Here is a 72089-nt window from a genome sequence, read left to right on the forward strand (position 1 = left end):
CTTAGGCAGGCACTGTACTCCAAACCAATTTAGTGGTTATTCTTAACAGCTGCATATACTTCCAGCCAAGAGCCAAAGTCGTGCATGCCTGATAATATAACAAAAACTAAATAATTGCATAAACAAAAAGATGTTTTGGAGTTATAGGGGAATTAAGCAACAAACTCAGAGGAATATTGTGCATTAAGGATAGCCCATCAATAGGTTATAAGACAAGGGACCAGGTGCATAAAGCATCTAAGTATGTAATAACTTACGTTTTATATATAGCAGCGATGCCATAGTGTAGTATGTTAGCCTCAATGTTCTTTGTGTAGCACCCATAAATTAAAGGGACACTTGCATATCTATAAAACCACTTAAGTGGCATTTCCCGTTACTCTTGTTGTGTCCTCTTTATAAACTGTTAACAGTGAAGAGCAGACATGCTGAAGAATGCATGAGTGAATTACTGTTGTTCAATTGTAATCCAAATTACACAAAATAAAGTGGTATTTGTCTCACTCATTACAGTCTCAATCAATCATGTTTACACACATTCTATAGGTAATTAAATATACAATTAATCACATTCTCAACTGCAATGATGAGAGGTCATTTAGATTTTTAGGGAGATATTCAGTCATTTCCACAAAAGAACACTAAAGAACTACAAAGAAGCAATCCAGCGCCCCTTTTCTCAGAATGGTCTGAAGCTTTGTTCCCCTTCCCCTCCCCACCACTTGTTAACAATGTCTTTTATGGAGTGTGAATGGTCATCTGGCTCCTACGCAAGGTCACCACCAGTTTCCTTCCTCGGACCATAAAGTGAAATCCTGGGACTTCATTCCAAACCACATAATCCTTCCAAGGTAAATATCTCAATATAAGGTATCTGCAGAGATGTAAAATTAAAATGAAAGTAATTCCTTTTACACATTGCTACTTTGTGTTTCTGGAACCCATATTTGATTCCAAATAACTGTAGGTTTTCAATAAAAGGATAAACATATTGATGCCAAACATAAATAATACTCTCAAATAGAGGCCCATCTCATCCATTAGACTCCAAAACTACTAAATAATTTTAGAGCCATCTATGACAATCTATGATGTACAATTAGTGGATATAAAAACAAGTATATTGAAAGCAATTGCTTCCACACAGATGGGGCTCATGCATAAATTAAGCAAATAACATCCCAGCATGCTGTCTTCCAGGATGACCATACACCAATTCACAGAGAATGTGTGGTTGCCTGATGGTTTAAGGAGCTCAACACCGATGTCACGGCCTTCTCAGTCACCAGATCTGAGCCCAATTGAGGATTTATGGGATATTCTGGAACGACACCTGAGACAGCATTTTCAACCTCCATCAGCCAGGTGTGGTTCCTCCTGCAGAACTCCAGATGCTGGTAGACTTTTCTACATAATATCAATATGGTAAATGTCTATATTGTATAGGGTAAGGGTTGTGTATTGAAATATTTGCATTAAAGGATAAAACTCAAGTGAAATTCTGAAAACATACTTTGATATAATTAACTGACTTGTTGTGATAAGAATTGAACAAATGAGGCATTTTACAATAATTTTACACTGTTGAGAACTGAACCCTGATCTCCTGTACCCCAGCAATCATTCACTGAACAGACTGTATCCACTGAAAAAGCAAAAGTTGTGAGCTATTTGTGCCTTGGAACCACTTATGTCTCAATAATTAAAATCAATGACAAAACAAAAATGCAAATCAGTTGTATTTGATATACGTTTAAAATGTAAAGCAGCAAATCTTTGCTTTAACCTTCCATGTGTGATGTAATAATACGTTTTACACTAATTTATCACAAGAATAACATCCTAAAAACCTTGTACGTTTCCTTACAGCAAATGCTCAGCTGGCTGAGAAAAGAAGAATCCAACGTCCTTCTTCAGCAGGTTTTATCATTAGCTTGTCTGGGAAATACATAACGAATTGTACAGCATTCATCTTCAAAGGCTTACATATATCTGCATTTGTCATTTAAGAACAGAGAGTCATTAGTCTCTTTGACAGACTAGGTGACCTATATTGAAACATTAAGCACATGGGTCAAGATCTCCTTTGTATTCATTCAGTGTAACAAAATCTATACTTTTATCATAACAAGAGTGTGCTGCCATTACGTGGAACTGCATGGTGGTACATGATCTGCCAGGTCAAAAAATGCCATTGGATATGTTATATCTGTGTGTGTGTGTGTGTGTGTTTGTGTTTAATGTATTTATTTGCTAACTGAAATTCTGAAAAGACCAAATCAGCCCTCCTTTGCATGCTAATGTCCCCCACAAGAGTCTGACTCTTCTGATGAGACTTCTGGTTTGCATTTGAACTGGATCTCTAAATCTGATAATTTTATCACCATGTTAAATTCTGTTTTAAGGTCTTTGAGAGTTGATGGCTTAAAAAGATTATTTGATTCAAGGGGCACTAGCTATAAAGTAAATTTTCAGGTTGGAGCAGACCACTTAATATATAATTTGGTTCGTTAATCAGACTTTGTTACAGAAAGTAGCTGGGAGCTGCACCAGAATAAAACTCCAGAGACACCATGGGCCTCCAGGAACCGAGTTTGTTGCTTTCAATCCAATGAAGGTAAGTTTTACTGCTTAATAATGAACACTGCGCCACATACTGGGTGGAAAGTTGGTTATAGTAGCGCATATTTTTTTTATAATGGCCAACATACACTCACCTAAAGGATTATTAGGAACACCATACTAATACTGTGTTTGACCCCCTTTCGCTTCAGAACTGCCTTAATTCTACGTGGCATTGATTCAACAAGGTGCTGAAAGCATTCTTTAGAAATGTTGGCCCATATTGATAGGATAGCATCTTGCAGTTGATGGAGATTTGTGGGATGCACATCCAGGGCACGAAGCTCCCGTTCCACCACATCCCAAAGATGCTCTATTGGGTTGAGATCTGGTGACTGTGGGGGCCAGTTTAGTACAGTGAACTCATTGTCATGTTCAAGAAACCAATTTGAAATGATTCGACCTTTGTGACATGGTGCATTATCCTGCTGGAAGTAGCCATCAGAGGATGGGTACATGGTGGTCATAAAGGGATGGACATGGTCAGAAACAATGCTCAGGTAGGCCGTGGCATTTAAACGATGCCCAATTGGCACTAAGGGGCCTAAAGTGTGCCAAGAAAACATCCCCCACACCATTACACCACCACCACCAGCCTGCACAGTGGTAACAAGGCATGATGGATCCATGTTCTCATTCTGTTTACGCCAAATTCTGACTCTACCATCTGAATGTCTCAACAGAAATCGAGACTCATCAGACCAGGCAACATTTTTCCAGTCTTCAACTGTCCAATTTTGGTGAGCTTGTGCAAATTGTAGCCTCTTTTTCCTATTTGTAGTGGAGATGAGTGGTACCCGGTGGGGTCTTCTGCTGTTGTAGCCCATCCGCCTCAAGTTTGTACGTGTTGTGGTTTCACAAATGCTTTGCTGCATACCTCGGTTGTAACGAGTGGTTATTTCAGTCAAAGTTGCTCTTCTATCAGCTTGAATCAGTCGGCCCATTCTCCTCTGACCTCTAGCATCAACAAGGCATTTTCGCCCACAGGACTGCCGCATACTGGATGTTTTTCCCTTTTCACACCATTCTTTGTAAACCCTAGAAATGGTTGTGCGTGAAAATCCCAGTAACTGAGCAGATTGTGAAATACTCAGACCGGCCCGTCTGGCACCAACAACCATGCCATGCTCAAAATTGCTTAAATCACCTTTCTTTCCCATTCAGACATTCAGTTTGGAGTTCAGGAGATTGTCTTGACCAGGACCACACCCCTAAATGCATTGAAGCAACTGCCATGTGATTGGTTGGTTAGATAATTGCATTAATAAGAAATTGAACAGGTGTTCCTAATAATCCTTTAGGTGAGTGTATATATCCAATGTCAAATTTCAACGCCTCCCATTAAGATGGGGAGAGGCCTGGGGGGCTGTACCATCCCAGTATCTTTCTCCTAACTCTGTCCAAGGTGCTGAAATCCAACAAACACCTTACACTGTTCAACAGTTTGCATGACAGCTTTGAGGACTTCAGCGTTGCCTGAATTTTAAGAAGCAAAACAAACAAACAAAAAACATTCTACGTATTTCTTCACTCTTCACTCAAGTCCTTCCCAGTGAGTGTACTTCGTTTCTAACTTTGGGGTTCAACAACACTTTCATGTATTTAGCTTTTGAAGGTTATGAAAATCAGTGGTAACTACAATGTGTTTTGGTGCAAAACTTTCTGACCCATTTAGGTAGGTAGGTCTGTTTACAGAGTGGGTAGAGTTTCGCTGACATTACCTTAATGTATAATATTAACTTGTTAGGCTTTAAATAGATGCAGTATAATCTTTAACTGGAATGCTCCAAAAGCTGATATAAGCTTTGCTGGCATAAAGTAGAGACATATACAAAACACTCCCTCCTTTTATTCAACTCTGTTATGTCTATGTGTCATTTTTACCCAAAAGCTCAGTTTTAAGCTTTTAATCAGTTACATATTAAATTTAACATCAGATTTCAGTTTTTGTGTGTGTTTTTTATAGAAAACACTAAGTATATTCTTGTACAATGGCATTCAGAATTCTAATGCTAATTAGTTTAAAGCTTACCTTCTTTGCACTCCTTCCTAAATATTAAACATTATGAAAACCGCTCACATCATGGCCCTTGATTCTGATTAATCATATTCTTAATGCCTTTTCAATCGTTTGAAATTTGGCCAACGGGTGCATTGTTTGCTCTTTCTTCTGGGGTTGAGATCTCCAAATACCCTCGTTCTCTAAGTTAGAACTACATGTTCAATTTGCTCTCATATCATGCAATTCATATAATTAACTCCAGAACTCCATGAGTCTGCAAATTGTTGATGACTTGTCCAAAATCAACTGGTTAATGGGGTCTTGGCTACATTGTTGTAGCATGTTTCACAGAACTTCTGTCTGCATCAGTGACATTTTAAACTCTGATAACCTTTAATCTGAGCAGCATTTCACTACATTTTATCCTCATTTGCTTCCCATTGATCGTTGCTGTAATGGAGGCACATTAGAAATGTATGAAAGTGCTTGAGATCCAAACAAAGACCCATTAGATAAATATCAATTAAAATTAATACAAATAATAAGAAAAACATTAACTTAGAGGGACAATTTGACGTTACTCTTTGGAGAAAAGTAAAGTCAGTGGGTGATCTAAAGTGGACTAGTCTGCAAAATACCTCTGCAGGTTACATGTTACAGGAAGCATTAATATCTTCTGGAGTGGTAATGACACAGGTCACAATGAGTTAGTTATTAATTTGAGTAATTTATGTAGTTCAAACATATTGTAGTCTATCTTTATAAGTCATAAACTGGGGGTTTAGTAAGATTAACACGTTTTTAATCTCCCTGGCAAGTCAAAATAGAAGATAAATGTCACTGAAATGTGAACTCTTTTTGTCCCCCCTGTAAGGCTGGAAAACAAGCTGTCCTCAATGGACCCTCACAAGGTCTTTCTCAGTAGCTCACTTTAAAGTCAAGCAGCTGAATCGATAGTACCGACCGCTCTCAGACAAAGTAAAAACTGTTATTCATAAACAGTGAGCATTTTGTTCTCTTGATTATTTGCAGTCATTAATGTAGAGGAGGTATAAGATAACCTTCTCATACTGTTATAGTTAATTACCAGGCTCAATAAAGGCTCACTTTTTTCTTCCCCTATGTGCTTCCCAAGTGATGTAATATTTTTGAATATTTTTTTACTTATTTTCCCAGCTCCCCTTCCCATTTGTGACCAATCACCTCACTTTATTTACCCTATTCCTCAAAAGAGGGGAAATCAGTTTGATTTCTTCCTACCTGCACAGACATTTATGTTTAAACACAGTGTACCAGCTATAATGATAATATTAAATAATGATCAAATATGATTAATAATTGTATTACATAACAATAACAAGAAAAGAGATAGAAGATGTTAGAGATTATTTGAATTACAAACTAATAACCTTCTCATTGGGAGGCCCTGGAGAGAATGTTATAACAGCCAAATAATGAAGTACCTGTACAGCAAGATCAGTTATTTTGATAAAACAAAACATAAAAAGGTACAATTAGGAGACCCTACCCAGATTTCAAATGAAAATCAAACCAACTTGATAGGCATTTAAAAACTCTCGACTAATAAGCAAAAACCTCCTAAATGAGTTGGCCAAATGTGGTAGACCAGTGCGAACATTACAGAAACCAATCCATCATTAATCTTAAGGGCATTTAAAGGTGATCAGGAGACTAATCCTGTGTATCTCGACATTCTTATATAGAAATAACAATTAAAGTGACTGAGAAGCCGTATTGTTCATAAAAAAGGAAACCTGATTGTGAGTTTTGCTGTGGTTAGTTAGAGTTGTATAGACAAGCTGGCTCCAGAGAAATGGTACATATTTGAATGACCTTACTCATAGCTCACATAATGTTTTATTATTGTCTCTTACAAATTCTGTTTTGTCCAAAAATGCTTTTATTGGCTAGCATCCAGTAATCCCAAAATAACATTTACTGCAGGTTGCCAAGGGTAAGGACATCTACAGAATTATTATGATTAATGTAGTCTGCTGTATTATATTAACTCATTTGATATGTATTGATTAATTGAATGATTGCCCTTCAACTCAAGTCTTTTTACTTGGTTCATCAACAGTTCAATCCAGAAAATAATTTAATTACCACAGTAACCTTAATGTAAAAAGACAAATTATTAGACACCTGCAAATTGCAGGTTACAAAGTTGTACCTTATTGTGTTTTGATGGATAAATAGTATAAAGTGGCTTCTAACAATTAAATTAAATTGATAGGGTACAGATTTGTATTTGGCATTTGCAGGTATATCAAAGTTTTGATTTGGCCCAATGAGTGCTACAATCAAACCAAAGCACTGTAAAATTGTTGTGGGATTTGTGCTCTATATACAGCTGATCACTTCAGTTAAATACAGTATATTATACAAGTAACTATAGCTAATTGGTTATATTTTGAACGTTAGGTTTTTAAAACATGATATGGTACTAAAGATGGGCCAAGTCTAACAGAATACATATAGGCAAAGGGTCTCAGTTCATTATTCATTAGGCCTATACACTATATTACAATGCTATTGTGTGTGTGTGTGTGTGTGTTTTTGTGTCTGCATTCTCCAGGTGTTAATGCTGGAAGGAGGAGATTAAATTTCATTAAGCCTCAAACTTGCAGTGACCCTGCAGTTATTTGAACAGATTTTGTTTTATCAGCAGAAAGCTTTGTGTAGTGCATGGACTTGCTTGTTATTTTTCAATTAACTCCGAAGCTCGCAGACAAAGGAGTATCTTCCTCCAGAGCCCCAAATCTTTGTCTTTGAGATTGCTTTTCATTAGCCTCCTCGGGATATGCGATGATCGGAGGGATGCTGCTTGCAGCGGAGCCCTGGTGGGAGACACAGATTTCTAATGGGTTTCCCAGTGATGCCTTGATCTGTCCGTGAACATGTTATCATTATGACTTCCCTGTACGTGAGGCCCAGACTAAATATTTTCACAGAAAGCATGTGAGAGGTCTTACAGGCCTCAGAGCCAAACCAAAGACGACACTCAAGGATTAGAGAGGGGATTTAAGTTGTTTAAACAACAAAAATAGGTCAGCTTCGAGGGATTAAAGCCATGGTTTGGGGTACATTTATGATGAGGTAAATGAAGCAAATCCAAGAGGAAATTAAAACATTCACAATGGTATATGCTCTACAGAAATGGGATTTTAAAGCCTTGCAATTTGTTGCCGATGTAATCTGTGTTTTATGTACACTTTTAACAGTGTATGTTTAATGCTCTTTTTTTTCTAACTTTTTTAATTGCCCCAGGACCACCTGTCTCGTGAATAGGTGCAGTTTCTTTAAAATGGAATCAAAGCTGTGTGTGTGCTATAGACAGAAATATTCCCAGAGTCTCTCCGTTTCACTGGGCCATGACATCATCACAGTGCGATTAAAACCACAGTTCACCTTCATCACACATCACACATTCAACACTGACACAGTTTTTACCACACACAGTCAGTTTGTATCACTTCAGTCTCAGCAAGAAATGAATGAAGGGCACATGATCAGTTAGTGAGGGCCACTAGAAGTGAAAATGTTTCAGCAAAATCATCTGCAGACTTAATAAATGCACTGAAAACCATTCCTCCTCAAATGTTTCTTCAAAATATTGTCAATAGATCTAGTGTGTGTTCTGAAAATATATTTAATATGATATGGACAATACAGTTTACACATGTGAAATGGCATTTTAAAATGTTTTTGTATTGTGAAATTGGACCCCTTATATATATACATACATACACACACACACACACACACAAATACAAGCATCCATGTATTTTATCATAAGTAATATATTAAGAAGAAAAAATATTTTAAGTACATTTATTTTTAGATGTCAAATTAGAACACCCATGAGAAAACTAAATTCAACATATTCTGCCTGGTCTGTGTATAGATTTGGCAAGCAGCATATGAACATAAATGATATAATTTGAATGTGAAAATGACAAATTAACAAGATCAGCAAAGAATGTATGTAAGCGGTCAATGCTTTTAATTTGTTATGAGTAAATGGAGGCTCCTGTATGTGCAGATTCATTGTTATTGTCAGGATATCAGAGTCTCCTGAAATTATAAAACAAAGTCTCTCTTACACTTTTCTAGGGCAAAGTTTGCACTACTTTTTTGATGTAGACATTACCTTTAGCTATTTAGGTATGAAGGAAAAAATAACAGAGAATATAAGAATAAGGGACACTACATACCCTGTAGCGGTTTCTGCAACAAAAACTTAATCAGCCTTTCAAACTTACATAAGTGATTTTATTATTTATGTTATTTTTTATAAAGTCTATTAACTGGAAGTCCCACCATGTCAAATGCTATAATACAACAGCTAGTGCAATTATCTTTGGATATATATTTGTTTTTAATCGCCACTTTCATGTTGTTTCTAAAAACCTATACCTAAACCTGTCAAAACAGTATGTAAAAAACTCAATAAAACATACAGGCAGGCAGAAAGTGTTAGTCTGAAGAATGGTGCTGGTATGCACAGTAAACATGCAGGCTAAATACGTAATCAATTTCAATTCCATAGCAGTGCATTTAGTCATTTTAAACAGAAAAGCTTTCAGTGTGACTAATTAAAATAGATTGTATTATAACTACAAGAAGAAAAAAGTGTAAATATTGTGCAGATAGCAGTACTATAAACATTGGTCTTATCTCCAGTCCACCATTGCGAAGTTATGTGGAGAGGGTTATCTACTGTATGTATCTAGTAAATACAGGCTTAAGTTCACAGTCGGGTTGGGTGAGATTTTACACAACCTCAAGCAATACATTCTGGAAGATGATTAGATGTCTGTGTACACTTGTAGCAAACCAAAGTTTACCTCTACCAAATATGGTCGTTGAGTGGTCAAAACAGAACCGGAGTGGGTCTAGTCTGAACTGTACAGTTAGGCTGCAGTTTACTGTTTAGGGCTCCATCCAGAGATCCTGTTGTTGTACTCTTGAGTAAGGGTCAGATCCCAGGTGGCTGTGGTAAAAACCCAACTCTGGATACCTGTGTAAGTTGCTTTGGATGAAATGATTGGTCAAAGTGATCATTATAAATGCAGCTATGCGAGAAGATCATGGCATTTGCTTGAAGACAGTCTAGCCTATTAATACAGAACATCCTTCTTCCCTTTCTCAATGAAGCAAACAGTCAATCAACATTAGATTTAAAGAGCTGTCCTCCTGTGCATACCTTGTAGACTGCTTTACAAACAGAAATAGGTTTGTGTGGCGCCTTGTTACAGACTCCATTTGAAAAAGATGTCCTCACTGTCATATCAATGCTGTCTTTTTCCTTTTTTTCCCCCATAGCTTAACTGTTGTTTGTATCTGCAGTTTCATATGCAATGCAAAAGGGTGACGGCTTTTATAAAGACCAAGTCAAAACAGGCAAGAGAGTTTGATTAGAGGAGGCTTTCACTGCCTACATTTACAACGTGCATTAGAAACCAGAGCACTTGTTCAAAATGGAGCGGCTCATGCTGCATCTCTTCTGATAAGATGACCCACAACAATTCAACTCTCTCACGCTGCAGGGTTTCACCAGGATAGACTTTCCAGAGATCTTATTTCATACAATTAGTCTACAAAATATGAAGCATATTATGTCAAAGTGGTATGACCAAAAAGCAATAATCATAAAAACTCGAAAGAAAACTCACTGTAGTTTTAGGTGTATCATGTGGTATAGGCTTCCATTATCCTTAAACTGCACCTAGGACTAACATATTTGAATTGCTTCGGACATTTAATGTAGAAAATATACCTTTCAGTCTTTGACATTGCCTGCTTGTGACAACACAAAATTCAAGACATGCGCACATAAATTAACAAGACTGGCACATGGATATTGATCCCTTACCTCTGCCTGCATGTCGGTTTGGCCAGAGAAATCGTAGGATTGACTAGCTAGTTGACAGTGCGTTTGCATGGTGCCTAAACAGGCATTTCCACACGCAGCTCTCCAGCCGGCTGTTGCGCACCTATAACACACATTTGACTGGGATACACACAGAGCGCATGCGTGAAGCAATAAACCCCAGCTAGCTTTAACATTTGTAGATAGCATAGTCCTGTTGTGTAGTACTGTCATCAAAATGAAATAAGTTATTTGTTCTTTGAGGATAAGAAAAGGGGACAGAAGAAAACATACTTACATGACAGGAGTTATAGTGTTATAGTTATAGTGACAAGAATATAGTGATGATAAGATAAAGTGATCAGCATAATACAAATTAAATTGAAATTATGTTGGCTTCTTTCTCTGGTCATTTTAATTGCTTCTGGTCAAGCACCACTTACCTAGCTTACTATTACTGCTTGCCACTGCCACATAACCAAGACCTTTTTGTGTATGACCCTCAACCTTAGCTGTTGTATACGATAGAGAATGAAGGATCGACATAAACTCTTGTGTATTCAGATGTGTTCACTTTATCAAAAGGTAATACATTGCACATCATGTTTTTCTTTCTTTTGAACTGGGATGTCTAAATATTCCCACCTTGTCAGCTGTCAAATTTGCATAACTCAAAAAAGGACTTAAGTGGTCAGGAAGGTAGAACATTACTTATGTGTAGATCACAATTACAGACAGACCAGCCATGTTTGTGAAGTATAAACACAGTTTACTGTATAGCTTTTAAATTAGTATCAGCTTTGTGCAGCAGTGTTTACGTTACACGCATATTAAATGTACATTTTGTCCAACCATCACATGTGGCTATGAGCTTCACAGTCACAAAATGGTCAAAGGTCAAAGTGTTCTGTCACAAGACAGTGTGGCACCAGACAATCAGCTGTCCGCATGCAGTGCTGGAGTTCGCCATGTGTTTTTCCTCCCCTTATAGGACAGATAGATAGATGTAATGCCCAAACAATGTTGTGACATAATTGATATGTGCAGCGCCACATACTGTCATGTGGTGTAACTGAAGTGAGGTGCAAAACATCTCTCAGTGTCTCACACCAAAGGTAGTCATACTATAATGTTGAGACACAGCTGCTTACACACACAGGAGACGTGATATCACAGTGTCTGCCTTTGCTCACAGGCTATCGGTATGTCAGCCAAGGAACCTGGGTGATTACCTTTGAAATGATGGGGCGGATTCATGCCTGTGCCACCGCTTTCTGAGAGGAGTTCTTTTAAACAGAACATACCAAAGATGGCGAAGGAATTTCAAGATGCAGCCAGGCAAAAAGCCACTATATGAAATAACATTTTGAATATAGTACATGCTATCCAAACAACTGATAGTTCAAGACAAAATATGTATCCCAGTGAAAGATCACATTCCAAAGACAGTTGAACCTTAGGCATTCAGTTCTATTTCATATTGGTTGGATTTGGTTGGTTGTTTTCATATTTTATTCAGGATTCACTGTCTCCTTGCTTCATATCTAAATTAAAAGCAGCATGTATGGTAGTTCATTTGAGTTTGGAAGCAACACTTAAGCATACAGTCACAGCTGTCTATACACTGAATTCAATATATTCAACAGTAACACATTTTAAAATTAGAGTTTGACTTGAACTTTTCAAAGGCCATGTCAGCTCTAAGGAAAAGTAAGACAGTGCATTACAGCACCCCCTGTAGTCCCTATTGAAATGCATTATATGATCAAATTTAGTTTGTACAATTCTGCAATACTGATTCCAGGTTCATAGTACTTATAGCTGTCCAGCTTGAAAGCATCTTCAATAAATGCACTGGCGTCAGCAATTATAGGTCAAATATAGTTTATATGTGTGGTATTATGGACAGAAAAAATAACAATTTATATATTAAAGAGTTATGTTTCAGAATAATAAACTACATTGTAACAGTTAAATATTCAAATATTGTATTACTTAAACATACATATACAGCTTAAACAACATATATCATATATATATATATATATATATATAGAGAGAGAGAGAGAGAGAGAGAGAGATGTATGCTTGGAATGACAAGAAGAGATAGAAAAAATAAATTCATGGATCCAAGAACAAACCAAAAATATGTGACATCATTGAAAGAGTCATGAGCCGATCAGAGTCCTATTCCTATTAAAAAATCTGTCAAGCTCATTCTATAGTATTTCAATGGGGATAATTAAGGTCAATTGATGGGGAATACTAGTGCATCACTATTAACATCTCTATTTCGTCATTCAGGAGAAGTCTGGTGTGTATGTTTATTTAAAAAAGAAATTGCATTTGGAACTCTTGGTGATTATTAATTGTATTGAATCAGGTTGCTGTCTTATTGTTTTCACCTTCACCAGCGAAGCGTTTAGTGTGTGTGTCTGTATATATATATATATATATATATATATATATATATGGTTGTACGTGCGTGTGTGTGTGTGTGTGTGTGTGTGTGTGTGTGACAGACACCTAATTTGTAGTAGGCATTGGGTGGCAGATGTCCTTTGACCCCACAGATGGAGGAAAGCATGACTTTGAGACTACAGTAAGGAAATGAAGCTCGAAATTAATTCTTCAAATCAAACTCAATAATGCATGAAAACACACCAGAAGACGCCTGCTTTGTGTCATTCCTCAGGATTCATTACAGCATGCACCCAGGATTTAAACAGAAACCAGAAACACCACTCTTGCAATCCCACAGTCTGTGCATTAATTTAAATGTATACATAGAGATCATAAAGTTAAAAACTATATATGTCAAAAACAAAAAAGGCTAATGTTTCCCAAATCCAAATCAGAACTACGAGACGGATACTAAGTTATATACTTTGCTGAAATAAAGGTGCTGAGAGACAAAGTCAATATGAACTGAAGCAATTCCTTGAGCATTCTCAACATTTGAGCCAGAGGGCAGCACATGTGCTTGGAAGAGCAGCAAATGCAGGAAGGTAGTGCATTTGATTCCAGTCTCTGTTTGTTCTTGACAGCCTCTTCATAAAGGAATAACCTGTGATATATGATATATCCACAGAGAGATTGAGTGGATAGGACCCATTAGAGCAGCTGCAGAATAGGGAATGGAGTAGATGCTTTTTAGTTTGCTGTAGTGAAATTACATTGTGTACGACTGTATTCAGTGATTTTGCATCCGGTGAGTGGTCACAGATTTCTGTACAACAGAGTGGTTTAAAGGCAAATTAATTGGTTGAGATGATGATGTGGTGATCCAGAGAAAACATATCAAGAGATTCATCCAGACTACCCTACTGCTGAAGTCCTCATAATATATAGTGCTCCTCAATATTAAATTACAGAAAGAGTTAAAGTTAAGAAAAATGACTTAGGTGGCATAACACCACCCACCCTTGCACTTCAAAGCATTCCTGTCTTTTGTTCAACTGAAAGTTTTCTGTATGCTCCAGTCTTCACTTTGAACACATTAAGTTAATGCTCATGAATGCAGTTAGATTACGCTGACAAAATTTTCCCACATTTTCTGGGTCTCTGAACAGACTTCATATTTGGTATTCAAGGATAACCCTGCAGGTGCGGTGACATCATAATTTCAAATGAAATGTCATACATACATTGTCATACAAGTGTGTTGCCGTGTGTGAATTGGTTGTTTATTTTCAAAGATCTGTCAGTGTAGATTAATGAAATTTATTGTAATTATTAAGAACATAAAATAATCATCTGCCTAGGACTTCGGCTGCTTTAAATGCAGTTTGGAGAAACAGAAACAGTCTGCTATTAAGGGACTAAGTGCTAAGGGTTACAGTCCTATCAATGTTATCCTTTTAACTGGCCCCATAATGCTAGGACACTTGAGAGGTTTTTAAAAGTTTCTTGACTGAGTGCAAAGTTCAGTTCACCTTTAGACCATTGTTAAATGGAGTCAGCAAATCAAAATATAAATGGTTCTTATTTTTGCTCAATATGACTTACAGGTGACTCTCATTAACAAGATATCCTTTTAAAATGTGCATTGCAAAGCATCCTCTTGTGAAATATATATATTTTCCTTTGCTGTATGTCCGTGAAACGTTATACCGTGATGCTTGCCAGGAATTAATAACACACAATTTTGAATTGTGAAAGCGACTCTGTCAAAACATTAAAAAAATAGGTCTTAATTAAACACTCCAGGTGGCCTCATTTTCCAACTCGTTCTATTTAAGTGTGTTTTGTTTCTGGGAAGTAACCCCTAAAGTTATATTTTGATGACACAAAAGTTAAAGGGTGTGTGTACCTTTGCCAATCTAAAGGTGCAACATTTGACAGATGGTATATATCTGCAAGTATTTGAAGATATTATTAAGGATGATTTATAATACATTAGGATACACCAATCAGAAACAAATACAAGAGTTCTAGAAGGCAAAATGGCATGGTATCATATTTTCCTGTTGCAATAATCGACTTATCATTATGTAGGGTGAAAAGTGGTTTGGATCATATTGCTCTTCCAGTATACACAGTGCTTTGGAGATAATGTATTCTGCTTCAGGCTTATGTCTTTAATCTTTAAAATGCACTGATTTTGTTGTTTGTTTTTATTGTTTGTTTGTTTTTATCTTATATACATCTGTTTACTGACTGTGCCTGTCAAGCGGGCAGTTGTCCTTTTATTATGTGAAACCTGCTCTAGGTTTAATTGCAGGACACCAAGCAAAACTGTAGCTAAACGTAAAACTCCTGTTCAATACACAAAGCATCTGTTCTGTTAACATTGAAAATCTAGGACATGCATGAATGCCACTCTTTGCGTTTTTCCTGCACTGGGCAATCAGCTTGTTAACAATAAACAACAGACTATCAAATGGCATTTAAGATTTTCTGTGTGCTTGTATCATTGTCTCAGTTGCCAGTTGATGGACTTGCTTTCAACAGCCATTCATTCTGGTGAGCCTTTTGTTTAAAGCAAAGTGCTGTCTTAGTCTACACACTAAAGCGGTCTGATTTCTGGCTGCTGGTCATTTGATTAGCCAAAGACTGCAATGGTCTAACTGTGTCTCAACTGCCAAGTGAGCAAGGTAGAAGAGAAGTCTTGAAAAGCACCTATTCATAAATGCTTTAAAAATACAAGAAGAACTTGCATTAACCTTCTCAAGAAAAAAAAATGCAGAGGGAAAACAATCGCTGGTATTGTATTGAAAACTTTTGTAATCAAAGTATTCCCCTTCCTCAGTGACCAGAGCAAAAAATTGGAACAGGCCTATCAGTTTGCTTTTCAACATCAGTATCAGAATGAATCTGCACATTACACTGAATACTGAACTAAGGTATAAGAGGATATTGCAATCAAACTCATTTGCGCTTTAAGAAGGTGTCAAAAGGTGGCAATATAGGTTAATGGAAGTAACTGAGAGATGCATAAGTCCAATCTTATTATTCTTCTTATTATGCGACTTACCCCGAGTTTACATAAATTAGATTTGTAATTAAAGCTGTCTTAAAATGAGAACTGATGTAGCCGTGATAAATTGCTATTGTCTGACTTACACATATATTTCTTTAAAATCAAGTGATCAAGTGACAGTGTCTGTAACTTGTATTTAGACAGTGAGCTTCTCCGTGGTGAAACACTTCCCGTCTTTCATAACCACCTATGCGTATACGTGACACAAGATGAATATGAAGAAACTAAGAAACAGTCATTCCCAATCCCATGACCCCCCCCCCCCCACCGGAGTCGACTGATCGTGGCATCCCAGTCGACTCCTACCATTGACGTAGTTCAGGTTCAAGACTCATCTGACCTCCACTGGCGATTCAAACATCCCCAAACCCTTCATAATGACAGAAACATCAGCCGGTGTGGGAACACGTTACAAAAAGCCACCATACACCCTAACCCCAAAACCTCCCTCATCAGAACTCACATGAAGCGCAATGGCATATGCATGTGTTATGTATCCTGTGCCATGCATGTATGCACTAATGAGACATGCCGGTGCTTTATTGTGCTCATGTATAAAACACAAGAGACAAAACAAATCCACCAAGAGAAGCTTACCTTTTGGTATCGCAGAAAATGAAAGATGAAAGAGAAAGAGAGAGAGAGGGAGAGACTAGTAGGAACACCTCAAAAGCCAGCAACATCTCCGCATTTTGCCAGCAGGTACCAAACTGGGGCGCATAAAAGCAAACCCAGCTGGCCGGATTTGCAGCATGGTCTCGCAATGGGAATAACCAGAATACCAGTCTCGGTGATTAAGCGCGATGGTCTCCTTCCAAGCGTGAGGAGATATAATACAGAATAGATTTCATATAAAGACGGTATCATAACACTCTTAATAATGTGTATTACATCACAGCTGATGGAGAGAGAGCCGTACAGGGTTGTCGTTGTCAGACCCGCCCACCGGCCCCGGCCAATAGGAGGGCGCTGAGCTCCCCTAATGGAGACACACGCTGCGGGCGGCTCAGTGCTGGGCTCCGCGGTGGAAGAGCTGCAGGCAGACGCGCAACATTGCTCTGCACGCCGAGACCAGGACACCGATCCAGCGCCGGCTTCACCGACACAGGCTTTTTTCCCCCCTCGGTTTCTTTCCCCCCAGTTATTATGGTTTTGATCCCCCCGCCCAGCCAGACACAAAGTTGCTGACGGTGAGTGAAAGTTTCGGACGGGGACCTCGGAGGAGAGAGTGGCACTGCGGGCACTGGATGTATGATTTGCGCTGGATTTCGGATGCGTGTTCAATAGAGCAGGACTGTGACTGTCTGAAAGGAGACCGTTTTTCTGGATACAGACACACTTCATCCATACATCACCAGGGGTTTCTTAAAGAGTCTTTCTTGGGATCATGGGATCTGTAAGACTATAACCTTCGAGAAGAGCAATACTGTGCTGTGCTGGTGGTTTTAATGTAACCAATGTGAGTGAAGAAAGCGACCCCTTTTTTTTTTAATCAGATACCAATTTAAACTTCGACATTCACCTTGGGAATACAATCATGAACTTTATTCTCACCCTAATAAATCTGGGTTTGGCGGGGCTTCTGTATTTGTCTACAGTAAAGGTAAGGATTATTTTGAGATCCTTCTGCAAAAAATAAACCTGTGTAATGAACATGGTGCATTTCTGACTGATTGATAGATCGTCCTTGTGGAGCTCTTGGTAGGTCATTCTGCATGGCTATATAAGATCTGGATTCCTTTTACTAGGTTTTATACTAAGATACCAAGATGATAATGGGTGGTGTGGCCGGATTATGGTGTGACAAGTGATTTGGCTGGCATAATTGATTCTTTATGATGCAATTAGTTTTGGAAACGTGGTGAACTTTCACATCTAATGCAATACGGCCTTCACAGCCATATACGAGCTTAAAGGTACAGTATCGGTTGGAAAGCGCTTGCATGTTTTAAGAGGTAGGGTTTTTGGTGTTCATTTCGGAGTTATCTTTTATTTGTTGACACTTTTTCGGGGTCCTGTAGAGGTGGGGATTAACCCCCCATTAGATATCAACACACACAATTGTTGCACCTTCTCATTGGACACCAGCTTTTAAACAATGCAAAATCAGAAGCGGAAAATGCAAAAGTAAAAGTTATTGCAAACTTTCTGCAGCTCAGAAATGCCACCCACAGATCCTGTCAGTGTCACACAGGAGACTGGAGATGTGTGTCGCCGGCTCTGCCCAGTCCTGTGCAGCATGGGGCACAGTGGCAGTGCGGGCAGCGGGCTGGTTTTGCATGGACAGAGTTAAAATACAGGGGGGGGGTTAAATCCGCGATTTCCATAGAGACTGTGATCGGACTCAATTTACAGACCTGGCACTTTGAGATCAACGACGGCCATGCCAGGCACAGCGGGGAACTCCTGGATGACTTATTTTATTATTATTACGATTTTGATTATGATAATGTGCATTGTCGTGGATCACATGATGGAATTGATCGGGACGTATTGGACAATCTTAGCCACCCCCTATCCCGCATTTGTCATAGGTTTACTCCCAGACACTAGCAGGCGAGATCACCCCACTGGGGGGTGGGGGGTGGAGGCCGCACTGTCCCAGTACAAACGGCTCAGTGTGCTCCCGCACCCCGGGCCCCCCGCCGTGCCCTGCGGCCCCTGCCAGCAGCCTGCGGGATCCGGCCAGAGAGTTTCAAAGCGGTTGGCAGTGAGAGTAGATTACTATCAGCTCTCAGCAGGCCGGTGCTTTTCTTGTGCCAGTGGTAAGTCAATGATTGTATCAAACCAGGGCAGGCATTCATTCCTGTTGTATCATTATATGTTTAATACGTACCGGGAATATGACTTGATCCATGGCAGTGCACTTCTTTCAAATATATAGTTGTCTAAATATTGTGTGTGTGTGTGTGTATGTGTATGTTAAACAATATTACTATAATAATAATAATAATAATAATAATAATAATAATAGTGTTTGTTTATGTGTTAAACAATATTACAATAATAATAATAATAATAATTCCTGTATGTAAACATTTTAAGGATATTAGACCTTGGGCTGAAAGTGATCTAATACATCTAATAATAATAAGTATTATTTTTATAATGAGCCTAATTAGTGCGTATACAATTAAGGTGAAGCAATCTTGTCACTTTAAACAATGCAAGTTCATCATAGATCAATACCAACGTCTTTAGTATTGAGTTTTTCCAAATATACCGCGTTATGGTCGAGGGATGTGTAAAACAGAAAACAAATCACATTAATACAAGTCTTGTTCTGTGATGTTTATTGCATACCCACCAATGGTTTCATCATTCAGGTATCTATAGATGGCTCAAAGGCCAATGTCTTCGCAGGTTTTGATTGTTTCCATATCTTTTCCCCACAGACAGCCCACATACCTAAAGAAGGGGAGAGGCATCCGAATGAAGGTATGTGGTTCAGTGCAGATCATGAGGCTAGAAAATGTTTCATTGTTACACATTGTCTCTGCATAGGAGGAGGTGCTTGTACTGCCACCTAGCGGGCACGGCTGGAATACATTGTGGATTTGATTGAACTGACTGCCTTAATGTGGCTTTTTTTAATGGAATTGATTGTAGTACATTCAGTTTTTCATAAGGCAGCATTACTGTCCTTGCAGATTATTTCCCCCCTTAAGTTGTTGTTGTTTTTGTTATTAATAATAATATAATTTTAATATAATATACAGGCTCTGAGAAAGTAATGATCACTTACAGGTCCTAATCAAACTAAAACATTATTATCAAAGTCTACAGTCTGACTAATTTCTGGCCAGGTTAATCAAGCAATCAGCAAAGTTAAATGTTTATAACCTTCAACATCAATTCACTGTTTGTTTTAAGGTAATGCCATATTTCAAGAGCTAACGTCTGTTCTCCTTAATTGTGCTTATCAAAAATTACTGAAATGGTCCTTTATCAGAGAACTGTTTGCTCCTTCTGTGATGTAAAGTCAGGGCAGATTATCATGTGATTCCATTGAGCTTGTTATAGTCTTAACATCATCTATTAAATGTTTAGATTAGGTTGAGATTTTGAATGCCAGCCTTTGTTAACACATGGGATTTTTTTGGTAAACACACCTTCCCCTTGTCTGATATACTTTTAAGATTTGGAGGCGACAAGAAAATAATGGAAAAACAATGTTGTGTTCCTGCTGCGCACTTTCCTGGTTTACCTGGTTATCTATGATATGTACTTGTCTAATGCGCCTTCCCAGGGCTTATTCTGTGCGCACAAATTCCAGTTAGACTGCACCCTACATGCAGGGATACTAATTGCATTGCCAGAAGTATTGGGACACCAGATGAAGACCAGCTGTGCCCAATATATTTAGTAGGCCCAGGCCCAGTGAGTAGGCCCATTGTTGGTGGGCTGTTTTGATAGACGACTGGAGGATCGCTGTGCCAGGCTGAAGCACAGTTTCCGTTTGCAGGTCGGAAAGGCTAGTCACGGCAGTGATTCCCCTCATCCCCGCTCTTCCCATTCGATGAGTTGGATATGGGTGTCTGCTGAGAAATAACTAATAATAACCCACAACACATGTCTCGGATCAGACCGAGAACTGTTTTTAACTCTGCTCCTTGAGACACTTGTTCCTCTCCCGGCCTAATGACGTGGTGTCACCGTGTCGTTAGGAAATTCCACCCAAGCTGGCAGCGCAACCTGGAAACACAATAAATACAGGTGTTGATGCCCTACAAAGGCACCCATATAGCTTCTGTGACCTCTAGAGCAGCGTGTTGCCAGCAGGGGGAGGCTTGTCCCATTACTTTTGGTAGCGAAGTGTATGATTGTGGACATTTTATATAAAGCACTTTCTGGCAGTACAATCATTCCACAAGTGTTGCACTCCTGCCCGCTAATTCTTACACTGTGGAATGTTCTAGACAATTACGCTGACAGTACAGGAATGCTTGTCTGTATAAAGATAAAATATGTATTTGCTGTAGAAGTAGGCCCAATACCAGCCTGCATCTAAACTCATAGCTGCTTCCCAATTTATTGTTCTTACTTGATTAAGTGAAATGCAGATTGAACTGGAGGGTAGCTCAGTCTTGTTGTCTGTCTGTTTCATTGTCATTGTGGGTGAGATGAGATGTATTTAAACTGACTATTATAATTCAGTATTGTGCAGAAAAGCTTCTGCATTTTCTTCTTTTGATCATGGCTGGGATTAAGGGACTGAGGACCACATCTCCCTAAGGAGGAGAAGTGGTCTGAGTGGTACTTTCTATAATTTGTTCTTTCCCCGTTTCTAAAATTCTTACATGTTGTTGTACAGACTTAAGTATAGATTGCTGCCCCGAGGGGCCTACACAGCAGCGACTGAAATAAATTGACATCCACAGAGAATGATGCAGAAACATGATCATTATATGAAGGGAGTCACTGTAGGTAAGGGTATCTGGTGTCTTATTTAAACCTGTGGTTGCAGGGGATACATTGTGTCTTTAATTTGTGCACTTGATGTGCTTAATGCCCTTGTGATTCAGATTATTTGTGTGTGTATGGATTTGGTGATTTAGTCCGTTTTTAATATACAGCATCATTGAAGAGTCAGGTGTGTTGAGGATTTTCTGGAAATCTTGGAATTCAAGAAAAAAGCACTTCATTGCTTTTCTTTATTTTTTGTAACCCACAATGTGTGCATGAGCACATTTCGGCCGACTAGATGTTACTGTTTGGTCTCCCTTGACAACAGTGAGGGCTACCATCATTTGTTTATTGATGCCCTGGGTTGCCTGGGAAACCAGACCTCCTGCCATCCTATTGGTCTGCCACTGCCATCCTCCAGAAGTCACCCACTCCATTGAAATCCCTCTTTAAGCATGGCTAGCGAGACCCTTAGAAATAGGCAGTGCTAAGTGCAGTAGAAGAGAGTAAGCAGTTGTACTCATTTAATTTAAGCAGTATAAGATGCCTTTTATTTTCTCTTCAAAGCCTGTAGTTAGCAGGCGAGTATTCTCTTTACCTTGTGGCATAGTGAGAATCTAATCATGTATGTAACTGTTTATACTACTGTAATTCAGATTAAATTGCCATTTCTGTGTAAACAATGTATAAAATGTTTTAATTCAAAACTTGTTTCCACCGAATTCACTGCACTATTACCCAGTCCCTGGTGTAACAAGGCCAAATTCATAATCACTGTAAAGATAGAAAGACATACCAGGTCATGTTTGGTCAATTCATGTGTTGCCTAAAACACTTTTTGGAGGGGTGGAATAATCTCTTGTGACCTACTGAACTGCCCTTTGGCAAATCCAGAGGCTATTGTTTTGCACATTAGCCTACCTCTTGTGTCCCGGGCAGTCTTGACAGGATAGGGGTCAGATAAGGTGAGGGCCTTACCTGACAGTAGATGTGAGCTAATTTTAGAAGGAATAAGATTGTGGGAATGTGAGCAGCATAAGAACAAACTTAGCCTGTCGCTCCCCTAACCATCTACAATTCACACTTCGGTATTGATGCACTTCATTATTATTTTTGCGTAACATAATCTCATTATTTGCTGCTCTTTTGAAAATGATTTATGAAAAAGGGAAGGTAATGTATTCAGATCAACGGTTGCACTGTATGACATCATCTCAGTGCAGCTATGGTTCGCAGCCTGTGGGAACCTAAATATGGCTAGAAACAATGTGAGGAGCAGAATGGATTGTGACTGATTGCATCTGCAATGTATTATAATGTGGAACAAATGTGTGTGAGAACTGCAACTTCAAGACCAGCTGATTTTGTAGCTAATTGACTTTAGTTGAGACTAGCAAAGCCAAAAGCAGTCAATATTCAGAGTCTATGGTTCTCCCATGAACAGGAGTAAGTGTAACTGCTTTAGACTCTTCTATTCTTCTTCTTCTTCTTCTTAAAAAATGTAGACTGGTTAAAGGGATGACTATTGAAACATCTAACGGGTTTGGCTCCAGAAAGGCCTTAATTGAAACCAAATGTCTTGTTTTACCATTGATCTGTAATTGTTTTCCCCATTCTGATTTGCAGTTATACCTTTCCTGGATGTGTACAACAGGAGCTTCTGCCAGAGAAGAGAGCTATTAGTGGATATCTTTCAGGAGTATCCTGATGACATCGAATATATATATAAGCCTTCATGCGTACCTCTCATGCGATGTGCAGGATGCTGCAATGACGAAAGTTTAGAGTGCGTTCCCACAGAAACGTACAATGTGACAATGCTGGTGAGTTGACTAACCTCAAAATTTAAATATAGAGATTGAAAGAAATCAAGGCCGGCCAACCAAAAAACACTACACTTTCTTACAAAACAGACAAATTCGGACAGCTGTCTGTACAACAATGGTTTATGTAGAGCATGTCAGAAGAGTGTCCTCAGTGTCCTCATTTAGCACTTTTGTGAACAGTACTTTTAAAAGCAGCCCTGAGGCCAAGCAAGTCTCAGTCATTTCGATCTGCTAAATGGCATGGTTGTGAACTCTGTAGGAATGCACATGGGAAACACATTATCTTCCATCTGCATGGAGTGAACTATAAGGACTATCACCCGTGCTGTTGTATATTTTGCAGACTTTTAATAGTGCATGCACTGTGGCCGAATAGCATCGGCCGTTGTGAGGTGCTCGATGGTCCTGGCATTTGTCTAACTCAGAAAGTCCATTTCAGCGGGCTATAGACACTGGCATGCCAGCTATGTTGTTTGCATTCCGAGTTATGCTGTTTATTCTCCTGCATTTCAAGTGAAATTGGAATATTAGTTTTCCAGCAGATAGTACTGAGGGCTTTTCACACAGAAACTGAAGTCAAAATGAAGGCATGGCTGTGTGCTGCATAGATGGAAAAAGAAGTCCTAAGCTAACATGGCCTTTTTATTTGAGTCTTTCAATGTTGTTTCATTAAACTCTGTCTGGATTGAACCTTGTAGGGGATGTATACATGCCTTTGCTCACAATAGCAGGACAGTGTGAGGATAAATTGCACCTTTAGAGATATGGCCACGTTTGGTAGCTTTCAATAACCTGTATTCATATACTGCAATTATTTTTGTCGGTTAAGCGGCAAACTTCTCTCTTAGTCTTTTGGTGTAATTGACTGTATAATTTACAGCTTGCAGCTAAATTGTAGTTTAAACATTAAAGCTATTCTTTGCATCTTTGAATGTGATGTACTTGAATGCTCTTACCTCCGGGGTATGCATAGACATTAATTATAGTTTCTGGACTGTCTGCTTTAAACTTTATTTAAAGAAACAAATGCCTTTCTCTTTGTCTTTAACAGATAATGAAAATCAAACCCTTCCACTTTGAAAAACCGGTACAAGTGAGTTTCACAGAACACAGTAGATGTGAATGCAGGTAAGAGGACAGAGATCGCACAAGTGTGGCGTTATCGAAGCATATGCCATTTGTCATCTCGCCCAGTTAATTAATTCTGTCCTTCTCTCTACCCTTGCAGAATAAAGAAAGATGTTCAAGAAAAAAAAGAAAAGTAAGTCATATAATTTAATGTGATATTGTTTTTATTTATTTGTTTGCTTGTTTTGATTACCCATGGCGGGGGGAGGGTGCAGGGAGAAAGATCTGCATCGTTTACCAAATTATCTGCAAGGACAAGCCTTCCATATTAGACAAAACAGTGCCTCTGTCTCAGTCTTTGAACATTCACTCCCCTGTAATGCTGTCAAGTTACTTCATAGATATTTTAACCAGGGAGAAAAACACATCGAGCAGTTCGAGGGGATTGATTCTGTTTCGTCTTACGCAGACGGGATCACAAGAACTATTCAGAGTGGTCCACCCAAAGGTCTAATTCATGTCCAGCAAGACAATGGGGACCGAAGGACACAAGTGGAATTAAAGGTGCATTTAAGATTGATTTGAGAGCTTCCTTACATGAGAAAATAGAATATCATGGGTATCTGGAACAAACTGCCAGGCCTCTTTGTCACAACGCTGTAGCTTGTTCCCTATGATGCTTCATACAGCAGATGGATGATCCTCTTGACTTGTGTGTCTAGTTCGGAAAGCAGTAGTATAGGTGGAATTAGTGAGTTCAGTCTGACTAATGTTTCGTAATTGGCTCTTCCAAAGTTGGAGGTGTAAAAGAAGGGCAGCGCAGTACAGAAGGACAGGAGATTTCCCTTGGCCTTGCAGAACGTAAAGGTCCCGAACATCTGCTGCCTCCCATGCAAGCGAGGCTCCCTGTGCCTTTTCGTAAAGTTCCCTAGCAAACCGTATCCTCTTCTCTCATTGGCGGACTACACTGCAGTGTGTTTCCAGATAGGAAATGTTCACAGGAGTCACCGAGGCAAGGTTTTGATGAATATGGAGGGCTTGAGTTCTAGACTTTCCCTTATTTTACCTTAAAACAATAAATAAATAGATGAGAAGCAGCAAGCAAGACACTGTCATGCCTACAATCCAGGTTTCATGTATTGTTGAAGGTGCAGTATCTTTTGTTTCTTGTTGTAAAAACCAACTTTGCAGCTTCAGGAAGATAAATCAATAGTAGCCAGCTTTCAACACCCCAGTGCTCCCAGTCTCAAGCTGTATTAAACATTCCAGTTGGTATCACATTCACTTCAAGTTTGGTGCTGATATTGATAAGGGTCCTAATGCAAGACATTTTATGCTGTTTGCTCTAGTTTTGATTTGGAAGGGCTTCTTTCCGCTTATTGGCATGTTTACATAAACGGTTAATAATTTACAACTCAAACATTCCAGGCGCTTCAGACTGCCATGCGTCTGAGCTTTTACAAGCCAGTTGTTCAACTTTAGCCTTCAACTTTCCACTTTAGCCCATAATCACATTTTACTGAATAGCAACAGATCCTAGGAACTAATGTGTTATTGTGGGACTTTTCACGAAAGAGCTTTTATCTCAACGTCCAGAGTCCTCTAAAAGGAGGGAGTAGGGGGGTTAAAGGAATTTTAGATAGTATGATAACTTTGATGTTGTTTTAGTGTGTTCGTTTTGGAGATCAATGGTTGAGGCCAAATATATCAGTAAAGAGTTAACTTGTGAACGTGTGCAGTGTATATGCAGAGATCATGAGTCCGCATGATGTGTGTCAGTGTAGGACTCAATGATCATATACAGGATATTGTTAAAGCCCTTTTTTCACGTGAATATGAACAAAAACAAAACCTTCAATTTGGAATACACGCACATTTTAGTACAATAGTAAAAGTTCAAGTTCAAGTGAGCACTACCTGTTAAGACAGGCTCCTGTTGAATTAGTACTTTTCCCTGTTGTCTGGTTTAACTCTCTTATTATAAACTCCTTATTTTCACATTTTAGTGGAATGACCATGCACTTAAAACAGACAATTACAAAGTTTTCAAAGAAACCGACAGATAATGTTTAAAACTTCCTAGTGATTTAAACATGGTTCTTAAATACACAACAAGGCAATAGCTTTGGAGACATTTTTCAAAAGCTTAATGGTAATACAATAACGGGATAAGCCATTGACATATCTGCACGTTTTTGATCCGATACACTGGGAACCTCCAAAACTAAACTACTTGCACTGCTAAACACACTACTACAGACCTGCTTGAATGTATGACTTTTGCAAGCAGTGAAGCCAGTGTAGGTTGAAATTCCTCCCATTTGAATTCATCAGAGAATGAGCCACATCCATCACTACTGCTTTACTAATGTGCCATAGCCTCACCAATCATCTGGATGGATTTAATAGCTGACTGTTCATTGTTTGCCATTGCATCATTCATTACATTTTCCTAGTTTTTTTTTTTTTTCCTGTTTTGTTTGTTGGTTTTGTGTTGTTTTGCCAGGGATAGGAGACTTTGTCCATTCCGAGTCTTTAGTTTTCTGGAAATGGCGTGGAAATGCGCAGTCTATCTAGTCTGTGTTTCTTATTGGAAATAAAAACGAAAAATAAGCACTCCTTGAGAGATCAGGGGTTTTGTTTTGTTCCGTGTTGTTTCGTTAGGACTTATGTCACTCTAGCCCAGGTCAAAGTGACCATCTTTCTTCTAACTGTTCATTTTAATTCTAACTGTATTGTCCCTGATCTGTGAGCATCTGAAGTGTGCAGTTTTGTAAATCTGCATAGAAAGTAGTTCCTCAAGTGTCTTTGTTACAATCCGTACAATTTAGATGTTTTGCGTGTTGCTTTTTGTTTTGCTTTATTTTGCAGAAAATCCAGGAAAGGCAAAGGCAAAGGCCTAAAGAGAAAGAAAAAGAAAAACCGAGACAAAAAGCCCGACTCGTATGTCAGCTGTGCATTTTCCACGCCACAACTGCATTTGAGCATTTCACTCTTGATTGTTAAGTTAATTTGGGAGGAGGTTGTTTATGTCTTATAATTCACCTTGATCATGGCATGAGGCTTTGTCACGTGGTTTCCACACGTCTTTAATCCACTAGAGTGAATTTGTGGCACTTGGTCCCTAAAAGTGAAATTAGAAGGTAATGGCATCACTGAGCATGGCTTTCTGATGACGATACTAATCACAAACCTGGTTTGAATTGAATTGCGTATTTGTTTCTAGTGTCTTTTTAATGGCCTGCACGTATTACTCTATAAAGTTTTCTTTTAGTGCAGAGCTAGACACTGAAGCAAGACGTATTGATTGATTGATATTTTTGTTGTGGTGGTAGAATTGGTATATTTGGGAAGACAGGGTTGCAATAAGCATGCTATAAAATAACAGGGCTTACAGTATACCATCTATTGTTGATTTATAAAATCATTTTTTTGTTCTGGTTTTTGAACAATAATATAATTCACTTTGGGGAGAAAATCAATTGGTCACGCAAGCCTTCTGGCCCATTATATGGCTCTAAATGAGCAGATCAGATCAGAAAATGTTGGATAAACATTTGCATGTTCATGATCTTTTGATATTCAAAGCTTATTCAGGTCTATAGACCTACACACTGGCCTCTGTAACCCTACTCCAAATTTACGTATTTTGAATAAAGGTGCTCAAATGTCCAGTAATACATAATGTTCAGGTTCTTCCTATGTTCTTGTATTGCACTGTTTGTGTTTTTCAAACAGCTGTATTTCTGTTGGTTGTTTTATTTTTATTTGAAACTGTGGAAAAAAAAAATCCAATAAAAGATACTGCATCTTTAAGCACCAGATACTTTGGGTTTTATTTAAACACCTGCATGGATACTTTTTGTAGGAAACAGGATATGTATTTACTTTTCTCCAAGCCTACACTTTTCAATTTGGTTGTAACTTCCTCCATTGTGAGAAATTAAGAGATCAATTTGTTTACAGTTCAATGTCCAATTGCCACATTACTCTTCACGCAGATTGTTATTGTCACAATTGCATGCTTGTGGGCAAATATACATCTTCAGACAACGTTTTGTGTGAGAAGGTCATCAACAAAGTGACTGCTTTGAAAGAGCACAAGAATATATAAGGGGGGAAGAAAGCAGGTCCTGGGCATTTTGGGTGTCTGATGTTTTGGTGCTTTTGAGATATGCCCTTGTGCGAAACCCTTACAAGTATTTGCTACTAATACGTCAGGAAATGGATGCTTTGTATTTGCAAGACTATTATAACAATGTGAGAGGTCACACACTTCACAATCATGCACTTTAGCTTTTTAAAGAACAAATACGCACAGCTATATGATGTTGACTCAGACCACTCCACTGACCTCGCTCTGCTGAAGTTAGTGTGCCTGTGTACAACTACTCCACCAGGCACGCTGAATCACCTAGCTCTCAGCTAACATGTTTTACAAAACTGTTAAGCACAAAAAACTAAAACAAACAATGAATATCCTTATCCTTTTGAATGAAGTCCTTACATATGTGTTTGAGTGCTGCAGGTGCTTAATTCAAAATCTAAAGCAAAACAATACAAATAAAAAGCTAAAGGAGAATGATGTGGAGACTGTGCCCCTCAGGTCAAAGTACAGTGGCTTTGTTAACTTCTTCAGTGGAGAAATGTGACTGCCCCCTCTGCTCGCTCTCATCACAAGGTCTGCTTGATATTGTAGGGGGTTGCATGTGTTGTTTCTCTCTCTGCTAAAGCGCTATAGCTTAGACCTCTTTTTTTTTCCTTTTTTGCCTTTTTGCAGCCACTGTGAGCCTTGTTCAGAGAGAAGAAAACGCTTGTTTGTACAGGATCCCCACACCTGTAAATGTTCCTGCAAATTCTCACAATTACATTGCAAGTCCAGACAGCTTGAGTTAAACGAAAGAACTTGCAGGTTTGTTAAAAATTAAAATAAGCAAATGTGTGTGTATATATATATATATATATATATATATATAAGTTTTGAAAAAGCATGCTTCTTGCTGGCTTGTAGTTTGTTTACTTTATTTGCCAATTAGTAACAGCAGGAATATGCTTTATCCTGTTTTGCTTTTTTGTTTGTGTGTTTCATTTACATGTGAGGCTTCCTTTTCCTTCCATCCTGCAATTAAAATTTGCAATCCGCAGTCTCCATCTGACCATAGTGCTTGCTGCAGTATTTTGCTTGTTTTGGTTCCCACCAAAACAAGGCTTGAAGAATGTTCAGTGTTTGATATCTCTGAATATGTAAACACTACCTTTCTGAAATTCTCTGCTTGTATGAATACATCCAGACATCGAGATTTCTGATCTGTATTTTCTATTCACACAATACAGTTCAGCTACGTACACACAACCATTACATACAGGATGTCCAGATGTCAAAATGACTAATATATTCTGTCAAATTGGAAAGCGATGATTCTTCAGTAACACAACAGTACATTTAAGAAATATATGGAGTTGATATATTACAGTTAATAACTTCTTAAATGGTAGTGTTTCAAAGCTCAACTGGTAAAATAAAATACTGCTATATGGTTCTCATTTCATTACATCCCAGTACTAATACACAAAACATAATCTGGAGGCAGACTGGCACAATTGTAGCTTTTGGTACTTGAGAGCGTGTTTCTGTGGAGACTTGCTGTAGACACAACTCTGATGATAGCTTTATTCAGATAATACTTGACACAAACAAGCAGTCGATTTCAAGATTTTCCAAATTGGTAAATGCTGGCCTTTAAAAAAAAAAGTCTAGGTTTTCACTTGTTTGTTTGTCTGTTTGTTTGTAGATACAGTATACATGCTTAAAATCAACCTTACTGTCACACATGAGAACTAACAAATGGATAAACACTTTCATTTCAGAAATCATGATTGTGCACTTCTAACAATATATAATTGGCACATTATTTGAAATTGGATCTGGGGCACGAGAAATGGTCATTGATTTCAAGGACGATTGTCTCTAACTGTTGAAATGAAAGCGTCTATGCTGCTTGCTTCTCAGTGCTTAATTTGCTGTAGGCCTGGTTGGTGGTGATAAAAGATAGTGGGTCAACTGCTGATCATAATAATTAAAATAACTGATAAATATACCATGTTTGACCAAGACCAATTTCTATACATCAGAGCCTAACTTTTCTCTGTGCATTTCTTTTTTTAGGTGTGATAAACCAAGAAGATGAGAGGCGGTGAAATGGACATTGAAATGAAGGATATACATAGCACAGCACTTTGAATTCTGATCATTGAGGATGCATTCCTTGGAAAGATTGTTGAAAGAAAATCATCCCATTGTATATTTTCGAAATATTAATATATATAAAGAGATGTGAATTGCTGCTAAAACATCAGCCCGGCTGGTGCTTGAGATGTCTGGGATTTGTTCTTTTTTTTTAAAGAAAAAAAAAAGATTAATTTTATATTCTATTTCACTGGATATGGGTCTGCTGTGTACATAGACAAGGCAACAAGAGGTACATGAACCGGACACTGAGTACCTCGATCTTTCAGGAGTAATGGCTGCATTCAAGTTGGGAAATACAGAAAACCTACCAAGACACTTTCAGAAACATTCAAAGGTCCAAAAACATGTGGAACGGTGGAATTCCCTTGATCATTTCACTGCCTGCTTCTGTGAAGTCCCAACTGCAAGTCTGGAATCCGGATGATAGACAAGAAGGCAACTGTTGTGACTAACATCCAATAGGACAAAAGCATCTATTTAAAAGGGATATTAATTGTAGGTATATATAGAAAGATTGACACTAAATTACTTGATTCCATATTTTACCAAGGCTCAGTAGCAGTAGCTATGGTGAGGCCTCTGTGACTAGACTCCTTTAACTATTAAATTATTACTATTTTTCCAAAGACAACATTGCGCACACCATTAAGAATAATATTAAAAGAAAGAGCAAAATCTGTATATACATACTTAATATCCCTTTCGTAGACAATGTAATACAGTTAATTTATAATTTTAGAATATTTCAGTATTCTTTGTGTATTTAAGTTTATCTATTTATATGCAGTGTTACATTCAAAATGTCTTGTTTTTCTGAAAATATCATTGATGCCAATCAGCCCAGCTGCTCCAACTAAACAAAAAAATGTAAATGGCCTTTTTGTTTAAGAAAAAAAATACTTCAACATTCCTGAAACATTTTTAGTAATGCCTGGTATTCTCCCCAAAGCTTTTTAATTTTTATTTCTGTGTAATATGATCGGACAGTTTATTATCAGCTGACAAAACCTAGGCTCTCTTATGGATCTGATGCATGCTTCATTTGCAGATTATGCATCTGTGTCCAACAGTACTTGCTTAGACTCAATACGCTTAATCCAGTAATTGAAGAAATTGTCTACTGTGTATACAGTTTCTCTTTCTAGGCAATGAACATGTTGTATGGTGTACTGCTTGTCTTGCAAACTGCATGCCTGTAAACTAACGCAAAACTAAGGTATGTACCAGTTGCATGAGAGAGCTTGGGTTTCGTGATTGGCACCACAAAGTTAATATTACATTCTATTTGTATTGAACTGCTTTGTGTATCCATATTGTACAGCCACAGTTTTAGTATATTTTTTGTCACATTAATATATTTATTGGTGCTGTAAAGTGGTAAGTTTTAATATTAACATCTGTTTTGTTTTAGTGTAACTAGTATAAACATATTTATTTTCAAATTATATTGTTTTTTATTAAAGAGAAAATTGACTTTGAAAGCCTGTCTTTTAAGCCAACGCAAAAACAAACACCACAACCATAAACAGTGCTCTCTGGGTAAAGTGTGTTCCTTCCCCATTACGAGGCTGTGAAAAGGCATGCATTCATTGTGCCAATGGAAATTTGGATTGCAGCTCATGGTCGTGAATGGCCATGATCTACTGCCATGACTGAGGCGGGTCGTCTGGATTTAAAAAGCTCAGATTCTTAGGGCTGTGTTGCATAGTTGCCCTTCATCACTTAAATAGTAGCTGCATGGCTTTCATCCTTATTGAAGAGTGAGGTTATGTATCTACAGCACCAGAAATGGGGGTTACCAACATGTATGAAGGACATTCAATGATGAAGAGCACATCCCACATCCTAAAGAGAGCAGGTACAAGCTGACAAATGACAATGTAAGGGGTGAAGAAGAGTGTACCTTGCAGAGTCTCTAGGTTTTTGGATTGAGTCTCCTAGGCAGCATTTTTCTTCAGGGCAGAGATGTTTTTGGCAAAAGCACTGACCTGCTTGTCAGCATCTGGATGTTGTTTTCAAAATTACCACTACTCTGGATGCCAAATGGACAACCCACTCCTGGACTGGGGATCTATTATCAAAATATAAGGGGGATGAAGTTTTGAAAGAAATTGCCACTACTCTGTAGGGGAGTCAACACCTGGACCTAACACCTAGGAAGGAGTTAGCTTTGAAACAAGATCAAGGGAGTATTGATGTCGTTGGACATGGTTATAGCCATTGTTACTGTAGTATATCAAAACTATGTCCATTGAGTATATTGAGTAAGTAACATGATTAAAATCCTAATGTTCAGCAGAGCATACAACGTAAAGCATGAATGTTAAAAATACAGCATGCCACAGTCATTAATTCAAAATGATCATATTTTGTGAAATTCAGTTTTTGAAGTGTAGGAGCAATGCCAATCTATGCAAAAAATAAAATACAAATCGATACTGGAACTGGAACAGAAAGCATGTACATTAAGCTACAGGTCCAGCATGCTTTCTTAGCTGAGCTGATCCAATGAACTTCATAGTTTTCTCTCTCTCATCTGAAAATGATGGCTATACAAAACAAATATATCGAGGTAGAAATAAGAAAATTATAAAAGGAAAAGTCAGTGAACTTCCAGCACAGCAAACATTTGCAGAAAAAAATGGGAATGCTTAAATGAACGTTTCATTATACATTTGCACCCACTTTGAGAGAGAGCAAGATCAAAGCCTGTTCTGTGAACAACCATATTGCGAACAACACGGTCTCCCCCTCATGTGGATGAGGTTGCTCATATTTAACTGAAGAATTTGAACTGTTTTATAGATCTGATTGCTGGATTTCATTAGTCACATCAAGCAAAGAGTACATGGATGAGCAAAATGTTTTATGTTAAGTTGTGGTCTCTGTTTAATTACCTTAGTTTCTTGGAAATATGATGTGATTGAGCAATCAGTAACCTAAAAAAAGGGAAAACAAATTGTTAGGCAACTCTGCACTGTGCCAGTCATAATTTCCAAAATGAAGATAAAAAAGTAAATGAAAGTGAAAACCAGCACAACAAAAGGGCTTATGCAAACAGCATACAGTATGATTGGACCAGAACTGTCCTGGACTGCTTTCCTGTGTGAAACAATAGGTGCTTTTACACTGCCATGTGTGATCTGGATCAAATGCTACCGATGCATTTGATCCGGATCACACATGGCAGTGTAAATGCACAGAAATGGCAGTGTAAACAATCGGCGATGGGATGAAATGCACCTCTCAGGGAGATGGCACAGATCTGGATCTAATGCATCTGTAGCTTTTGATCCTGGCAGTGTAAACGCTCGACCAGCTCAAGTTTGTTTTAAACTGGTAGACAAACAGCCTTCACATCAGTGGAGCAGATAGGAGAACACTTCCCTACTGCCTGTATTATAAATACAATATTGTCAAAATTAACACTAAATGGCTTGTTATTATATGTAAGCAAAAATATATTATTATATTTTTACATTCAATGCTTCAGTTGTGAAAAAATATGCATTGGTTTCAGTAATGCGTCAGAATAATTTGTAATGAGATAAAGATAAAGTTTTTGATATAGCCGTGTTCTAAGGACTAAACTTTCGTGCTGTGGCGGCTGATAGTTTATCCTGATCAAATGGCAGTGTAGTGGAGACACAACTAATCCTGATCAAATGTACCGATACATTTGATCCGGATCAGAAATGGCAGTGTAAAAGCACCTAATGGACTTTTGGCTCCAGTTGATCCAGGTCTTTCTTGTTTGGCACCTCCCCAACACCCAAAAAAAGCTCCCTTTATATTCCTTAGGTTGCCTACAATAACCTACTTCACAAGGAGTTCACATGAGGCTCTTTTGACTCCTGCCTCAGTCTTTTAACTGGTCCTCCCATTACGAGGGTAGTATGTTTTTCATAGACAGCCTGGCTCTTTCACATGCTGTAAGCCCCAGTAACTCTGACACCAGTTGTTCTGACGAAGTAACTGAGCTCTTGGGGTCTGGTAATTTCTTTTTGTAATTTTTTTGCAATCTGTTTCTTTAGTGTCCCTGAATCCAGTTTTCATAAGCAGGATTTAGATCTCCACCACAGTGTGCACAAGCGTATCTGGATTGTTGGAGATAATTGATGACCACTTTGGAATCGTCCCCTGTTTGCATTCCAATCATTTCTCCTCCTTTCATTTTCTCTTCCACGTCATATAATTGCATCAGCAATAGTGATATCATTGATGCCCAATATCAGTATACAATATTTATTTATTTATATCAGTTATTTTTTTTCCAATGGTTTAGAATAATTTAACAGATGATATAAAACAGACCTACTTATGTTTGATTGCACTAGAATATCTGGAACAAAATACAGAGGCATCATTATGGGCTCAAATTAGCACCGTAAGTACCGAATTCAAAATAAAACATATTATAAACCAAAAAAAAATCAGTTGAGAAAAAAATGATGTTGAGATCAAAAATAAAACAATCAAAAGCAAAATATATAGAATTGTGAACAAAAATAATTATATCAAAAGCGAAAAAAAAAAAAGAAAGGAAAAAATGTTAAAGGAGACACTGGAGTCGCTGTTTGGATGCGATGCTGCGAGCCTCGCTTTCGCCGTCGGTTTCTTTGCTTTCGGTTTTTGTCGTTTACGAGTTTTGGCGCTGTTTTGGTGTGAGGGCGGGGCTTAGAGGGAGGAGTAGGTCATGGCTCTTCATTGGTCCAGTACGTTTGAGTGACGGTTCTTTCTAACCCAATCAGTGAACAGGGTGGGTTGGTCTTACAGTCACTCTGCAACAGATCTTTGACTTCAGCACCGATTGTGGTGCAACTACATGGCTTTGGAATTTCATTATAAACAAAGCATGTTTTTAATGAAAGTTATAGACAATCGCTTTCTACATATTACATGTGTTTATTTTATACAGCCTTTATTCTCATCTTTATCAATGGCGCCAGTAATTGTGTAGGTGACTGTGCATATGTGTATATGTGTGTGCGTTTCTTACCTACACATAAACTGGGCATCACATGCTCTTAATGAATACGATGCCCCTCCATTGCCTCTTGCTAATGACGTGATCTCCATCAGTCTGGCGCCGTGTTATCTGAGCAGCTGAATTAAAGTGCTCTGCAGGTGACATTAATATGAACATGATATTAAACATGTTACTGTGCACGTAGCCGGTGAGTCCTCTGTTGTGTGTCAGTGCTGTATGTTGGGCTCAATGGTGGTGATCAGTGGCTGCGCAGCTCTTGACTGCAGGTCTGCGCACACAGGGGTCAATGAGTCGCTGAACCGGCGCTGCTGTTGAAACCGAGACAGTCGATACCATCCAGACCAGCCCACCTGCTCACTGATTGGGTCAGGAAGAACCGTCACTCAAACCTGCTGGACCAATGGAGACCCAGGATCCACGCCTCCCTGTAAATCCCGCCCTCACGGCAAAACCGCGACAAAACTCGTAAACGAAAAAAAACCGAAAGCAAAGAAACCGGCAGCGAAAGCGAGGCTCGCAGCATCGCAACCAGAGGGACTCCAGTGTCTCCTTTGACATTATTTCCTTTCAATTTTTTGATATAATTATTTTTGTTTACAATTCTATTTCAATTGTTTTATTTTTGATCTCTGCATCCTTTTTTTTCAATATTTTATATTTTGAATTCGTTACTTATGGTGCTAATTTGAGCCCATTCATCATCACAACAGATAAAGAACTGTGCCATTCCCAGTCTAGCTGCACCTCAATTGCTCACAGAATCCAAAAGCAAACTTCATTGGTCTTGGAGGCCTTTTCTACACCAGTAGCTACTAGATTCCAGCTGAACCATATAATGCAACAAATGTCCACATATCTATTTTCTGTAAATGGAAAGATTAAATCTGCTCCATCAGACCAGTCTGTACCTTCCTGCTCGATAATAAAGGTGAAACAACCTCCCCAAGGTTTTCTTTCATTTGAAAATCAAAGAGTCATAAACCTGTGGAGAGGTGTAGTAATAGTAATTGAGTGGGCAAACAGCATTGGGAGTGTGGATGGTCACAGACTCTTCTCTAAATTCATGTTAATAGGGTTACAAACCTCAGTTTGAATTGACTAGATTTTATCCAGCAGCTCAAAAATGCAGCAGGCTGGGGTTATATCTGAAAAGCACGGTTTGCAAGCAGATGGATTTGAACAAATATTAAACATAAAAGGAAACCAAGAAAGACAAAATAATAGCAAAATGAAAGGTGATTTATAAAGGGTTCCACAAATGTAAATATAATGTGAATTAGGGGTGACACTACAGATTCAGTTTATAATATCTTCTACTGTGGAATCTCTTTGCTCAAGTGACGTTATCAGATCATCTGACACTTGTTGCATTTAAATTGTAATAAAGTTAATTCATTTTTTTTTTCAGTGACCATGAAAATAAGTAATTCATTTTCAGTCACAAATTAATCTAGTTAATACTCTCTACTTATGGTCTATAGTGAGTTTTTACAATTTTATTACATCATTGTATATACACTAAATGTTTTAAAATTGTATGTTTAAATACTCACAAATACATGGCAGATGGATTTTTCTACCACAAACTAAAAAAAACAAACACAATTTACTGATTGGAAATATCAATCAGTTAAATCGGTTTGGTTTCCTTTCCTTTTTTAGTGTGAGAATACTGTAATCTTTGGTAATCATGTGTGGCATCTGATGGGTTTCAGTAATGTTTGCTTATTTAAACCTTGTGGTTAAACTTTATAACCTCTATGAGGTTTTCAATTATTTGAAATTTCAAAAGAACACATCACACAAAGCATGCTTCACAAAAAAGGAGGAAAGAACTGTCAGAAATAAATATTGACTTTGTGGCACATTTCAGATTACTCTGCCAATTTTTCTTACATATAATAGTATGTCTTAATCAAGCCTTATTTTGGCAGGACTACATTGTCATTTACAAAACAGCACTCCTGTAATTATATTCCTAAAATTCCTAATGGGTCTTTGTTTGTCATTTCAAACATTCCACCTAAACCCACACTGTCTAAAACCCTTAGGTACACAGTTTAAAGAAAACAAATGTTATATTTGCAAGCAATAGCTAAATTGCAAAATCGGGAATTAAAGATGTCATTGGCTTTTTCGACAGACATAGTATTTTTAAAGATAAACATCAAATGCTGCATGATGGTAATGTTGATTTCTAATATTGGATTATCCAACTATAGCCCAGTGATTGTTTCATGTATACAATATAATAAAAACATGTTAACAAAAATAAAGTATTAAAGAACAATATACACCCATGTTTCTTAAGATATATATATATATATATATATATATATATATATATATATATATATATATATATATATATATATATTTTTTTTTTTAAATACATCTGCAATTTTTCAATTATGCTTAATTTACCAACTAAGGGTTGTTTTATAGCTACACATATGACTTCTGAATGATGTTGTGCATGTTTCTGCCATAGAGTGACTGACACATGAAATGATAATTGAACACTGTCCATAATTGTCTCTATGCTTTGGTCAGTATACATATAGTAACTACATGTTTTCTTAACTTATAAAATATTGTATAAGAAAAAACCTTCTATAACTCAGGCTGGGATTAAATCAAAACTTTGACCCACCCGCTAATAGAAAACTACAGAACTGTACTCAGTTGCGTCTTCATTTTCAGTAAGAGGCTAGTTTCTTGTAATCATAAATGTAACTGCTATGATGTACAGGTTTGCAGTTTGCTATTAGCGGGTGGGTCAAAGTTTTGATTTAATCCGGTCCTCAGTCTAGACTAGAAAATGTTGCTCTATATTGGCTAATTTGTGTTATTTATTTATTTTAAATACAGAAATCCTGCATTACACCTGTAATAGAATTGGGATATTTAATTATTTATACACAGCAATTTGAAATATATTGCTATACAGGGTGATGTTATTAATTATCGTAAATGTTTTTGAGAGAATTTCTCACAGAAATCTCCACAGATGACACATCTGAAAGATCTGTAAGTTTATATATACAGAACAGAATGTCAGACCCGATGTTACATAGCTTAAGTGGCTCCAGTGACAAAATCTGCCAAAACTGGAACACTGCCAACACTTTTCTTTTGGTATGACTTATTTAATGCATTGCTAAAATGCTTTCACGTATGTGTGAAAGTTTGGGGGTTTCAAGCAACCAAATTATGGGCCATCTGGACAAGCTTACTGAAATCCTAATAAGAAGGGACAGCTGTTTAATATCATTTTGAAAGAAAGGAAAGTTTTAGGCTTTCTACCTCATTCACTCCCATGGAAGTATTATAACAGAATGTACCTTCCCCACTCAGAAGACTACGGCGACCTTTCAGAAACATTTGAGAAATGGGAGTCATGTGACTCTATGGGAGTCGTCTGCCCATTCTGTGGAACAGGAAGCATGTGTGAGGGTGGAGGAGGGCTGTATAGTGAATAACCATGGCTCGGTGGACGTTAATGAAATTAAACCATCATGTATCCTAAAGGATCACCTGGATCAGACTGCAGTTCTGCAAAAGTGCTAATTAAGCAGTTACAAATGGCTGAGACACAAAGAGGAGAACTAGGAGAGAAGACAGACTGACAGATTATTCACAAGTACAAGGGTAATCATTTCTCAACCCGCACGCACTTGGCTGCTGATTTCTATTCCACTTCAAATCACACTGTATCAAAGGTAAGGGCAAAGACACATGTTTGAGCCTACATGATACAGGTAGCTGTAGATAAACATTATTTGTGGATATGAGATAGCCATCAAAAACGTGTAGAATAGACACTAAATCAACTGAAGTATATGGAAGAGTATCCCATCTGTGAAGTATGTGGATGTGCTTTGTTTTGGGGCCACTTCTGGTCCTGGTTTCCCTGTTAGATTTGAGAGTTGGATTCCATGATACACAACGATATTGGACTAGCCATATAATCTGCTGCCCTCTGGCAAAACGCTGAAGCTTGGCTGTAAATGGATTGTCAAGCTCAATTTTGAACCAAAACATGTTAGGTCCAAATTGTTACATTATGCTAATCTATGTTTGAAAATACAAAACACACATCTGTATTTCCTTTGCTAAATAAACATTTTATTGCAGGTAATCAAGAGTATAAGAAAGAAAGAGAAAGAAACAAAGAAACACTTGATCTGATTTGTTATGTTGCGTTATTCTTTTTAGTAAAACTAAACACTTAATGTGTGATAGCCATGAAAGCTGCTTAGACTGTTCAGTCTTGTTAAAAGTGCACTGCTGTTTGTCTTGAATGTGTGTCTTGTGTAATTTAACATGTTGTAATCCTGAAACACAGCTAAAGGATTACAACACTTTTGCTTGGATTTTCCATTTCACATACAGTGTACTTGAAGGCACCATGCTTGAACTTCAGATACAACAGAAGCATTTTGTTATGCATTCTTTGGCGCAGAACAATGTAGAAAGGAGGTGTAGTTTGCTAAACGCAATCAAATAATTAACTCTATTCACTGGGTAAGGTTAGGGTAGGTTTGTGAGTCTCTGGTTACAGCCTCCCTGAAAAGCCTTTTTTAAGAGTTTCAGTTTACTAATTGACCGATCCTGAAAATCCTCTGTACCGCAGAACTCGATCTCACGAATGCGGTGACTGATTTTTCAATGTGAAGCTAAGAGAGCCAAAGCGCCTTTTAAAATTTAAGATGTCACTGTGAATTATTAGGATTGATTTTTTGTTTTAACTGATTAGCATATCTAATTAGACATTTTATACTTCACGTGTTTGTGAGAAATCATTGTTTTACATAATTATTGTTGTATTTAGTAAAATGTACAGAACAATAGGAAATATTACATAATGTATTATATATTATTTTATAAACTGACTAAATACAAATATTTTAAAACAAGATTAGTGGTTGGTTAAAATATTTGGTTTAAAGATTTCTAAAGGTTGATTTTTACATGCATTTGTTTTATGTCAACAATATATGACAGATTAAATGACACATTAAGTTGTTTTACATCTCAGCATTCTCTTTTGTAAATACACCAAGAATGCTGTAAATGATTTAATCTCTTATTTTGCACTGTGTAAACTGTCAGAATATTTTGCGACGGACTTTAAACTGTTCGTTTTGCAACAGCACACGGTCGTGGTTTTTCAAAGGCTGATGCACATTTTCAAAAGGCAGGTCAGACACTCCAGTAAAAATATAATTGGTCCCACCAGACCTGGTAACTGCAGAGTGATTATAACTGTGTCAAGAGCGGAGGATGTGGTGGCTGAAGTACCAGACAGTGGGAGAGGGGGGAAGGAGGGGAGGAGGCCTACCTGCATTGACGTGACAAACACCGCCCCACTCACACCTCCCCACCATCAAAGGTGTATTTGTATTGTACACAGAACACGCACAATTGTGTTCAAGCAATGGACTCACTTGGGGACATCTCTCAATTTTTTTTTTTTTTGTTATGACTCATGAAAAAACATATTTGCTTTTCAGAATTCTAGGCCAGGGGTTGTCAATAATTTTTTTTCAGGGTCCAGATTTCTTGGTCAAAGTATTGTCAAGGTCCAAACTCGAGGGGGAATAAATCAAAATCCAAATGCCCCTTTCCAACACACACACACAAAGTCTGTGAATTAGTAATATACCCTGTTGCTTATATTTAGTACATTCATTTGACAAAGAACAAAAATAAAACGTTTAAATAAATGTAAATGTGTCAAAGCACTTTCAGGCCCAATAGGGGCCCTGCTGGCAGGTGGAAGACCCGCCACCTGCGTCTGTGAAAAGTCTCCTCCTGACTGCAGCTCCCTGCCATTTCTTCTTTCACCTGCCTGTGAATGTGCTTTATTGCATTTTCGCTTGCGATTGCCTTTAAAGCTTTGAGAAGTGTGCTCACCTGCTCTTCGGAGTTCGGTTTAATTTTTTCTAATCCTCTATGGAATGTTATTTCCAATTTTTTGGCCTCTTCGGAGCTCAGACCTTATGCACATGCGCCCATTGCAACGCTGGGTAAACACCCACAAGCTACACCCAGCGAGACACAAACACCACCCACTGACAGTGACCTCAACGTGCTGGCAAGCACTGTCTTGGGGGAGAAATCAGAACAATCTGTGCCTCGGCTCCCCCCCGCACAGATGGGAAGTCATCACCACAGACACCTCCAGAACAGGCTGGGGCACTATCTGGAATGGGATGGGAGTCAAAGGAGTGTGGAGCAGCCCCTGGTCAGCCGCACACATCAACGTACAGGAGCTGCTAGCAGTGCAAACTGGCGCTGCACCACTTTCGCCATGGTCTGGCAGACAGACATGTTCTGGTTCAGACGGACAATGCGGCCTACATCAACCACCAGGGAGGCCTACACTCCCCCAGACTACATCGTGTGGCGTGCAGACTTCTTCTGTGGGCGCAAGACAATCTCTGCTCCATACGGCCAATACACCTGCCAGGCCCAATACAGTGGCGGACATTCTCTCCAGGGGAGGTCTGGACAGCTCAGAGTGGAGACTGAATCCTCAGGTGGTGGAGCAGATCTGGAAGAGGCTGGGACAAGCTCGAGTCGACCTCTTTGCTACATAGGCAACGGCCCACTGTTCTCTGTGGTTCTCCCTGGAGATGGGAGGCGGCCCCCTGGGTGTGTATGCCTTTGCTCACCCATGGCCGCTGGAACTGCTGTATGCCTTCCCCCCACTGCCACTTCTTCCACTGACACTGAAGAGTATTCGCCAGGAAGGAGCTCAAGTTCTCCTGACCCCCCCCCCCGTTGGCCGAAACAATTGTGGTTTGCGACTCTGACACAGCTGATCAGCACGGATCCATGGCAGCTTCTGCTTCGACAGGACTTGCTGAGCCAAACAGAGTGACTGTTGTGACATCCCAACCCAGCACAGCTGCAGTTGTGGGTTTGGCCCCTGAAAGGCACCGCCTGATGTCTCTGGGGCTTCCTGTTAATATCGTGGAAACGCTGCAGTCGGCCAGGGCCCCCTCCACCAGGGCCCACTATACTTACAAGTGGTCTGCTTTCCAGAACTGGTGTCTAGAGAGATTTGTGGATCTGGTGTTGTGTCCCATATCGACAATCCTGTGCTTTCTGCAACAGTTGCTTGAAGACAGGAAATCTGCATCCACTCTGAAAGTTTATCTGGCAGCCATCTCAGCATGCCATGATAAGACTGACAATGTCTCCCGAGGAGCCCATTTCCTGGCGATCCAGTTTCTGAAAGGTGTGAGATGCTTGAGACCACCAGTTAAGGACACAATAACAGCCTGGGACTTGGAATTAGTGCTGAAAGGACTGAGTGGTGCTCCCTTTGAGCCCATCTCCACAACGTAGCTTCCTTCCTCTCGCTCAAGGTAGCCTTCCTTGTAGCGATAACGTCTGCAGGGGGAATTAGTGAAATTCACACCTTGTCCGTGGATAAAGCCGGTCTGATCTTCTTGGGAAGCAAGGACAGAGTCACTCTGAGGACGAACCCGGCCTTCCTGCCCAAGGTCATGTCGGTGTTCCATATAAACCAACCTATTGTCCTGGAGTCTTTCCATCCCCCTTCACATACATTGGATGAGGACCGCAGACGACACACACTCTGCCCTGTCTGGGCCTTGAGGTGCTATATGCAGAGGACTGCGCAGAGCCGCAAATCGGACCAGCTGTCTCTCTGCTATGGTTCCACCACCGGAGAGAGGTTGGTTTTGAAACAGCGACTGGCACACTGGGTGGCGGACGCAATCCGGCTCACCTACGAGACTGCTAATGTTCCCATGCCTGGACACATCTCAGCGCACTCAATGAAGGGACAAGCCACGTCGTGGGCTCTCTTTCACGGCGCTACACTTCACAATAGACCTTCACAAGGTTCTACCGCCTCAACGTGGCAGATCGGCTGCGCCCAAAGTTGGGCTCCCAGGTACTTCAAACTGCTAGCCTTCAGGCGCCGTGAGGCTCTGCTATTCTTGTCATTGTGGGTTTAGGCTTAGTCAGGTGTCAGGACTCATGACAGCTCTGGTATAGTCTTCACGTTCGGTAATGGCTGTCTTTCGATTTGAAAGGGAACAATAGGTTATTATCATAACCCCGGTTCCCTGAAAAAGAAAGACAGCTATTTCTCTTCAGGAGTCACTTGACCAGACGACCTTCCTGATGAAGAAATGGCAGTGAGCTGCAGTCAGGAGGAGACTTTTCACAGACACCAGGGGCGGGTCTTCCTCCTGACAGCAGGGCCCCTATTGGACAGCTTTGGTACATACTTTAAATAATTGGCAGGTCAGAGGCTCTTCCCATTATGTAATGGCTATCTTTCTTTTTCAGGGAACTGGGGTTATGATAATAACCTATCGTTATCTTTATATGTGAGAATGTTTGTTTACAAATCTAGGTGCTCCCAAACATGGTTATGAAGCCCCGTGCCAGATGTGGGAAATTGTCTGCAGAATGGTGCATGTAGAATGTAATCAGATTCCCTTCCTCATGCTTGTCCATTAGAGCAGTGTTTGATTGGAGATCAATTAATTCCAGTTGGAGCAAATGGGTTTTCAAAGAGACGTAAATCAGCCTCAAGGTGGTGAAAGTCACCAAATCTCTCAGAGAACAGCTCCTGGAGCACCACATTTTCTGTAATACTATGTCCCTAAGGAATTCCGATTCAGCGCTGCACACTCAGGACAATGATCAAGTTTGCCTTCAGTTAGCTGCAGTTTGCGAAAACATCAGCTCCTGTGGTAGTGCCCCTCAGACTTTGCAAAGCTGCCAGCTCCTCTGTAACATTGAACAATTAATCAGTTCTACGAATAAACACAAGTAACTGTGCTGTATTGGTGATGCCAGAGCTCTCATCCAAAGCAATGGAGTAAACATCAAAATTGTGTGCCTTGCGTCGTAACTGTGATACCAGATCGTCAATTAGCTCCTCTACCCTCCTGGTTACAGTGGTAGCTGAGAGACTCACCACTTGAAATACATCTCTTTTCTCTGTGCATACCTCCTCCACCATTGGACCAATGATATTCATCCAGTATAAATAATGAATGCAGACCTTGAAACAGTTTGATTTAACTCAGGCTTGGCCACGGGTTTGTTGGGAAAATAGTGATCATAAATCACACAGCACAATTTAGTCAAATGTCAAAACAATTTAAAGGGCCGTGTGCCGTAGGTTGGGGACCCCTAGTGTAAACACATCATATCTATGATATATCATATAATATATCAATAAGGCCTTTATGTCTTCCCAGCATACTTTAGTCTGAAACCGTCAGTATCACTTACAAAGCCTCACATTGTTGTTTATTATTTTCCACAAAGACATAACAAACATGTTTTGTTACCAGGTACCTAATTGGAAGAAGGCGTAATGCTCTCAGATACTGTGTTTGACAAATTATTTTGAAATTGGTCCAGAGCTTATCAGATAGCCAAACACTCAAAAGTAGCACAGTGGGATTTTTTGCTATGCTGCTTAAACGTGCCTCACTGTGCTCGTGGTCCAGTACTGGAATGTGACTGGTGAGAAGAAACATTACTTGTCCCTAGGCTCCCATTTGGCCTCTCCTGCCAATGTTAAAGTCCACTTCTGTATCAGATAGGAGGTCAGATAGTGTTGTGCACTTCACACTTATCAGTTCAGTGTGAATGCTCACTCCCTCTGACTGGCTGAAATCAGTTCAGTGTTTACTTGTAAACTTAGGGAAATACTGCAGATCACCATATATTATTGACACATTTACATAGTAAAACACGATTTTGTTAGGCTAGTGAATTACTGAAGCACAAATTACTCTATGGCAGGGATTGCTTGGTATTCACCTATCAAGAGGATTGCAGCAGTCATTAAATACAGAATTGAATACATTGAGGCCAATACATTACTGTTTTGTTTATAGAATTTATAACATTACAGTTTCCACTTCTTATAAATATGTTTCAAGAGGCATCTAAGAGAAAAATCTAATTGCACCAGTTAATATACAATAGTTTGCAAAGATAATAATAGGAAGAAGGCTATTGATAAATTGATGTGTGCTGATAGGAAGTGCCAAAACCATCAAAAATATAAATCACTTAGATTATCATTTATTTACTTTATAAGTTTTGTATATGTCATGTGAGGTTCCAGAGTTAGCACTTAATCACAATTTAATTACTTTGTTTCTCACTTTGGTGAGATACATACATGTGTATGTATTATTGGTATTCACCTATGTGTGTTAATTATCTGCACTAGTTTTAAATTCAGGCATCAATGGACACACCTGTGCTAGATTAGGAGCCACAATGACTCCAGCCAACAGCCTTGTGACACACCAGTTCCCCTGTGGGATGAGCCTGAGGCATATAAAGAAGACTAAAATGTTTTAGAGAGTTCCCCTCCCTTGCCGTTGGGCCCAATAGGAGAAAGCAGGGGACTATGTGGACTCTGTCACTGGATCGGTCGGCAGAGTTGACTTGAGTGAGAGACGACTTTTATAGAAGAGAGGATTGTGGTTTGGAGCCGTATTAGAGAGGAATCCAAAGCAATCTGAAGTGAAATAATGAGGTGAGGGGTGGTTGGTCTTTTGAACTAACTTTCACAGGGAAGGATGAAGAAAGACAGGACTGTTGTTGCAGTTTTATTGTGCTCAATGCAACTCAATAAGGTGCTGCTGCTGTGACTCTCCGGGTTTTGGCATAGTAATCAGCAATATCCTGATAATAAAAAGAGACTGCTCCAAATGCTAGAATTTACCTGCAGTTGACCTGGGCAGTGCAGTTCCCAATTTGGTATGTTTGAGCTAGTTTTAGTAATTAGGGAATTGATTGGGTAATTCTTGTCCTTGAGATTACTGTAGGATTTTGAATAGGTTGTAGTCCCTCAGTAGAATAAAGGCGATGCTATTAGACTCTTATGTTTAGTCTAGCTTCCCCTGAAAATGGTAATTATAGAGAGCGCAGACTTCTCGCCCTGCCTCTAAACTGTGCGTCTATACAAGGAATAAAGGGTGCGCAGGGATATGGTCCAAGCCTGTAGCGGGGAATGGGTGGTAGTCAGGCTCCCCACCCTCATGAATATCTGGGGTGGCATAGTCGACATTTGGGTGGCAGTGTTACGTACCACTTGTGAGATATACCTAAATACGCCTAAATTTAAAACTTTCCTTAAGTAAACAACCTGTATCTGTGTATTTGTTATGGGCAAGTGATTTCTGCTGCCTGACATGTCTAAGGTGTTTAAGCTTGCAAACTGTCACAGAATTGAGTGTGCGTGCTACATCTGTGTCTGGTGTTCCTCAGCACTTGGTTTCGAAGTTCCTGGATCATCTGGAGACTGTCACTGCTGTAAGCCACACAGGGCTCCTCATGTTGCTGCATTAATGGGAAACACAGGTTTCCCTTCCTGTCGGAGACAATTAAAGCACCATGAAAGGACACTGCAGTTAAAGCCTGACAGGAGAACCAGCTAACTGCATCTAATGCTAACATGTCAACTTGGCATGCAGAAGTAACTAGCTGCTTAATCCACAGCTTATCTCGCACGGGCCACCATACGGTTTTAATTAATTTCCAATCAAAAGCTAGCACTGTTCACAGTAAGGCTCCGGCACCCACACACTAACCCCAGTGACATACCTAGTCTTTACTTGCCATTGAGAAACCCAGACAGATTGTTATAGGGTTCCCGGAGTCCCCAGCATTCCAACTGGGAAATCAATTTGTTTGTATTATTTCCTTCTTAGTATTAAGATTGCAATTGGCTTTATTGCATTTTAGAGTTCAATCTGTAAAGAAAAAGAAACAGTCAGGCATGACTGCTTTGCACAAGGCTTGGAAACTAGCTTTCCTGGGGATCTTGAGTGACATCAGTAACAGAAAAAAGGAGTGTAAGACAATTATATATAGGTTGTTGTGAGAGTATTATTTTCAGTTATTTAGCAAATTGATGCACTAAAATTAAATGTATTGGCCAAATTAGGGTTACATTTTGGTCCAAGTTAGAGTCCTCAGTAAGTCTTTTCTACTCACTTACCTAAATTGTGTGTAGAATGATATGGGCCTAGCTGGACATTTTGGTGCTGCCTAGGGTTGTAATTCAGAGGCTAACTTAATGATGTAATACAATTGTTTTTTGTGCCTGGTTTCTCCTTTCAGCATAGCTATGCAGTATCTCAGTTTAGAATGAAGATTCTGATTATTATCTTGGTGTTAAGTACATCCCTGCATGAAATTACGATTTCAGTGTTTAAGGTAGGTATATAATCTAATGTAATAGAGTAAGGCACATTACTCATATTATTATACATCACACCAATCTAATACAATTCTGTAAATTAAATTGTGTAAATTAAAAGTTTTTTCAAGTTTATTATTTTACTTTTTCCTTGTGTGACTTTTCATAAATTCTGTAACACACTTGTTCATGCCTGATTGCATACCAATGTGCCACAGCCCACTTTTTGGGAAAACGGCTTTACTAATGATAACTGCACAATTAAATGAGACAATCTGGACTAACTAGATAATCTTTTCATTCACAAAACCAAACTTGGCAGCTCAAACTTAATAAAGGGTGGATTTAATTATGGCTTGGCATTTAACATCATCATAGGAACTGATGAACCATGGAACCACATTATAGTCTGTGTCCTGCTGACTTGGCCGACCTCTTTTTCTAACTAGGCAGTTTTTGATAGTTTTGGTAATTCATATTTACTGGCAATATAAGGTGAATTCAGAGTGTATGGTAAGATATTATTAAGATAGTAGACATTTTCAAAATGCATGACCTTTTTTACATTGTATCCGAGATGGATTTTTGGCCAAATAAAAATAAGCAAATTGTTACAGAATAGTGTTCTAAAAAACACAGCTTTAATTTACAGTGACTACCACACACACACACTTGTTAAAAATGTATAAAGCATGCCTAAATGTATTAACAATTTAGAAAAAGCAATTCATTCCATTTAAAGATTGTAAACCTTTTGCGTGATTTATCTCAGGAGCAGGTTACAATAGTTACTCTAAACACCTTTTTTTCTTAACCATAAAGTGATCATGAAGAGTGATCAGCATTCTGCTAGATAATTCAGTGAGCAGTAACTCAGACTGAGTAATAAACTCAAGTGTTTCCTTGTACAGTGGATAATTCGGGACCCATGTGGACCACATCACAGGGTACTTCATTGGTCATCAGTTCAGGTAGGCAACTAAAAAGACTTTCCAGGAGGTCCAGGAGATCTTGAGACTGTCTCCCTTACAATAATTCAAAGGGTGAAAACCTAGTTGAACCCTGTGGTACTTCCTGTACAGAAAACATGACAGGGCAGTAACTGTTCCATATTTCACTTTTCCATGGTTTTATGTAGCTTTGCTTTTAAGGTTCTATTAAAGTGCTCCACCAATCCATCCTTCTAGGGGTGGTATACAGAAGTTCGTTTCATCCATAAAAGGCGACACAAATTTTTCATGGCTTTTGCTCCATTGCTATATTTTTAGAGGCCATGTTACGCAGAGAAAAGGCTTCAGGGTAACGGGGGTCATAGTCCAGAATAACCAGGATATACTGATATCCGTGGGCTGACTTCACTAGAGGTCCCACCAGATCCATGGCTATGCGGTTGAATGGGGTTTCAATAACTGGCAGTGGTAATGTAATTTCCGGGAGATTGTTTTTGGAGCTTTCTTCTAGCATGTTCCGACCTCTTGGCAATACTTCTTTACAGCCTTATAGAGCCCAAGCCAGAAGAATCTCTGTAGAATGCATTCAGTTTTTTTCATCTCCTAGGTGAGAGCCTTACACGTGTGTGTGTGTGTGTGTGTGTGTGTGTGTGTGTGTGTGTGTGTGTGTGTGTTCAAGTTGTAACACTGTTCCTTGAAAGGCTCAGGGAACTAAGAATTGCTTGACAACATGGCTTTGCTTCTAAACAACATGATACAATAGTCCATTTTCTATGGTGAAGTGTGGGAATGAAAGGCTGCTGCCTTCCAGCACTGATTTACAATGGCCAGGCATGTTGGAGATTGATGTCCTGGAGCTATGTTGTTCCAAATGGTCCTGCGAGTAACAGAGTGGAGTATATCAGGGGGTTAGTAGTTAGTGCAGGTGAATCCTCTCACCCTTTATCAATGTCTGGTTCATCAGCACTGGAGTCTTCACTGCTGGGGCTTTTTCTCTGTAATGCCAGAAAATAAGGTTTAGTTGTGTTCCTTCTCTTGTGGATATTGATGATTGGGTCTGTTTTCTCTTCTTACCCTTGTCTGTGGGAATGAGGGTCCATCTAGTTGCCTGGCTCAAATTCTTGGAATTTTGGGAAGTCTTTTCCCTAAATGATGCCTACCGGGAGATTATCAGATTGTGAATGCTTTAAAGCCCAATTTCCATTTGTGTCCCTGAATGCGTGTATCCCTGCTGATCTGGAAAAGCTCCTCAGGTTTGATATGGTCGATGCCTTTCATGATTTTGAAGACTTGAATCAAGTCCCCACGTAGTCTCCTCTGTTCCAGGGTGAAAAGGTTCAGTTCCCTCAGTCTCTCAGTAGGACATTCCCTTCAGACCTGGAATAAGTCTGGTTGCTCTCCTCTGAACTGCCTCTAGAGCAGCGATATCTTTCTTGAAGTGTGGAGCCCAGAACTGCACACAGTATCCAGATGAGCTCTAACTAGTGCATTGTACAGTCTGAACATCACTGCCCTTGTTCTCAATTCTACACTTTTGACAATATACCCTAACAGTCTGTTTGCATTTTTTATTGCTTCCCCACATTGTTTGGATGGAGAAAGTGAGGAGTCCACATAGACTCCTAGGTCTTTCTCATGCGTTACATCTAGTTCTATTACTCCCATAGTGTAATTAAAGTGGTCATTTCTGTTACCTGCATGTATTACCTTGCACTTGTCCACATTGAATTTCATCTGCCAGGTAGAAACCAGATTAGGTTGACCATGCTCCCATGTCCAGTACAGGACACTCCACTGGTTGTTCTGCTGCATCTCCACTACAGATGGTTACCATGTAGTTATCCTCAGTTTGGCTGACCTCACTGAATGGGCATAGGCTCATCTGGGCATTGCCATTATATGTGCTTTATGACACCACAGTGACGACATCTCTGGGTGTCTTTATCAATGAGGCGCCATGTCAAGTTCCTTCTGCCAGACCTGGTCACCTGACCTCCTCTACAACCCTTGACGTATACCACCCTCAATGGAGGGTCTCCCAGGGGGCAGGCATTGGATCCTGTCTTTTGCCTCAACCGCTAGGACGAGGTAAGAGTAGGTGTTCAGCTGTTGTTTGATGTTGTTCTACGATTCCCAGTAGGGCTTCTATTGTCTGAGAATTGCCTTGACAATATTGAGTATTGACTATTACAGCCTAACAGACTGCTTTATGTCATATGGCAGGGTTTGTAGATAATGATCAATCACAAGTCTGTTGATTTCTCCAAAGACCCCCAGTGTGTCTGGTTGTAACCACTTTTTGGTCAGACGAATGAAGTCCAACATCTGTAGGCAAGAACCCACGGCCTTGGAAAACAACCAGCTGTGGAATCTTTAAGCCTGGACAAAGCTGTTCTCTCAGAGTCGCCTGCACATTTATGCTTTCAGGAGTGGATATTGTCCGACTTTGTCCATATCCTGCCCATAAGGAATGCAGCTTATAACACGGACCACTTGTCCGGTGGCCAGCCTTCGCTCCTTCCCAGGTATCGTTGGCACTCTCAGGCCACTGTCTACATTCTCCACCAGTGTGACACAGTTCAGGGTGTCGGACGTGTCAGTCCGAGGTTCAAGGTAGGCGCCGACTTCAATGTATTTTCCTTCTCTACTCAGTTTCCCAAAGTAGGTGAGCTGCAAACATTCCAATTCACCCTGCAAGTTTAAAGTCAATGTTTTCAGGCAGGTCCATATGGTAGGTTTGTGTTCAGGATCCATTGCTGGGATCCAGATATCTGCAAAATACCTTTAACGATAAATGTTCTCACTTCTCACTCCTCTCATTTTTGGTTGGTACGTGCTCCTCTCACCCTCCTCACATTTTCCCTCAGGCACTTTTCCTTGAGCTCTGTGTGTGATTCCTTTCCTTCATTTTGAGCAGTGGGTGTTGTCATTAGACAGGGTGGATAGGTTTGTAAAATCTGTGGGTTCTGAACCTGTGGGTTCTGAAAATGTGAGGTGTAATAATTCCCAAACATTTTATTTAATGTACAGTATTGTGAAAAGCCAAACACAAAGTATTTTCTTGGTGGTAAAATTATGTTAATATAAATCAACAAAATGGAGATTTCCAAATTCCCATGACAGTTCCCAAGTCTCTTCACTGGCACACCTGACAGACCTGGACTTCATTGCATTTTCAAATTAAACTATTTACAGACTGTGGGCAGGGTTTCCACCCAGCTTACACACTAAATTATACAAGCCTCTGGCTAAAGCACATAGTTTAAAATCATTATTACTATGGCTACCTCTCTGTGTATGCTCTGAAATATGCAGACATTCAAACCCTTAAGCAGGAAATGTATAATTGAAGATAGATGGTTTAAGATGGTCCCAGAATCACTTCTATTTTGAAATATAGTTCCATTAGGAACTAGTCCACTTACACAGACATGCCAAATGTTTATTTGATACACCAACATCCCAATTTGGGACACCAGGAGTTTAAACTATTATTATTCATTTTCTTTATCTGTATAAAGTATTATGTGTGCATTTTCTAGAGGGTGGTTCTGTGATACTGACACAATGGAAAATTCCCAACAGAGAATAATGACATCCAGGTGCACCTCATTAGTTTAGGGGAAGGACATCATATTTTTTCCCACGAGTGTTGTTTTAAATTGTCAAATTAATGTTGTTAAGATGCAAAAGTCTACAATTCATGTGAAATTTAATGCTTCAACCAACAAGGATCAGTTATTAGTGAGACCTACCTCAGTGCTCTTTTGACAGGGATTATGGAGTTGTTTGTCTGACATCATCATTTCCTGCACACCTAGCTACGTGATAACACACACAATCTCATGACTTGAGCATAATTACAGTCATGCATGATACATTTATTTAGTCTTTACTGAAGCTAGTCAGTATTTTCCTTATTTCTATTTTTGTTTTTGTTTAATAATAATAATTTTTGTTTTAATATTGCACAAGCTTCATTTTGATCTTCAAGAAAAAAAAATTTGACATAAATGCTAGACATACCTGAATATTTAGGTAGTGATTATAACTCACCAAACAAACAGTGTGCAAATATTTAATGTTTTATAGAGCATAAGGTAAAGAAACATTTTAAAATAATACAGATCCAGACCAGCAAGTTGATACAATTATCAGTATAATAGACATATTTAATTAAATGTTTCTACTGTGAATTCTTATTAACTGAACTGTTTTCAATTTGCTTGATTTGTTTGTTTTAGAAGTTTATATTGGTATAATAATTAAAACAAATAAATAGAAGTTGCCCGAGTCTTAGGAATTAAATGCCTCAAAAACAGAAGGTGAAAACGTTCCTATAATGTTGTGCAATCTGTGAGAAGAATTGAATCCTAACCTACCAGCCTACTACTTATCTAGGTATGGTATCACTTTCACAGTTGAAGCAGGTGGGTGTGCATTCAGAGGGAGCATGCTTCACAGAAGACGTGCTGCAGCCCAGGTAGTCTCCACGTCATACTGCACACTCCGCCTAAGATAACAGAAGTGGGTTCAGTTGCATTTCAGGGAATACATTAATCCTTGCTTTCCAGTCTGTGTTGAAAGCCCAAGCTATAATGAAGTAGCTGAGAAATATATAAACCCATTCCATGTGCCCCTCTCTCAATGCACAGACATTTTTAACTCTTTGCTTCTTTTCAAATGTGAGTATGATTTGAAAATGAATGCAAAAATCTGATACCCTGTATGTGGCTCCACAGAGGAAAACTGATTTGTTCAGTTATTTGTATCATGAAGAACATTTTTTTTATGGTTGTTCTTATACAAAGATAAAATATGGGCTGACTGAAAAGTATAACAAGAATAAATACCTTCTGCCAACAAATTAATTAATAGATGTTTTATTTTTATTTTAATGCAATTGATACACAAACACACACACACACACACACATATATATATATATATATATATATATATATATATATATATATACATTTGCTGTTGTAGAATCCATGCAATGTATCTAAAAGGAACGTGTCTCAATGGCTTCTTTTGTTATTTGAAGTTTACCTAGTTTTCAGTTTACCTTTTGTTCTTCTATTGTCTTATTTATTCAGAACTGCCCATTGCTATGAATCATCTCAACTGTAAAAGGCATCAGACATGTACTATCTGTCTTCTAACACGTACCTATATGCCACATGACCCAGCAGCTGCAGCTATGTGGTCTATATTTACTCACTACTCCTATCATTAACCAAGGCATAACACTTTCCAATTAGGACCTGTTGTTTAAATAAAGGGATCAGTCCAACATTTCTCCTGACTGCGTGAGAAAGAGAACGTTTTTGTTCAATTAATAGAGTTTATCTTTTTTTTTCCATTGTAATTTTCATAGTACAGCTAGACAAATAATAAACAAAAAATAAAGAAACCTAAGATAAAACACAACACAAATAAAAACACGAACAAGAACATACAAGATCATATAAGTAAAATAAATAAAATACGACATACAAATTAAAACTGTGCTTACTGTGTCAAAAGTAACAATAAGTAACCACATTTTAATAAAGACTACATCAAAAGTTATCTGTATATGCCAGCCTTTACACACTGTGATTTTGATATATAGAAATGCCTGCTGTACACAGCTTGCTTAGGAGCTCTGAACCTGAAAGCTTTGTCAACTGTCAATTATGAATCTGAGTGATTAGAATAGTATAAACTCCTAGTCTATTGCTGAGGATAGGGAAAAGCCAAGAGGATGCTAAGCCATTCAAGCCTTTACAAGTCAGGTGTATATTCAGCTCTGAGTTGCACAAGAAGGCAACTCAGCAATGCTAACATCAGAGTTTTTCTCTTCTTTGTTGTTTTTGTGTCATATTTCAAATAGGTTTAAGCAGCAGCCTTTCACACTGACTGCAACCGAGACATCACGTGACCTGACTCATAAGAAGAGAGCAGAGCAGTCATCATTCCTCGAAGCAGGTCTCTCCCTCAGCCCCTGACAGAGGAAGTTCGGCATAGTGCGCCTTCAGTGCATGTTCAGTTATCCCAGCTCACGCCTGGTCTTTAGTCACCACAGCACATCGGGCCTTCGCGTGCCACAGAGTAGATTATCAAGCCTTTAGTATCTGTAACATTTTCCCACGATTCAGTGGATCACAATAGAATGCAACATAAAACCATGATGCATCATCTGTTTGGATGAAATCACAATTTTCCTGCTCGAACAAAGAAGTTAATCCAATATGATTCATTACAAACATACTGGAGTTATGTCATGTAATCTGAGTGATGACAGAAGCCGATTACAAACCCCACGTTTAGTTTTTTGCTTGTTTTTGTTGGTTTTAATACTATTTGATTCTTAGAGGCAAAACTAATGTTGTTTGCTTAATTGTCTACAGAGTAACACTTTTAATGATGTAAGGAAACACACTTGCTGGAAACAAAAACAATATATTAACTGGGATTAATAAAATGAAATAAAAGGATAATCCCAAATCCCCTGTGGTGAAAGCTCGCAATCTCCTCAGAAAGCTTGCTCAACGCTGCTAAACAGGAAAACACTGTACCCCTGGAGAATTAGAAGGATTTTGTGCATTGATCACACCGAGAAAAGAAAATGCTCACGATTCCATGAATTGACATATGATAAAACACATTTAGGGACTTGCCCTGTAATATACAGTACCAATTCCTGGTGTTTTGTTCATAACCTGTATGCTCTAAATATTATAAAAAGGGGAAGTGGCATAAGAATGGATAGTTATATGTTTTGTTCTGAAACTGGATGTGTTAACCCTGTAAATAAGCCTGGTACCTTGCCATTGGTGTTACAAACCCTCTTACCCTTAGTCTGGCTTTGATGTTAGCCTGATTAATACATTCTCAGGGGAAGCTAATAATAATAATCATCATCATCATCTCTGGCTAGATGGATCTTTCTTCTCCCAATCTTTAAAGAGTATAGGAACATCCAATCTGTTCTTAAATTAGTTTGTGTCATGCAACAATGTAAACAGATTCACCACTCTTTCCATGCAAATATTTAGAAACCTGCTCATATAGTCCTGGTCACTGACCGGAAAAAAATAACTCATGGCGATAATTTGTTTTTTCACAGTCTCACAATACCTCTATTAAATGGTTTGTAACCCTTCCGTCTAAACTGTGCAAATTAATCTGTCTCAGTCTGTCTTCACACAAACTGCCTTTTAGTTCCAGAACCCGACTGTGGCTATGGCAGTCTTATAATAGTTGGACCAGAGCTGTACAAAGCATCCCTTTATTACATTTAGAATCACCTCATGTCCATTTTTTCTTATTTCGCATGCTAACATTTTGGAGTCACTTATTGTTAATCAAATCCTATACGAATGCAGGAGAGATGTGAGCTACAACCCCTTCCTCTCAATTTGTATGTTGGGGAGTCAGTTGCTTTTTTCACACTGTGGGGTCTCAGAACATAAAGTCGATAGTACTAGTAGCATGTGCAGATTGGAGTCCTTGCTCGGATTCAAACCATCCCGGCTCTTGTGCACATTTGCTTGGTCACTGTAACAAGGTCCTGTACACAATGAGCCATGTAACATGTTGCAGAGGGGACTGATGTAGCTCACAGGTATAATACTGCAGGTGGACTGGTACCCATATGCAAGGCACAATAGTCAGTGGTGCGTGGAAGGTTCAGTCAGCTCTGCATAACATCAAGCCCATTGAAATCCAGCAGAACTTGGACGATGGTGTGCTGCATCATGGGAAATCACAGAAACACAGCTGTCTATAATCACAGGCCAGATCTGCCGCAGCAATATGTGCATTAAAAGGCCCAACCTGCGCTCCAAGCTTTTACTGCTTGAATCACATCTCGCTATTATTACATGTGCACATGGACTTTGAAGCTGCATCTCCAATCTGTTTTTCGTTCCCAAATATCATCGGTCTCATTACTGGTTTACAAATACCTTTGGTCTCAGTAATGGTTCTTGTGGTAGTCCACTTGTGCCTGCACCTCATTTAGTTGTTTTGCCTGTAATCATTACTCTCCTGTTTCTATCTCGTGTATACTAAATATTTCTACTAAATGAGTCAAACAAAACCTGTTTCAGATTGTTAGCTGACTGCCCGAAGTCTCCCAGATAAATTCTAGCAGACCCCATAGTGTTTTGTTTATTTTAAGTGATAGGAATAGCTTCCTCAAAGATTAATCATCTTCCATAAAAACCTCTGGTAGTACATCTGTGCCTGTTAACCTATGTAAATTGTCTGAATCTCGTTGTGTGAACACTGGCATGCCATGTCCAGTAATGTAATAGCATTGCTATCAAATACTCTTTTGTCATAAAAGTATTCATAAAATACCTCCTTTGTTAATTTGTCTGTCTGCTGTTATTTTATTGTTTTAATTTTCTACAGCCTTCTGTGTTCTGTTTGTTTGAAGTAATAGAAAAATGTCTTGTATATGTTTTTTTTTATACTGTATACAAAATATGTTTTGTTGTGCCATTTTGTCACAATTACTTCACATTTCCATATGCTGAAGTACATTAATTGCATTATGTATGATGCCCAATAACATGTTTTCAGGGCATCATACATCACAGTCATACAAAACTGTTTTTAAATCATTACATTTGTCAATTACAATTTTAGAAAATGCTGTTTCTGTTACCCAGAAATTATATATATATATATATATATATATATATATATATATATATATACACAGACGTGCTCAAATTTGTAAATAATAAAACAAATGAAAATGGCATGGACAAAAATGATGGGACCCTCAACCTAATATTTTGTTGCACAACCTTTAGAGGCAATCACTAAATCAAACGTTTTCTGTAGCTCTCAATGGCCCACTCTTCCTGAGCAAACTGCTCCAGCTGTCTCAGGTTTGATGGGTGCTTCTTCAGACTGCAAGTTTCAGCTCTTTCCATAGATGTTCGATATGATTCAGATCAGAACTCATAGAAGGCCACTTCAGAACAGTCCAATGTTTTGTTCTTACCAATGCTTGGGTGCTTCTAGCTGTGTGTTTTGGGTCATTATCCTGTTGGAGGACCCATGACCTGCGAGTGAGACAGAGCTTTCTGACACTGTGCAGTACGTTTCGCTCCAGAATGCCTTGATAGTCTTGAGATTTTATTGTGCCCTGCACAGATTCAAGGCACCCTGTGTCAGGTGCAGCAAAGCAGCCCCAAAACATAACCGAGCCTCCTCCATGTTTCACTGTAGGTATGGTGTTCTTTTCTTTGAAAGCTTCATTTTTTTGTTTGCAACCATAGAGCTGATGTGACTTGCCAAAAAGCTCCAGTTTTGACTCATCTGTCCAAAGGACATTCTCCCAGAAGGATTGTGGCTTGTCAATATGCATTTTAGCAAATTGCAGTCTGGCTTTTTTGTTTCTCTTTCAAAAGTGGAGTCCTCCTGGGTCTTCTTCCATGGAGGCCACTTTCGCTCAAACGGCACAGTGACTACTTTCCTCCATTTAAATAGGCTGAATGACTGATTACAAGATTGGAGACATGAGTGATACTAATTACATAAACTAATTTGTTTGGAATATCACTATAATCCAATTATTTATTATCTTTTATAAGGGGTACCAACAAATGTGTCCAGGCCATTTTAGAATATCTTTGTAGAATGAGCAATAATTCATCTCTTTTCACAGCTTCTTTGCTTTATTCTATGACATACCAAAGGCATGCAAGTATACATGATGCAATAGCTTTTAATTTCATCACTTTTCAGGAGGAATGAAGCATTATTTCAATGAGCCCTAAGGGTACCAACAAATTTGAGCACGTCTGTATATACATATAAACGCCTTACACAGCTGTCAGGAATAGATAAAGGCATGGAACAATTTGTCCAAAGCTGTTTACATAATTATACCAGTGCAAGCCACCAGCTTTCCAAAATTTCCATTGCAGAGGTGAAAGGTTTTCCACAGGTGGAAACATTTCCACTGTAAACGTGTAACAGGCCGTTTGACTGAAAAGGGATGTATGAGAAGACCTTCAGGCAGACAAAACTGTTTCATTTGCAGGGCTGTATTGCCTGCCCAATCGTTATCTCTGCAGAACACACCCTGATTTCCACCTTCTTTTGGTCCGAAGCTGCCAACACTTTCCTGTGATGTCAATAGCCATGAAATGGACCATATCCTGGGCTGCATACTTAGTGAACAAGGCTAACGGGTGCAAGCAGGGCTCTCAACTGCCCTCCCTCCCTGTGAAAGAAACCATACGCTTGCTGCGTGAAAAGAGGATCAGCAGATAAATAAGCTGGGTAGAGGTTACAATTAGTATTAGGCCAGAGGAATGTTTTACAATAGGGATATTATTAGCCAAAAGCACTATGGAGGGATAATTTAAACACAGATTAAAGGCTTTAGGTTTTGAGGGCATGGAGGCTGAGTGTGCACTCTTCCGGGTTTGGGAGGTCTTTCCATAAGTTAGTGGGGCACCGACAGGCTGAATGGTGGGATAGCTGTTTGGAATGTGATCTGCATAATCAAACTGTTATAATTCATTAGGAGGTACTTATCTAATGGAAACACGTACACCAAACACAAACTTTACCCTTGTTTATATTGTCCCTCTCAATAATCAAAACCTCTTTCCCTGTGCCACTGTTTTGTCCTATCTGTTTCCTAGGATGCCATGCTGATGCTGAGATGGGATATTTTTTGTTTGTACACCACGGGTTTAATTTTCAAGAACAATCCGATTTTAAATTGCATTCCCAAAAGATTAGTATGAGAGATGTTTGGCTATCTACGTCTGCATTCATGCATGCGTCTTCTGAACCACCGCACTTTTATAGCTAGATTTTCTTCAGCAGAAGGATAAGGAAATGGACATATGACTCTTTACTCTTTACCCCCTGTAAATATAAAAACATTATCCTGCTGTTAGAAAAACATGTCACTTGAGTAGCTATTGGTCTGATCTTAGCTGGTTAGCGGTGACCTTAGGTGGTACACTGAATCCAGAATTGAACTATGACGTGAATATTGCTCTTAATCCATGCGTGTGTTGTGTAAAAAGTTAGATTATTGCAATGGGAAATTAGCTGTACTTCCACATAGAAATATGGCCAGCTGGCTCAAAATCTGCGGTTAGCATCTTGACACATACTTAGTCCCGACATTATATAACCCCCGTTTCCTCAAGTATTCCATAGGTTGGGCATAACTCAAAGGATAAACCCCTTTCGCTAAACATTTTCAGCACCTCTACAGGCTTTGGTTCCAACTCATGAACCATGTCCTGCTGACCTATTCAGATTACCTCCATCTTGAGGTTTCTCTGCCTGATCTCATCACTGCTTTTCCCTGATGCTTTTGACCTGTGACTATTCACACTTTGAATTAAAACTTTTGCCCCACTCTTGTTTTTCTTGAATTGGACCAATTGGAGAAGAGATGACTGTACAAAGTAAACATGAACCTGATTATAATGCTAAGATCTTTTAAGTGGCATGCCATTTTTACAGCATAGTTGGCAGAACTTCCAAAGGATCAAGGTCAGATAATAATAAACATATTCAAATGTATGAATATTTTTGTTTTGTTGTAAAGAAGCAACATGAAGAGAGAGAGTTGTAATACTTTAGAAAGAGTGAAAAGGCACTTCCATTAATAGAAATAACTTAAAGACAGAAATATCTAACACCATATCTGTCCAAAAACATTAGAAAATTGCAGCACTTGACTATCTTGTGCTATACAAATTCCACTGCTTCCATCTGTGATAAGCACCACATTAGCACAAGACTTTAGTTTCAGGACAACATGTTTGGCGTATTTTGCTGGAGCTGGCAGTACCAGAAAACATTTATTCTTCCAAAGCTGTTGGTGTGTTGTTCTCTGTTGTATGTGATTAGTGGCAATGCAAAGCTGATGATGTTTTAAGGAAAAACCTGCTTGTTGAGCGAAATGGCAATCCATGCGTTAAGCCTGCCTGGCTCTAAGCAGATAAGCAGAAATCTGTGCAGACACATGGAACCGCATTAGCCTTGATGCAGCAGAGTGAATGGGAATGTTTCAATGCTGAGCCACGGAGGGCTTACATGGGACATGTGAAACCAGATTACGCTAATTACTGGCGCATTAGAAAAAAGGATTTTCACTTTTCATTCATGTTTTCACTGGGTAGGATTTGCCTGTTGTTTAACATATGACCGGATAGCAAATAGGTCATAATATATATATATATATATATTTGTTTATATTTGTTTATATTTTATATTTACATAAATAATTAATTACTAATCAATTCTGCTGGAACAAGTGCTCAGGCACTGTCAAAAGCCTGAGTGTTCAATGGTGACAATGTGTGTGCAATGTTTGTTTAAAGAGTCAGAATAAAATAAAATAAATGCTTCCTGCTCTGATTCCGGCACTAATGAATGGAAGAAAACCTCTGCTGTCACGACAGCTGCTTCTTATCACACTGCAAGTCCACAACGCAAACAGCAGAGCCATAGCATCAAAGGCGGGTCTGCTGCAGCTCTTACTGATAACATTATGGGTTCACAGCTTCCTACAGACAAATTTCAATTTAAATAACGGATGTGTGGGGTCACGTGTAAATCCTTTTTGATAAAAATTATATGAACCCCTGCTGATGATGAGTTGTGTGTAGATAGCTACAGATATGAAATGTTTTATTTAACTTGTTTCTGCTGGAACATGGGCAGCTAATTAAAGTTTACTCCAGCTGTTAACATGCCAGGAGAATGAGAGTTCCTAGTTCTCAGTGCAAATACATTTATCAACATAGGACAAGTTGCAGAAGACAAGTCTGTCTTGATGTCTGAGACAAGGATAAATCTGTATTGAGAAACTTGTAATATAACTAAAATAAACTTAAGTTGTAACTGAAAAATAATTAAATGGGTAATAATTATACATTAATAAACTCAAATATGTTGTTTCCTTCCTCCCTATACAGCTCATTTGAAGGTTTGAATCTTTTATCTGTGAACTGGGATCATCTTTCTTTCTGGGCCACAGCCTTTGCTACCTATACTTTCCCCCAATTCAATTTTATTATGTCTCACATTCACTGACACAAACGGGCTCATTACAGAGATATACGTCTTCTTTCCTATTTAAATATAAATATCCAGCTCACAGCTGTAAAACTGCCTGGTGTTCTTGTTTTATGCCTCAATGAAAGTTATGAGTCTACAGTTAAAAAATGTATTCAACATCCCAGCAGCACTAATGTGCTTTTATAACCGGTGAGGATATATATACACCCTGTAAGTCTTTAACACAGACAAATATTACAACAAATATAACAAATATTAATCTCTCATCTAAACACTTGTGGTAGATTTTGTCATAAATTGGCTAAATTAAATTAATTTATTTAATTGCTAAAGTGAAGCCTTTAACCCCACGTGTCCCAAATAAGCCCACAATAGTTTTAACAATAAATACTTCAAATTGTATTGATTAATACACTTAATATTTCATAGATTATTGAATTCAGACCTCAAATAACCAACCTAACCAATTAAAATTGTATTTTGGACTAATTTCCATCACATGGAATTGTTGCACTTGTAGAGGCAGTTTGCTCTGCTGGGGTGCTGGTTGTTGGGCTTGGGTCCGGGGCTGTTGGGGCTGTGGAAGTCTGCACAGGTGCTTCAGAAAAAGGAGCATAATTTGTGGAAACTTGTCTGTCCACCCGGTTCTGGCTCAGGGAATATTCCAGAGCTCTCAAAGCCACTGATGTGCTTTCCACGGCTCTCAAGCCAGAAAACATGATCTAGTTTCGTAGGAAATTCCTCCTTTCAAATTTTGTCTCTGCTAACATGGGAATGGTAGTGCAATTCTTTCCTCCATTACCTTTTTACTAGTGATGCACCGATCAATCAGCCACCGATAGTAAAAAATTACCATATCGGTTATCGGCCGATTGCTTTAAAATGGCCGATATTTCTGAAGGATATTTGTCTGATGGCGTGGCTTTTATTGCGTCTAACTAAGCATCTGATTTGTTCTATTCTAGTCGTGTACTTTTAACAAAATATGAATGACGAACACAAACTGCAATGCAGTCCCCTGCTGACCTGCTCTCGTTCTATAGGTCAATAAATAATAGGAAAATATCGGATATCGGTATCGGCCCAGAATTTTCATATTGGGGCATCCTTATTTTTGACTTCACCAAACACTGTCTTGTCCAGTGGCAACCTTGTGGGTGAGGTGAGATGGAAACCGTAGAAGCAGAACCCCTCGGTTGCAAATGCCAGAGGCATGGCTGTCAAAAATTTTAACTCTTGGCAATCCCATGTCAGAGATCTTTGACAAAAACTGCTTCTCAAAATACTCTTGAAAATTACTCTATACTCTGTCCATCCGTGATCCGTGATCAAGTTTGGTCACCAAATTCCAGAAAAATTACTTCTTGGGAGGGCCCCTCATAAAGCAAAGTTTTGGGGTGACTAAATTGGCTGCTGCACAGTGGCAACACAAAGTCATACATAACTCAAGAACAAAATGTGATTGGCTCCAAATAAAAAGTAACATGACAGAAACAACTTTGTGCATTTGCTGTGAAACAGAACATCCTTCTTTTTGTGTATTTCAAAATAAAAGAGCAAGTGGGCTTATATGATATGTGGGCTTAATTGGGTCACTTCCCCTAATGCTTGCTGGGTTGGGTTTGGTAATGTGCAGGATGAGGTCATTATTTTTCTGTATGATGGCTTCAGAATTATTATATTTATATATTGCAAGCAAGCAACCCAATCATCCAATACCAGCATCAAGTATAACCCCCACAATGTACATTGTTTCTGTTAAATCTGTGCACCACAGATATAAAAAGCATTATATAGGGGGTGGAGTGGGGTGGCGTGTACATTTGATCAGACAAGACTTTTTGGCTGCTTACACCCATGAAATCCTATATTGGGCTAGGGGTGTGTTACAAAGGAAAACCACACTGCTGTGAAAGCAGCATGAACTCCCTCATACTAACCTGCAACAGGACCCAACCGCCATCGGCCTGCTATTTGTCACCTGTCACTAAAAGACTTTACTGTTTCACATTCAGTGGATAGACATACCGCAGTTAATATTTCATCTGAACCCCCCCACACACACAGAAAACACCCAGCCTTACTTCCGAAAGCATGCAGAGGCAAATGATTCAGAACGGATTCCCGGGGGAATTTTTCATAATTATGTTGTTGGCAAGTCAGTTCAAATAGAATAACAATGAACTGCATTGTGGTTCGTCTTGCCAATGTAATAATAAACCACACACTAAAAGATTCTAAGACTATATATGCCGCCATAATATCAGTAAATAGATACCTACATTTTTATAAGCCAGGTGCATCCAGTACAAAGGGAATATAGAAGAGTTTAGTATAAAAAAATGTACTTGCTTTTTTCAGGCAGTTAAGTATTTTCTTCGGTTATATGAACAAAAAAACATTCGGTCTACAGACTACTAGTTGGATGGGAAGACCCCACTGCTAACAAGAGAAGGGAGGAGACATGAGCAGTTACAACAGTGGGGTGATTGTGTAGGCCTAATAAAGCATATATTGGATTAAGTGTTAGTACCTCTTACTCATTTGAAAAGGCCCCATATAATCTGTAACAACCATTGGGAGTAAGGACCTTGTTTAACATTTCATCCGAAAGATGGTGCCTCCTACAGTGGGGGGGATTCCTGTCCATAAGGAGGCCCATGAGCACCACTTCTATCAGGAACTTGCTTTTCCTTCTGCATCGTTCATCCAAGAACTGTCCAAGCTGTAAAGTAATGTAGGATGGAGCCTGACTCTTCAATTATATAATATTAGGGTCATAGATGTAAACTGCACATCATAGTCATACTGTTCATGTTAACATCTTGATTTAGTTGTCAGAAAACACAAATATATGCCTATAAATATTTGTTATCTTTTACTATTTCAGCTTGGCTTAATTAATTGCACATAATAACTGTCATGCATTATATATTTACACTATCTAATGTAGTGCTTTTTATAGCAGTGGATAACGATAGGCTTATGCAAACACGGTTATCTGAAAAAGAACATACTACCCAAAGGGGGTGTGATATTGCATGTTACCAAGGGGAACTTATGAATGAGCCTATAGGCCAGGGGTGACCAAACCCTGTTCCTGGAGGGCTGCAATCCTGCAGGTTTTCCAGGTCTCTCTAAATTACCAATCTCTGGATATCTTGAACACAGGGACATTTTCCCTAATTAAGACCCACAATTGGTTCAATTAAGCAATTAATGATCTGGATAGAACAAAAACCTGTAGACCCTGCAGCTCTCCAGGACCAGGGTTAGCCACCCCTGCTATAGACCATGTGTGCTGTCACTCAGGCAGACTCTCCCTCTGCCAGCTTTAACTAGTACAGTGCACAGACATCCTCTTTTTGCAGCCTTTGGGTAGTATCCTCTTTTTCAGATACCCAGGGTTTGAATACTGCAAGCTCAGTGGTGTGCTGAGGTCAGGTAACTATCAGAGCCAGTCGTGTGGACACCAGGATGGTCTTTGGCACACCAATCACCAAACACCTCAGAAAAATGTCAAGTGTAGATCACAGTTGTGCACGAAAGCAGCACAAAGCACAGAGTTGCAACGAATATCAAGCATTACTGTTCTACATCGGGCTGCACTGGGCTGTACCAGCCTATAGGCAGCTTTGTTAAAAAAACTTTTGTGAGTTCCCCATCGTAACATGCAATGTTCTCTCCCCCTTTGGGTAATGTTTCGACTTTAAAGATAACAACTATTTGTTTAAGGTGTAATGAAAACCCATGAATGAATTTCTTCCTCAACACGTACCATTTTCCAGTTATACATACATAAAGGTTATAAAATGACTGATAGCAGGCCAAGACTTGTATACAATGTTTGAAGTTAACAGAACTGCTATGCATCATTTTCTGTCAGCATTGCCATCTGCTGAGAAGGAAGTAATCTGAAGTATCATTTTGGATAGAGCTCCCAGGGGAATTTCCATTAAAATCTGTTCGGACAGGAAACCAAAAAGTCCGTAATTGAAGTAAAAGAAATTCAGCTATCAAATAAGTGTAACACAGCTAAGAATATGTGTATACTGAAAGGAGTCTGCAAACATTTTTTTAAGAACTATAAAGTATCTGGATTTAAAAAAAAAGTTAAAAGATGTGCCTTCTTCGGTGCAAGGTTGATACAAGGCATTATCCATTAACCAACTGGCAAATAAATACATGTATGAATCTAATCTACAGGTTTCCCTTATGAAATGTAATTTGTGTAATTTACAGTGAGTGCAGTAATCTTTAATGGACAGGATCTATTTACCTTTCATCCTTTCATCAGTCTGTTCATTAATGTGTGAAATCATACAGATTTGCACATTTAATACTCGTCCATAGACGTTAAACTTTACACGTATTATGAGTAGAATGGTCACATTTCCCCACATTGTTACTATTGTGCAGTTTTTATGTGTTGAGTACTTAATTATGCTTTAGATCCCTTTTCTTGGAAATGGTTTGATTGAACAAAAGCCAATAGGATTGGAAGTTTTCTAATTTAGCTGTGAATTTCGCAAACTCTTTCATGATAGCTATATCAGAACTTTCCATTCAGATTTTTGCATAATGCACAAACTAAATAAAGCAATAATAAAATAGCTTACAACAAATTAACCATGTAACCTAAATCACACATTGTATACTTAGATTTTTTTTTTAATCTTAACAGTGAATAACTAAAAATACCCATTGAAGAAACAACAAACAACTTTAATCTGTATACTGAAATGCTCTTGGTTATAACTCTACTGGACACATTTTTAATCACTGTTTTATGGGTATAGGTCTGAACCCATTATATGCTCATGGCTTGAAATGTTGTTTTTCTTTTGAGGACCAGGCCTCGGTGTTGTTAGCCTGTTCAAGGCACTGTTGTAGATGAGTCTGAAGAGCACTTGAAGCATATTTCCAAGGTTATCTGACCCTCAGAATCCTCAGCCCCTCACCCAACACTCCCACCCACTGGCAATTAAGAAAGAAATAAAACAAAGAAAGACCAAAATAAACACAGCAGGACGCTAACAATATACTGTATAATTAAGTGTAAGTAACAGAGTCACAAATTAATGTGGTGAATATTTACTGAATGCTCCACTACAAGGGACTTCAGCTTCTGACAGAAATAGCATGAGGACCTGCACTTTCATTTTCTTTTCTACGCGTACTTACTGAATCCTCGGGAGGGCATTTAGAGGTATTATGGTAGCCAATGCCCAGAGCCCTATGAAAAGCCACAGACAAGCTCCTTCAAAGACTCTCTTTAGTTGGCGCCAGAGCCTTTGACAAACTGATCATTTGCTTTGTCTGATTTCAAACTGCCTGCAACTCTGGTTTTCTCAAACTCCTGATGCAACACACACACACACACACACACGCACACGCACACGCACACACACACACGCACACACACACGCACACACACACACACAGAGACACATATGTTTTTTTTATGTGATTGTTATTCGTAATTGTATTATTGTAGAATGAGTCTGTACTTGGGTGTTCTTCTGTGACATTCAGAGACTTCACAGAGATTCTCCAGACATTCAAAATAAACTTTGGACTGGAAACCATTGACCATTGACCATCACAGACACAAAAACTATGCAAATGTGGCTGGACATGTATAAGTGTCCAGTTGACCACATGTATTCATGTTATGCACCCAACCAAATACTACTTCACTACTTCACAATGCACAAATCATGGAAAAAGAAACAATCTGCAATTGAATATCAATTTATAAGAGAATGTATTAATCTCAATAGGCATGCATGGAAGGACTTTTAAAAAATATATATCATGACAAATCTCTCCTTTTTAGAGTATGTTGCTATGCAAATGTTACCAAAGTATCTTAATAATATTTGTCTGTTTAGAATAGTTAAATGCTCACTTTACAGCCACCATCTGATAGAGAAGATAATGAATGGCACAATATAATACTCAGATAAATAAGGACAGCAGGCGAAAAAGATAATACAACACAGTTCACTTTCCCTCTGAATATTAGACATTTACTGCTTGGAATTACATGCACAAAAAACTTCCTTCTGGGATTGAACACCCTTTCAGAGTATAAGTACTTTAGGCTTTTTATTTGCATGTGTGTATATTTATCAATTGTTAAACATGATTGGGTAACCCTCAGTCATTAGTAGCCTGTTGTTTTGGATATGTGCCAAACATGATTGTCTATGTTTGGCAAAAACTAAACGTTATTAGGTAATAACACAACTATAAACACTATAATAACACAATCTACAAAACTATATTTCTATAAAACTATAAATATACATTATTTTATATTTACTTACACAAACTTCAATTTATAGTGTACATTCATTAGTTTGATATAAATAAATCAAAATGCCACATATTTTGAAACAAGAACATTTTTACAGTCACAAGTATTATATATTATGTTATAATATGTAGTCTGTATGTTATAGTATATTATATAATGAATTAACAATTGCATTTGTATTTGGTAAATCAACTAAACAGATGTATCTGTGCATATCTGGTGTGTGTCTGGGTGGGGCTGATTGATCAGCAGGAATGTGTGGAGCAATTATAGAACAGCGACTACATCACCCAGCAGAATGCTTTGGCTATGGCCCTGTTCGGCAGATGACTGGATGTTCAATCTGGTACTTTAATCTGAAAATGCTGCAGTGGGAAAAAATATATATGAAAGGGTCAAGTTTTTCTACCTTTGCTCAAGAGCCATCAAGTGAAATTATTACACTCTCGTTTATATCCTGTAAAGTGAACACTTTGGCATCATGGTCCTTTAGTGTCAATGGGTTGTGATCTCTACGTCAAATGCAAAGTTGCAGTTGGGGGTAGTGTACAGTGGATTCTAGCTCGACAGTGAAGGTGACAGTTTTTGCTAGAAGGGTTTGTGTGTGTGCGTTTGTGCATGCTTGCGTGTGAGCAGTTATCCTGTGCCACTGGAATTCTGTTGCCAGTTTAATTAAATGTCAAGTGGCAAATCCAAATTCCAGATCTCACTGCTGATGCTTTGACAACATTCCAACATGGTGCCCTTGATTGTGCTTTGAATGGAAACTGCAGCCTTCAGTTTGCTACGGGCAATAAACACGTATAAACAAGCAACAATAAGGGAGGATGCTCTGTACCTATTTTGTTAATTATATTTGTCCTAAATATTGTAGTCATAGTTTGTGTTTATATACATGATGTACGATACAATGTTCTTCCTTCAAAGGGCATTTCTATACTTAATATCACAGTTTAAAACAGTGACATTTATTTTCCTTTTACAATAGCCATTCTGGTTTTGAAGATATATCTGACTACTGTAAATACATTTTTCAGTGATAAAGACCAGCAACACTGTTTAAAACAGATATGGTTAATTGGTGTTCATGCAGTTTCCAGAGTGCACTGTTGTTGAAAGATTAGTCTCAACACCACTGGGGGTGGGATTAAGAAATTCCAAATGTATTTAATTTAAATTACCATTTATGTCTGTTTAAATCATTTACATGTGATTTACATCTGGTTCAGTAACCATGACAAGTCCTCAAGTTGGATTTTGTTTGTTATAATTGCAGACCAATACGTTTATTTAACTATTAAATGATACAGAAACAATGGTCAGACTAAGAAAAAACTCTACTGCTACTATGGTACCTGGTCTTTTGTTAGTTGTTAACAGACATCAATCAAACATATCTGTCTTCACCACCATAGAAGTGCAGGAATTCACTGCTTTAACCGGACACCTCAGTTTGCCTTGATGTGAGTACAGTGTTATTAACTGTGCATGTATATATTCATTAAATAAATACATCAGACCCATGGGGCTCAACATTTCTGATCTGATTAGCTAACTTGCTCAAGGGAAGGAAGATTCACCTCAGCCAACGATTTAAGTAATTTAAGTGATTTGGATTTGGTCCAACACTTCAGTTACCAAACCATAATAAGTATCCCATCAAGCCTTGCCCACTTTGCTGTTACATTTGGCTATGCTCTTTATGTATTTTAGACTTTTCTTTTAAATAGTATAGATTTTCACATTGCTTTTTTTGTTTTGTTGTTGTTGTTGTTGTTGTTGTTGTTGTTGTTGTTGATGATGGAGTGGTGGGGGTTACAGCCATCAATCTTATATATGCAATTGAGTGGTAAAGAAAAAGTACACAAGTGTACATTATCACTTTCTGTAGCAATATTTTGTACTTGGTGATCAATTTACAAATTGTTTGTGACTGCAAAAATCCACTAATATGTTCATTTTTTTAAAAGACCAAAGACAGTGTTTCTATAAGAAAACGATTTGAAATGCATATAATGGCCTTCTCATTTAAATACAAATTTCAAGTGTTGTAAACAAAAGATAGGAAACAATTGGGACTAAATGTCATAAAAGTGAATACATGGTGATACAAATCTAGTTTATTCACATTATTTATTTCAAGGCTGTATTTCAATAAAGTGTCTAGGTGTCTATGTTCAGGGAAATGTATTGTGGTAATTCAAACAAGACCTTGGAATGAGGTTTGCATTGAGGGCTTGACCTGAACTGTGTTAAGGTTAATATATGTTGTTGATATGTCTATACAAGTTACTAAGGCTTTGATGAAGAATGTTCTACTGACTTAAAACTAAATATTAAATGGAATTATTTGTATTGAGTTCTGTGTATTTTATCCAGGGGAAAACAAGATCTGGCTATAATCATGGCTGGCTTTACTTACAAAAGGATGAGGGCAGAGACGTTTTGCTTTGGGGCTGTTTTGGATCTATTGGTCACAGAGAACCTAATTTGTAAAAAAGGTATACGTACACACCTGATGTGTGATGTTAGTTAGGATACACATTCCACTGAGGCGTGTTTCTGAATGCCTAATCCACACATTCCCATAATGAGCTACTAATCCGCTATACTACAAGACCACTCCCCTGACATTGGGGGTTTGAGTGCTCTTACCAAGTCTAGGGAAATGCAGACAATGAGTCTTCTTACTGCAGAGGAGTGACTACATGTCTGTGATTTGTCCATGCGATCAAAGTGTGCATGCATATATCAGGATTAATCAAAAGATTAATCCATGCATACGCAAAGGAAAATGTAAATTACTTGCAAATTACTTTATTACTGAGTGCCACTGTCCTGTAGAGTCTTGCTGATTAATGACACACAACTGATTTTTTAAATTATTTGTAATCTTATAGTTTGGAGTTTTACAAAATAATTCCCTTCTATTTTAGTTTTAAGTAATTTTTTTAATTAAATGTATTTGCTTTAAAGCACCCTTCACCCAGGCCTGATGATCGTGTGTCTGCAATTAGGTCAGTTTCTTTCCATTGCAGCTATTCACTGCTTGCCAACTCCAGACTTGTTCCTACCTGTGATTTCAGGTTAAAATCAACAGCAATTCTAAAATAAATTGACCTATTTTTTTGCCGTGTTCTATTTTCTTTCGATTTCCTTTGTGTTTGTTTGATTTTAATTAATTAATTAGGGCATTTGCTTATCGCCTATGACCTGGAAACACTGAAGCCAACTTACACACATGAAGTATGAGTAGCGGCAACAACAAAAAGTTTATTGTGAAATAACTGCAGTAACTCATTCACCATTCAGTTCTCTCACTGTCTGAAGGTGCTATTACTTATTTCTTCATGGCTGTGAAGGATTCATAAGTGCAGCATGTCAAATGGTATAAAATGATTTGGCCCACATTTAAATGTAAATCTGCATCCAATTCATGAAATGATTTACGTTCTCCTTGCATGCCGTTTATCAATGATAATCACTTGGTCCTGGAGAGAGAGAGAGAGAGAGAGGATTTGCCCACATAAATCTGCAGGGCTGTGTCTCTCAGGAACTGGAAGTGAATATCACTGCCTCAATAATGTGTTTTAATGTTGCATTTTTCTGTACCCTATCGGGGACTTACATTCAAAAGAGATTCTTGGTACTGAATCTAGCTTGTTTGTATATTCTGTAAATGTTGCAGGGCCCTGCCTTTAATTGATTAATTGCTTGGTATGTTGTTTCCCTGGAGATGTCTGTCTGATTGACTGTCCCTATAACTAATAGGGAATTATAACTAAGAAACTAGTGCCATATTGTATGCTTTTAGTTGATCTACCCCTTACATCCACCAACAGAATCATTCACTGTGTTTTATGTTTCATGGTAAATTTCACTCTGAACTAAAGTTGCACGATGTTATAATAATAATAATAATAATAATAATAATAATAATAATGTATCATGTCGATTTGTAAACTGCAGAAGCAGTGAACT

The 72089-nt window shown here is 38.6% G+C and overlaps 1 protein-coding gene across 4 annotated transcripts; it reads left to right on the forward strand.

Moving 5' to 3' along the window:
- The first annotated feature begins 17010 nt into the window (after positions 1–17010).
- On the forward strand, positions 17011–32033 carry vegfab (vascular endothelial growth factor Ab). Of its 4 annotated transcripts, none has more exons than XM_066697443.1 (8): positions 17011–17605; positions 19398–19440; positions 23035–23231; positions 24286–24362; positions 24463–24495; positions 24772–24866; positions 29083–29214; positions 30469–32033. In XM_066697443.1, exons 1-7 carry the CDS (start codon positions 17540–17542, stop codon positions 29196–29198), a joined length of 627 nt encoding a protein of 208 aa, XP_066553540.1. In that variant the 5' UTR covers positions 17011–17539; the 3' UTR covers positions 29199–29214; positions 30469–32033. The 4 variants fall into 4 exon arrangements, with proteins under 4 accessions (XP_066553540.1, XP_066553539.1, XP_066553541.1 ...); XM_066697442.1 differs by lacking the exon at positions 24772–24866 and adding an exon at positions 27174–27245; XM_066697444.1 differs by lacking the exon at positions 24772–24866.
- The last annotated feature ends 40056 nt before the right edge of the window (positions 32034–72089 follow it).

The sequence above is a fragment of the Amia ocellicauda genome, chromosome 1 (genome assembly GCF_036373705.1).
Source record: "Amia ocellicauda isolate fAmiCal2 chromosome 1, fAmiCal2.hap1, whole genome shotgun sequence".
NCBI classification, from domain to species: domain Eukaryota; kingdom Metazoa; phylum Chordata; class Actinopteri; order Amiiformes; family Amiidae; genus Amia; species Amia ocellicauda.

Bases quoted from the DNA above. Each gene is read 5' to 3' on its own strand.
- vegfab (XM_066697442.1), top strand. From the start codon at position 17,540: ATGAACTTTATTCTCACCCTAATAAATCTGGGTTTGGCGGGGCTTCTG. The intron at 23,232-24,285 runs GTGAGTTGACTA...TGTCTTTAACAG, and splicing joins CGTACAATGTGACAATGCTG to ATAATGAAAATCAAACCCTT. The intron at 24,496-27,173 runs GTAAGTCATATA...TTTATTTTGCAG, and splicing joins GTTCAAGAAAAAAAAGAAAA to AAAATCCAGGAAAGGCAAAG.